The sequence below is a fragment of the Oryctolagus cuniculus genome, chromosome 1 (assembly GCF_051225735.1).
Source record: "Oryctolagus cuniculus isolate XC-2025 breed Fujian yellow rabbit chromosome 1, ASM5122573v1, whole genome shotgun sequence".
Taxonomy (NCBI): domain Eukaryota; kingdom Metazoa; phylum Chordata; class Mammalia; order Lagomorpha; family Leporidae; genus Oryctolagus; species Oryctolagus cuniculus.
Window position 1 is genome coordinate 62,500,898 of NC_142867.1, and position 72,089 is coordinate 62,572,986.

At 40.8% G+C, this 72,089-nt stretch overlaps 2 protein-coding genes and 1 long non-coding RNA gene across 3 annotated transcripts; 2 read left to right on the plus strand and 1 right to left on the minus strand.

Annotated features, from left to right (window-relative positions):
* Positions 1-6,175: 6,175 nt before the first annotated feature.
* LOC149128428 (uncharacterized) lies at positions 6,176-27,771 on the plus strand. Its single transcript, XR_016231842.1, has 3 exons — positions 6,176-7,965; positions 8,042-8,111; positions 27,567-27,771. It is a non-coding gene; the product is annotated as an uncharacterized LOC149128428 (long non-coding RNA).
* A 21,575-nt stretch (positions 27,772-49,346) lies between these two features.
* LOC100346594 (olfactory receptor 52M1) lies at positions 49,347-50,386 on the plus strand. Its single transcript, XM_008267860.5, has one exon. It carries the CDS (start codon positions 49,433-49,435, stop codon positions 50,384-50,386), a length of 954 nt encoding a protein of 317 aa, XP_008266082.3. The 5' UTR covers positions 49,347-49,432.
* Positions 50,387-67,717: 17,331 nt separating this feature from the next.
* Positions 67,718-68,662, minus strand: LOC100347119 (olfactory receptor 52K1). Its single transcript, XM_002708734.4, has one exon. It carries the CDS (start codon positions 68,660-68,662, stop codon positions 67,718-67,720), a length of 945 nt encoding a protein of 314 aa, XP_002708780.3.
* Positions 68,663-72,089: the final 3,427 nt, after the last annotated feature.

A 72,089-nucleotide genomic window follows, 5' to 3' on the forward strand; every position in this document is an offset into this window, starting at 1 on the left:
ATGCCTAATCCCTAGAAACTAGGAAATACTAAACTTTTGCATGTTAAGTTGCTAAACATAGTACTAATTTATTACACAGTAAAAATGAATACAGTAGCTATCTACATGTGTATAGTTTCACTTTTACAAAAGAGACTAGAAATTGATATTATCACACTGCCTATTCTTGCTTTGGGAATAGTTACTTGATTGACCATTTTGAACTCCCTGGATTTTAAAACTGCTTAGTGATCTACAGGCGTGATGACTCTCATTCTTGACTGTTAATGATCTGATAATGCTATTCTACTAGAAATTGAGAGACAGATCTCAAGGCAGTGTTGCTTATGCCATAGCTTATCAGAGTTTACTCACATACCTCTCTGCCTGGGATCCATATATACATCCAGAGGACAAGAAAAAGGACAAGAATAATTAACAACATCAAGGTTTTCCCATAAACCCCTCTCACATTTAGTATACCTTTTTCTGCCCCTTTTGGGGGACCTCACCTGTCTGAAGACTCTTCAGCAGCACTCTGCAAGTAGCAAGTAGATCATTTTTGGATTATTGGACAATTTCCCCCACATGCTCTGTACTATGTGAAAGATAGCTGTAATGTCTAAAATTGATAAAGGATTAATAGAATATTCAAAGAACTTTTGGAAACATATAAGCAAAAGAGAATCAAAATATAGAATATTATTCTGTTGTTCTGATATACAATGAGCAAATTATAGAAAGGGTAGACTTAATGGTTATAAAATGTTTATCAAGCTCATTAGTAACAAAAAATAAGATAATATTTGTCTATCAATGTGACAAAAAAATATAAAAATGAGTAAGAATAGGATTGGTAAGGATATGGGAATTTTCATGAGCAAATTCAGCAGCACATTTAAGAAAAGATGAATGGAGCCATTGACTAATACCTTGGCTTCCTCATCCTTCCTGGTGGCGATCTGTAAGCCAGATTCTTTTTTAAAATTTTTATTTAGATATAGACATTTCTTGCATTTCATACGCACAGATTTAGGAACATAATGGCTCTTTCCACTCTACCCTCCCTCCCACCCATGCTCTCACCTTCTTCCTCCTCTCTCTTATTCCCACTCTTAACTTTTACAAAGATCTATTTTTGGTTTACACTATACTCATAAGATAAACCTTACACTAAGCAAAGAGTTCTACAGATAGTATGAGGTGAAAAAAAGCACTGTTCTTCAACAGTAGAGACAACAGCTGTAAACAATCATAAAATCTTAAAATGTCGATTTCATTCCTATACATTACATTTTAGATACTCTATTAGTTACCACAGATCAGGGAAAACATACGATATTTGTTTGTTTTGCAGGGGGGTGGCTGGCATATGTCACTAAATGTGATGGTTTCCAGTTGCATCCACTGAGTAGTATTCCATAGTATATATATGCCATAATTTCTTTATCCTCTCTTCAGCTGATGGACATCTGGGTTGATTCCATATCTTGGTTATTATGAATTGAGCTACAATGAACATAGGGGTACAGATAACTCTTTACAAACGTCTCCAGCTGCATTGACCCCTCCAGTTAGCCATAGTGAAATGTACTTATTGCATAATCTTATATTGACTATTTATTTCTATATGTCACTCTCCAATATTCTACCAGTTTTTCCTAGGATGATTTCTCAAAAAATTACTTGCGTTCAAATCCTTGTCATAGGATCTGATTCTGAGCCAATACAATTGTATTTGTATTCTTGCTTTGTTCCTCATTTTAGTTAGAATGCTTTTTGTTTCTTCCTTAACATGCTGGCTTTAGAAACAAAGTATACATATCAACTGAAATCAATTATTTTGTTAAGTTCCTTAATGAACAGTAGGTGTTAAAGGGCTCTTTGAACCTCTCTGGAGAGAGTATATTATTTTTTTCTTAGATCTATTATTGTAATTCATATTACATGATTTTCTGATATTGAAACACAATTTAACTTATGAAATAAATCCCATTTTCATGGTATATTACTTTCTTTATGTGATGGGATTCTGTTTGCTGATATTTTATTAGTATTTGGGATGAATATTTATAGAGATTAGTTTTCATTTCCTTGTTTGTACAGTGTTTACCAGGTTGAGTCATCAACGTTACAGTTGATTTGGAAGGGAGAAAGAATGGTGTTTTCCTAATTTTATTGTGACTTTCTCTTTTCGTATTATTCCCCTATAGAATAATTTAATCTTAGTGACTTTTGTGGAAGCAGTTCTTGGACAATATTATTTCTTCATTAAAATTTAATCTGATTGTACCTTTGACCTCTACTGAGGTAAGTTTTAACAAAACATGTAGCACCAGTTCCATCCAGAATTTTCCATTTGCATAGAATTGCATAAAGAAATATCTAATTTTATTCATACATTTTGATAGATATTTTGTATTTCTGGCTTGGAATATTTATACTTTTTTCCCTTGATTCTTGTTTTTCCTGTTGTGCTGTCAAAGAACAAGAGTTTTGATTTATAAATTGCTTTTAAACTTGATATTTAGTTGTACACTGATCCCTATTTGCTTTATTTTGGTTTAATTTTTGGGATGTGGTTTGAGTGTTTCTCAAGGGTCCATATGTTTGGAGGCTTGGTCCCCAGAGTAGTGATTGGGAGAGGTGATGGAGATGGAGCCTAGAGGGAGAATTTTTAGATCATTAGGAGTGTAAGGCAGCTCTCATGTAACCTTTTAGGTGGATCTCCTGAGAGAGTTGTTATAAAGGCAGCAAGACCAGTATCATTCTCTCTCTCTCTCTCTCTCTCTCTCTCCCTGCTTCCTCGCTGAACGAACAACCACTTGCTACAAAACACACTCCTACTATTGCCATCTGCCTTGTTACACTCACTAGAACTAAGTCAGTGCAGGTACTGTGCCCTTGAATCTCAAAAACTGTGAGCTACAGTTTATTTGAATGTAGAATAGTGGTTACTAAAAGTTGGGAAGAATGGGGGTAGAAGAAATAGAGGGAGGTTGAATAACCAGCACTAAAACATAGATAGAAGGAATAATTTTTAATGTTTCACAACACAGTGGAGTGATTATGGGTCATAATCTGTTATCTATTTTATGAAGAGATAGAGAAGACTTCAAAGGTGCCCAACATAAAGAAATGATGAAGAAATGAAAATGCTAATTATCTTGATTTGATTAGTATATGTGCAATGAAATATCACACTGTGAACCACAGATATGTAAAAGTACCATACAGTATTCAAAAATAAAATTTTAAATATTTAAATATGTATTTATTCATTTTATTTATTTGAAATGCAGACTTAGAGAAAGAGTGAGATCTTCCACTCACTGGTTCACTCCTTAAATGTCCACAACAGCCTCAGCTGGGCAAGGCCAATGCCAGGAGTCAGGAACTCCATCCTGATCACCCACATGGGCAGCAGTACTAAAATACTTGAGCCATCACCTGCTGTCTCCCCAGGGTTCCCATTAGCAGGAAGCTGGATCAGAAGGCAGAGGTGGAACTATATCCCTAGTTCTCCAATATAGAATGCAAGGGTGCAAAGCAGTGGCTTATCCCATTCTACCACAACACTACTCAAAACTTTAAAATTTAACACACAAAGCTATAAACAAAATAAAACCCTTTTTCCTAATTAGTAGTCCATGTCACATAATTTTAGTAATGAAAACATGAATAAAATAACCTTTAGTGTAAAGATTTGTTTTTTATATTTTTGCTTTATGACACAAGTATTTTAAGATATAATTTTCTCTCATTACTTATTTTACTTTGTTACATATATTCTCCTGTGATGTGTTTTCAGTATATATCATTTTTTGGAAATTTTAAAAGTTTCATTTGATCTTTTTTATCCCAAATTTTAAAATTTTCAGGTGGAATATTCATTATAAAATCTTTATTAATTTATTATGTTATACTCTAACACTTTTACATATGCCTGCCTTATGAAAGGCACTTGTTTATTTTTAACATACGATCACTTTTATGCATGTTTGTGGCATAATTAGTCATGAATATTCTCTATCAGAATGAAAGTTATTAGGTTTTTTTTTAATACTTGTACTAATTTTGTCTACTTTTCTGGGATTGGATATGCGATAGTAATGCCTTCTAATTTCATTCTGTTTCTTCTGAATAAGGGAGGTTGGTGGCTTGCAGAAACATAATTCATAACTTGATGAGTTAAGGTCTTCAGCATTATAAAAATTTCTTTATATAACTTTTAATTGCATTTTAGCCTTAAATCTATCTATTCTGATATCAGAAACATATCCTCTGATTTATAATTGCTTTGCATGATATATATTTTGATCTCTTTACCCTATTGAATTACTTTGTTTTAGGGTTGGATTTTGCATTCTAAGCTAATCTGAAAACTCCTTTTAATAAAAAAACTGAGCTAAATTTTATTTATTGATGGAGCTGATGTTCGATCTCAACTCTATCATGTTATTTAATGTTACACTTACCCTGTTGTTCTATGCAATCTGTTTTCTCTCTACTTTTATATTTCTTTTGGTGCTAGGTGGTTTGTGTATTTATTCTATTAGATATATTCATATTAAAAGCTTTTATAATAAACCTTCATTTTCATTTTCCTTTTTTAGACTTAATATTTTGCCTGTCATCTTTAATTTTTTTGCTGTCTGTATATTACCCATATAACAATCAAGGAATAGATATTTTTTTTCAAGAGTCATTTTCATTTTTTTTGGCCTACATGTGTAACTTATTTATTTGAAAGGCAGAGAAACAGTGAGAGAAATACAGACAGATCTTCTATATGATGTTTCACTCCTCAAATGCCCGCAACAACCCCAAGTTGGGCCAGGCTGAAGTCAAGCGCGAGGAACTCCATCTAGGTCTCCCACAAGGGAGCCAAGGACCCTTATACCTACATCATCATCAGCTGCCCCTCAGAGTTTGCATTAGCAGGAAGCTAAATCCCAGACACTCCAGTATGGGATGCAGGTGCCCCCATGGCTGCTTAACTTACTGTGCCGCAATGCCCAATCCACTTTCTCTTTTTTTCCTAATATCTTTAATATTTTGGCTTTTTTATTTTAAAATATTTCAAATATAGGATATGAAAACAAGGACCTAGGAGGGATTCAACGAGATGGTAAATTGTAAATCACTTGGCAGCTACACATAATTAGTTCTCTGTAAATGTGGACTCTGAAGCTGGCCAAAATCACCAGGATATATATGCCTGAGAGTGAAGCAGGAGGTTTGGGCTGGAGTTAGTTAGAAATTTGGGGATCACTTTCTGCTTGCCCAGAGATGGTAACTGAATCTATGAATAAGGCAGTGGTTACCAACCTTGACTACACGTTAAAATCACCCAAGAGTGTAGCAAAAACAGCATTTGGTATTTACAAAACCAGCCCAAATTCTGACTGACTTGGTTTAAGAGTAGCAGTTCACCAGCTTAGCATATATTAGAATCATCTGGATGGCTGGTAAAACACAGACTACTGAGTCCTGTCCAGAAGTTTGTGATTGGGAAGGTATTCGTGGAGCATAAGAATTTGCATGTCTAATAGGTCTCAGCTGATGCTGCTAGTGCAGCTGCTGGAAAGAAACATGAATAAACATGAATGTTCTCATAGCAACAAAAGCATGCTTCTCCCAAGGAGATTTTATCAGGGGGAAATAATAGTTCATTTTCCTAAACTCAGAGCTGAGGGTGAGGACAGATTGATAAGAAAAATCCTAAGACATGAGAAGTGAGTCTTCATAGCCCACACAACCAACTACAGAAATATTTGAGACCAGGAGGCAACTGAATGGCCACTACTTGTACTGTCTTGTTTTGCCCCAACATGGAGAGGTAGAGAGAGAGAGAGAGAGAGAGACAGAGAGAGACAGAGAGAGACAGAGAGAGACCCCCAAAGGAGGAGGGAGTTATCAGTGATTCTCTTCAACAAAAAGTAATATGACTTACATCTTCTTTATACCATTTAAGGAAGGAAATCATTATTTTTCATCTGTAGCAAGCTAAATTTTGCAATTTACAGAGTTCATTTTATTAAATTTAAAACCCAAGACCATTGCTAGCAGTTGTAATTTTTTTCCTTGGCAATCTTATTTATAAATTGGAGGGTGAATAATTGCACTACCAGCACAGGTGGGAACACTCAGGGTCTCCCAATATGAAAACTCAGCACAGCCCTCAGCTGCTACTTTCTTCTGGTTTAACAGATTCACCGGGCTCAGTGGCTCCAGCCACTCAGGGCCTGGACTTTGATGGCACGTGGCCCCTTTCCATCTACTTAAGCCAGACTTCAGTAGCCTGAAAGCTTTGAGCTGCTGGCTGAAGTACTGGTTGGGGTGGTGAAGTCTGGTTAGGGACAAAGGGCTGCTACTTAAGTGTTGTCTTTTCTGTAAGGGCCTGTTTCTCTGCTTTTCTGTCTCTGCCTTCTATAAGAAGCAAGGAATTCCCTGTTGCTTGGTTGTGGGAAAGGCTGCAAAACTAGACAACCAGGTTTAGTTCTGTTTCCTTTCACTCCATTTATAACTCATGCCCAAAACGTCAAGTTATGGGTAACAAACTCAACTTTCTTCTTGCTATGAAAAACAAACTTGGTAGTGAACTAAAATACTTCGGGCTGGTTAAATACTGGAACCTCCTTGCTAGTTAGGTGAAGGTCATTCCTCCTATACTGCTTCTTTTCCTTGGCTGTGTGGGGCTGTTGGAAAACTGGGGACTGGGAGTAGCTCCTAAACCTCACTGGGGGCTAGGGTGGGTGCATTAACCCTGTTCTCGTTAGGGAGGGTGCTCTAGTTCTTGAGTTTTGCGCCCCTGTCATACTACGGGAGCCCAAGATCCAGCAGGGTTCACATATAACATTCAGCAAACCCAGAGAAACCACCTGAAAGTCTGATAGACATGGGTTTACCCTACTTACAGGCATGACTAACGGCAGCTAGCCCGTCATCCACACTGCCTGGCCAGAATGCACAGTGCTAAACAGTGGAGGAGTGAAGGAGCACATTTGGTGGGCAAAACAGCCAAGCGTGTAGCCCAGTGTTCAGACACAGCCACAGCTGTGCTAGGCTTACGTTTGCCCTCCCCACCAGATTCTACTTAAAATGTCTATTCTAGAGTGGGAAGAGGGGGGCTCTCCCGGAGGCCACCCCCAGCATGGAATGCCCCTTTTCATGGAGGAAAGGGCAGCGCTGTGAGCCTTTTCTGTAGTCCCTTGTAACAAGATCGTAAAGGTCGCCTTTTGAAGCTAGCCTCTAACTTCAATATAACCTCAACACCTAGCCCTGGTGTCCTTGATAAGGGAGGATTGTGAGCTGCTTTCTGATCCAGCTGAAGATATCCCACATGAGGGAAGCCACTTATAACCCACCTGACCACATTCACTGGTCTCACAGTTGCATTCTGTCTCAAACCCTCCAATTGCTTTTTCCAGGATGTAAAGGCCATTAGTTTAACTTCCTTGATCCTGCTATTCATTAACTTCCTTCTGGTGACTTGGAATCTGGGAGATCCTCAGGCATTCACTTAAGCTGACTCCAGTTGTCCTGGAATTTAAGGAGAATGAAACAACTTGTCCCTGTGCCTTCTTGTCCACTGTTCATCTCTTTCCTCTTTCTTGGCTCTGCAAGCTCGCAACTCGGCATTTACCGTCTTCACAAGAGAAGCAGCTATGGCTCTTCACTATATACTTCATTAGCTGCAGGCTGTTGAAGTTCTTGGCTGACCTTTTGACTTCAGTTGACTTGTTAGGATCTCTTGCAGCCCAAAGAATCTAGCCTAGATCTGTTCATCAAAATCCTATCTCTAACACCCCTAACAGCTTTCACGTGGTCCCCATAGACTCTCAAGCTCTTCCCATAATTCTTCACTTTCAAGAACCTTTCAGAACACATTTTATGGTAGTGTTTTGCACTGACGTTACTCAGCCTACAGTGGAGAGGTCTCCACTTAATGATATCGACTTTAAGCAACAAGATCCCTGAAAAGTACGTGGGTTGGGGGTGGAACTGGACCTGTAAAGGGGATTTGTGACCTGGATCTTAGACTTTCTCCTTTCCCTAGTCTCAAGTCGCCCTGTCTCCAGGGATTAGAGAAAACCTGACAGAAGAAGAAAGCATAGAACACTTAACAGGTAAAACTTAAATAACCTTCCTGTAGTACTCACACCTGCTTATCTCAAAGGGTTTTTTTTTTTTCTTGAGGTAGATGAGTAGTTCTGTCCTACGACTAGGCTGTATTAAAAAGCTCACAAGTACCTTTCATCACTCATTGACCTAGCGACATTAGATAAGCCCTCCAAAAGAGGTACACAGGTGAGGCTATCTTGCCTCAGTGTAGGATAGGCTTTTCTGATTCAGAGTGTAATGTCTTGATAAAAGTGTGTTAGGATACTATGCTTCCTACCAACTTCTTCGGAGCCTTTAGATGAGTATTTCATGCACCAGATCACCTGCTCATAATGCCAATGAGTACAAGTGGCAGCTGCCACATCTTGGGTTATGAAGGCAGTCAAAAGCTTTAAAGAATCGGGAAAGCTTCTGTAGCAGGGAAGATAATAAGCTCAGAAAGAACTTCCAGATGCAGAGGAAAGTGCCCCCACACAGTCGAGTGCCACAGGTACCTGTAGTCACAAGGATGCCCCTCAAAATGCAGAAGTGCTCAGGGAGTAGACGGTGCTGCTCAACCTAACACTATCAGCAGGTGATATCTAGACATAACATTAAATACCAGAAGAGTTCTTCTCCCTATCTTGTCCATGGTGTTGCCTTAGTCTTATTTTGGGGACTATTTATCCCAGAGAGCTCCCTACACTTGCATGTTCCCAAGTGACATTTCCTGAAGACTCCTCGGATCACCCTGGGATCGTTTATAAGGTTCTAGTGTAACTGGTTCCTTAGCTGCATTCCACTAAGCTTGCACCTGTAGTGCTCAGCTTTATAAAAGCTGAGCAGACTTGACCATCTCCCCTAGGGTAGGGATATGAGATAAGGTAACTTCGTCTTCAACTACCTCACTTGATGCATTGTTACTGAGGATATTAACCCTGTGCTGGAGTTTGAGGGTTTGCATGCCTCATGTGGGCATCAAGAATCCCATCTTTTTGGCTATAGTTGGAGGTGCTAGGAAATCATCCCTAATGGCCATATAAATGTGATTCAGTTGTAATTCAGAAGTAATGCTAGGGGTGTATAATGCAGTCTAAGCAGATCACAAAAATCTCACACAGCCTAGGGGAGCCAAATGAACAAATGTTAACTGAGAGCCAAATGACAAATGTTACCTACTTCCCTGGGTGCTGCTAGACATAAACTGCCTTCACTCATCCCCCACTACCTCTTTAAAATCTCTACCAAACTGAACTCAAACTCAAACTTAAATTCTAAGTAACAAACATGACATTCTGAGGACCAGCAAGCATCTCCTGGTCTTGGCTTTACAAGTGTGTTCATCAGAACAAGAATGGACACGTCATTTTTTCCTCTTACTTTCTCAGAATCTTAAAATGAGCCAGTTCTCTTCCCCAGTCCCTACCTCCCCTCCAAGTTTCAATGGAAACTGTAAGTCTTACAGACAGGGTTTACCTTTTGCACACGTGAAGTCATTGAAAAGTAAAAACAAGTTTAATTGACTATTTGGCTCAGTGTCCTTAAATGAGGAAATCCTTGCAGCTATTCCAGAAGTCAGCTGGTAGGCAGGTTTTTATGAGTAAAAGACAATCCTCAAACATCTAAACCCCTTGTGGGGGAAGAGAAGATATATGGTTCTGATTACATGTCTCTAAGCCACCTGATTCTACTTAGGATAGAAGAAATGACTCCATGACTAGTCTAAAATTCCGGGATGGAAATACCCTGGCCCCTTATCTGAAATTCTGCCCCCTAAAACCAATTACAGCCTGGGAAAGTGTGGTTGCTCTAAAGTCTTGCCTGTTACTTGGAGAAGCTGAAGTTTACCACTCAGCCATAAAGAATGAAGTCTGTCTCTTCCAACAAAATGGATGCAACTGGGAACCATCAGGCTTAGTGAAATAAGCTAGTCTCAAAACATGTCTTCTGATATGTGGCAGTTAATATAGAATACAAAAAGTGTAGGAATAAAAGATACCTTATGATCATCACTTTTAGCCCTTGTTTCATACTTCTGTGGAACTGTCTTTCTACTTGTTGAATACTATGGTTAGTGGTGAATTAGAGATACCTCTTTGCAAAAACTGGGGAGGGGGAAGTAGGGTTGTCTTGGAACTGTACCTATGGAATGCATGAAGTTTATCAAACCTAAAAATGTTACAGAACTGGGGAAAATAAGCCTAGTCACTCCATCTTTTGGATGATACTAGATGGGAAGCAATCCCTTCTAGAACAGAGAAGCAAGGACGACTCAACAGCATGTAAATATTACACAGACGGCCTTTCCATGGTGAAACACCCACATTTCCGGAGTCTTCCCTAATGACTGTTATGCACATAACTTTGAACCCGGTTGTTATGTATTCCTGGTAGGCCAGAGTAAGGGAAAGGGTTTATTGGAAAACCCAGCAGACCGGAGGGGAAGGGGTTGTAGAGAGGTAGGAGGGGAGAGAAGCCAAGAGTGCCACATGTTCAGGAACAGGCCCTTTTAAAACTTTGCCGGAGGGCGGGCAGGAAAGCAGGAGCCGTGAATCCCATTAGGATGGGGGTGGAGCTTGACACTGGTAGTTGGGCCATGTGGCTACCTGGCTTTCAGCAATGGCAGCGGGAGCCAGGGCATAGGATGTAAATCAGGGTGTAAGTCGCGCCATAGATAAAACTGCGTCATTTTCCTAACACTGGTCATTCTAATCAGCTTTCAGAAATGCTTGACTTCTGACTTCATTGAGCTAGAATGGAAAGGAACATATTTAAGCTACTATCTAGATTCTTACATGCCTTTTTTAAGCAGGCTTTTTATTGGCTGCAGGTGATGGCATCAACATCCATAGAAGTTTGATTGCAGGGAGGAGAAAAGGTGTGAGTGTAATGCAGAGGTCAGACATTTTTCCTGATGTTGTGTATTGGTCAGACAAAACTTCCTAACATACTTTCTACAGTGGCCTCCAACGAATGAGTTTCAAAATCACTGTTTGCGCCAGTGCTGTAATGTAGCAAGGTTAAGTCAGTACTTGGGACACCAGCATTCCATATCAGTACTGGTCCTAGTCCTGGCTAATCCACTTCTGATACAACTTTGTTAATGTGCCTGGAAAGGCACTGGATGATGGCCCAAGTACTTGGGCCCCTGCCACCCATCAGAATGGGATAGTTTCTGGTTTCTGGATTCAGCCTGGCCTACATCAGACTATTTTGGAGGAGGAGCTGCTGTTTAGATTGACTGTTAACTAGAAGCATCTGTAAGTCTCCTACACCGTCATAGCTGTCTAATGCTGTGAAACCTTGCCTTATCCTTATCTTTGCCCACAAAGGCAATTTTTGGATTTAGATGAATGCCTTTGAAACTTTGCTTTTTGGTTATTGAAATTGGAACTTGATTCCAAAGACCGGAGAGAAAAGACATGTGTCCTGGTATGTAGTAGTAAATATAGAATACAAAAGTATAGGAATAAGTGTTCATCTCATGATTTGTTTCTAGCGCTAGTTAGACTCTAGAACTGTAGTCTTCCTACTTGTCACTTGTTGACTAATGGTACACTAATCCTGTGATTTCTTACACAAAATTACATTGAAATTCTTCTTACAAAAATTACAAATCAAGCTACATATGCAAAAATTGTCAACTTCTGAAAGTCTCTATCAAAGTCTCTAAACTTCTGTTCCCCAGGTGGAACTCTAACAAACCCATTGTTTAGGGCCAAAAGAAGGGTTTTAGATTCTAGATCTTTTTCTAGAATTGGTCTTATCTTTTGAAGGTAAAGGTAACTGCAGTTGCTATAATCCTAACAAGCATAAGCAAAGTAATAATGTCTGGAAAATCAAGGGACAGTCCTAGGATATCTTATTTAACTCAAATGTTGGACTAGTTTCTTTAACCTGGAATTAGTTACATGTGTATTTTTAAGGCATGTCCCAGTTTTAATCTTGCTATGTCCCAGAAGACCATCTCTTGCCTCTGCCAGTAGCTTGGCTATTTGTCTCCAGTTCTTACCATTCAGTTCCAACTTCATCCCGTCTTACACTTCTGCTTAAAGATGCTGTGAAAACACTAATCCTCTTCTGTTACATAAAACTTGAGTCCTGCACTGGGCCCAACAGACCACACCAACTTAATCACAGTGATAGAGCTTTGTCTACAGAAAACCCTTATAGCTATTGATCCAACTGTAAACCATTAAGATGTAAACAGGTGACAGCTACAGTCAGTTGTGTTTTTCCATGCCTCACTTCTGTTTTTTCTGTGAATTCTATCTGATCACATTGGAGTTCACAGTACCTGCTGACTATGAGAGCTGTCTGATTGCCTAATAAAACTATCATGTGGATACCTGTGTTGGAGATGCTGTTTGGCTAGGTCTCATTTAGCTTAGGCCAAGTTACTTCAGGGACACTTGCTATTGAAGCCTTTGTTAGCTCCTTGGCAGAAATAACTGTTGAAGACTTCATCTTATTGATATGTGAATTCATAGGACAAACCCAGTATTTCATAATATACACATAGTGGGCATGTATCTACTTTGGGCTACTGATGTCATGGTGTAAACTGGGTAGCTTATAAACTACAAGTATGCCTCACAGTTGACATGGAAAAGTCAAAGATCAAAGGAGACGTAGTATCTGGTGAAGGCTTGACTCCTGGCTCAGAAGCAGTAGCATCTTGCTCCATTGTAGGCAGCCCATAAACAAGTCATAGACAAGTCAAGGTCAATCTTGGCTTGTGGAATTCCTGGGATGAGAAAGTCACGTACTCCCAAGTTGAAGGAGGATACACTCTGCTAAAATTAACTGTTTGTGACTGTGTTGCAGAAAGCCTGATAAATTGCTTGCATATGTTAACTTCCGTGTTGCCTTGAGCTGCAGCTGGTTGTGTATAAAACATAGCTAAGATGCTGGAATAAATGAGCCTTGATCAGCCTTGTTGTCTTGGCTCCATTCTCTGCACCCTGTCCCTCTTTTCATTCCCACTCTCTCCTTCAGGTTCCATTCGACTGGTGTGGCAGGCCCATACACTCCATAGATAGGGTCATCACATGGAGACCGGGCATCTTTCTGGGATATGTTTAAGGCCACTATTCTTGTTTGGCTCAGCCATTCATGTCCCAACACCTTCAGTGCTGTGGCCTAGCAGGTAAAGCTGCCACCCTTTAGTGCTGACATCCCATAGTGCCGGTTCAAGTCCTGGCTGCTCCACTTCTGGTCTACTTCTCTTCTATGGCCTAGGAAAGCAGTGGAGGATGGCCCAAGTTCTTGGGCCCCTGCACCCAGGTAGGAGACCCGGAAGAAGCTCCTGGCTTCGGGTCAGCACAGTCTCGGCCATTGCGGCCATCTGAGGAATAAACCAGTGACTGGAAGACTCCCCCACCCCCACCCCACCCCATTTCTCTTTCCAATAAAATTTTCTTAAATCGGACACTAAGCCTCAACATATGAACTATGTGGACACACTCGGATCACAGAAGCATGTGAAAGCATAAATGTGGCAACTACCTACTCAAGAAAGTTGTATGAGTAGTGCCGTCTCACAAGATGCTGCTTGGGATTCCCACGTTCTATGTCAGAGTACCTGAATCCAAGTTCATGTTCTGCTTACAATTCCAGATCTCTTCTAATGTACAACCTGGAAGGTAGATGATGGTTAAAGTGCTTGGGTTCCTGCCACCCACACGGGAGACCTAAACTGAGATTCAGATTCCTGGCTTTGATTTGGCCTAGTGTGGGTTGTTGCAGGTGTTTTGTCTGTGTCAGTGGATGGAAGATGTCTGTCACATGTTACGGGCTTGACCCACAAGGCCCGTGCACTGCTGGGATGGTGGGTGATGGTGCTCTTCAAGAAGAGCTGGAGACAAGTTTTAGTGAACATAGCCACTATACTAATGACCATGCACACTTTTTAAAGGCAGACAGAAGGAGCGTAACTAATTCACGGCAACACTAATTCTATAGGATAGAACCGATATTGGCACTGCTATGCTTCTCCAATCCGCTTGAAGATCATGTAGTTAGGATACCTTTCTAGGTGGTCCCAACAGACCTGGCCCACACCCAAGGAGCAGTCTACCTGGCTGGCAATTACAGAGCCCTTTAACAGGGATAAGGGGTGGGGAAAAGTACCTGGGGCTCCCACTACCTGCAAGCAGTCAGGTTTTGGGGTTCTTCTCGGGAGGCATGGTGTGCCATTTCTCCACCTCCTGTATGGCCAGTGCAGGCAGACTCCCCATCAGGTACAGTATTGCCCACAATGTCTCAAATGAAGTGAATCTTTAAACTTATTAAATCCTTTTTAAAAATCAAATAGCTGAAGGACTCTTGAGTGGAAAAATGTGTTTCCTCTACCCATCAAATAAGAATTCCTCATTTAAGGAAGGATAAAAGTGGAATCAAAGCTCTAAAACTACAAAAATGCAAAGGGGGTTCTGGGTTGGAACATGGGAACTTTATGGGTTGAAGTCAAGGCAAGTGACATGGGGAGTAGAAAGGGCAGATGGAAGAAGCTAATACAATGCATATTAACAAAGTTCTCCAAATATTATCGGGAGGGAGAGGACAAGGGAGAGTAGGCTTACTATGAGGAAATAACTCCCTTGTTTGTAGCTGAGGAAACTAAGACCCTGCAGTAGCAACCTGGGAAAGCTGATGACATAGTTCCAGTCCAAACCTGAAGCACTGAGGATCACAAAAACCAATGGAGTTCCATTCCAAAAGCTATCAGACTCAAGACCCAGGAACTAAAACACTGAATCTTCATGTCTCAGTACAGGAAAAGACTGGTGTCCTGGCTCAAGGCATTCAGTTGCATGGTGTTCCCTCCTAGATATTTTGTTCTTGGGCTTTCAACTAATAGGTGAGGTCCTTCATAGTACTAGAGGAAATCTGCTTGATTCAGTCTATAAATTCAAACACTACTCATCTAGAAACTCAACACTCCAATGTTTGATCAAATGTCTGTGCACACCATGGTCCAGTCAAGATACAGGAGATTAACTTTGGAAAAGCTACTAAAGGACAGACCTGGATAAATCAAGATAAAAATAAAGGCTTCAAGGACCAAATGACTTACAAAGATGCACAAGCCACTGGGATTGGGATAGAGATGACCCAGTACGATGGATTGACCTAGAAAGTGAGACTAGACTCTCCTTTTCTAGTCAGGTGAGGGAGCCTGGAATAAAGGTTAACAAGAAGGAATTAGTGTCATACCCCAGTATTACCAGATGGTGTTACTAGTGTCTTTCATTTCAAATTTGGTGTTCTCTGTATCTTGAAATACTGCCCTGATGCTATGGACAATACTTATCGAAGCTCCAGTGTGCAAACCCTATGTGGAGTCCTATTGAAGAATCTTCAGAGCCAAGTAGGGTGGACATTAAGACTAGCAAACCAAGTCATAATGCTCCTTTAATGGAGCAATTTTCCTATCAGTTGGAAAGTGATATTTCCTACAGATAAACTGCAGTTGCAGCTTGAAATGAGAATATCTGGCCAGTGCATTATTCATTTGGTTTTAATACACAACTTCATTCTTCAAAACTGTTTCTTGAGTAGGAAAGCCTTACTGGCTGTCAAACAATTAAGTCATAGGAATCACATCTCTTGAAAAGAATATTGCAGATTTCTAACTTCCTAGAAACGAAAGCTCTGTTAAGAAAATGGAAAGTACCATTTCTCTGGTGTTTAAGATATAACTTGGCAAACAGGCTGAATAGTCTCGCTGATAACAAGATAGAATATAAAGAATATAAACCTGCTTTACCTCTTAAATGCTGGAAGTCAAGAATCGCACCATGCCTTTTTTTTTTTGACAGGCAGAGTTAGTGAGAGAAAGATCTTCCTTCCGTCGGTTCACCCCAAGTGGCCGCTATAGCCAGTGCGTTGCAGCCGGCGTGCTGCGTCGAGCCAAAGCCAGGAGGCAGGTGCTTCCTCCTGGTCTCCCATGTGGGTGTAGGGCCCAAGGACCTGGGCCATCCTCCACTGCCTTCCTGGGCCATGGCAGAGAGCTGGACTGGAAGAGGAGCAACCGGGACAGAATCCAGAGCCCCAACCAGTACGAGAACCCAGTGTGCCAGCACCACAGGTGGAGGGATTAGCCTAGTGAGCCACGGGCCGGCCACCATGCATTTTCTAGTATCATGTGTGCTGAAAGTTACAGAGCGTCATCATTGTCTTCCACGTTAACATGTTTCCTGATAAGTTTAAATTTTGCCCCTATCTGGAATATCTATTGGCTGATTTATTTAGCTCAGATAGCACTAGTGTATGAACTATAAAATCTCACTGAATCTTAGATTCTTTCTATTCCTAATTCTGAACACTGATGTGAAGGTTTATTGACAACCTAGCTATAGGCTATGGTCTACCATAAAGAATCCAATGTACAAGACCAGGAACTATCGTGTGTGAATACACTGTTGCTTAAAAGCACAGATAATGAGTGTTATGTCCTCATTGGAGACCACTTTGTTCACACTTCCACAAGTTCTAGATAACCTTAAGCTAACCAGCAATATATACCTTGGGAGAAGAATGTTGCACTCCAGATTTGCATATAGCTTTTTCTAAAGCCTACACTGGGAAAAACTAGGCTTATGGCAAGGTTTTTAAGAATTGAAAACTACTTCAAACCAGTAAAATTGAGATTCTATATGCTCTAATGAAACATGAGCCTATCTTTTTATTCTAGCTTCCTAAATACACTAGGGACTAGAAATCAAAGAGCAATTAGACTCAAACCTAATACACTTTGCTTTCCTTGGGATATTACACAAACAATATTCATAGGTCTTGGCAAGAGATGCTTGCTTAATTATAAAAGGGATCATTAAGTGATCCAATTATTATAACACTATCTCTCATTCCTCCCAGTCAGATGAATAAATAAAATGGGTCATTATTGGAGATTGGATTACAGCCTTTCATAATATCAGATAATACCAACTGTCCCTTGAAACATAAGCTTTGTTCCAAACTAGAATATATATCCTTGTTTTTAAACCTACCTCCAGGGGCTCAATCACATTTTACATCAAACTGTAAAATTATCACAGTCTAAGTCCTTAATACATGTGGAGTTGCCTTTTTTTTTTTTTTTAGAGTAAGGTAGAGATCCAACTGTCTACATGTGGATGCTTGCCAAATACTTATTGAAAAAGACCTGTTTCCATTACTTAAGAGTTAAGATAAATGTGGGATAAATGTTATACAAAACTGATTTACTGTGAAATTGCGGATATGTGAGAATGTACCTGGACTCAGGATTCTGTGACAAAGTTCTTAGATCTAAACTTAAGATGACAGGAAATGGATGCAAAGATCACTGCAATGTGTACATCTTAGCCTCATCCTTCACAACCATTCAGATACCTGCAGGAGCAAAGTGTCCTAAGGCCTTCATAGCTGTGGGTCTTCCCAATGACAAGATCATAGACTGCTAAATATCCTGTCCTAAATGCTTCTATAAAGCTAAGTAAACTTAATACTAGGTTAAAGCCTATTGTGTCTTCTGAGCATACAAATCCAAACTCATGACCAATGCTAGTCACTATTGCTCTGTTCCAATATTCCTTTTGATGGCCTCAACTCTGTAAGGTCTCTTATAAAAAGTTTATCATGGGACTTCACTGCCATAGTTACATTATCTACTGTCAATGATTCATGTGCACTTCAGTCTCTTCAGCGCCAATGAGAGTTAAATGAATGCTAGAATGATGAGCCCATAGCACCAAACAATGGTATTTCCTCTACCCACAAAACAAATCTTATAGCCTCTTAGGAGAAATAGATTTGGGGGAAGAAATCTCATTGGATAACTAAGTAGTCTTGAGACTATGAAGAGAGGCATGGAGAAACTTTAAGACTTACTTTAAAGAGTTAGATGTAGAGACACAGGTCTTCCACTTATTGGTTCATTCCCCAAGTGGGCTTAACAGCCGGAGCTGAGCCTATCTAAAGCCAGGAGATTCTTGTTCTCCCACACATGCAGGGGCCCAAAGACTTGGCCCATCTTCTGCTTTCCCAAGCTATAGCAGAGCAGGATCAGAGAGGAGTAGATGGGACTAGAACCAGCACCCATATGGGAGGCTAGTGAATCAGAGTTCTGAGTCTGTACAACGTTAAGTAGGCACTGTCTATTCCAATGAAATGGAGAAACAAAACCCAAATTCTTAGTTCCTTTTGCATTATCTCCCCATGCTGTGTTTGTCTTCTGTCTCAAGCCAAAGCTATGCCACATAAACTTAAAAGTCATTCTCTAGCCCAACATGCTCCAGTGTCTTCCCAAACTTTTCTTTGTTTTCCTGTAATATGGTATCTCCTGGAATGGACTTTTGGGGGAAAGAGCTATTAGCTATGCTCAACAACTTTAGTTCAGACTCAATGTGACCCTCACACCCATTGAAGTGTTTGGTAGCATCTTTAAGCCCACTTGCTTTCCCCTGTTTCTAATGGGCCCTCCTGAGATTTCTCCATACTTGAATTGTCTATGCAATAAACTCAGTACTAAAGAACACGAAAAATATACCTGTAATGGCCTAAAATCTTAATATATCATTCACTACACTCCAGGGATATTGTTTGAATAGGAAGCATTGAAGTAATTTTTGACGCTCAAGTTTGTAACTATACTAGACCCTTAGAACAAAGGCAGATTAACATGAGAAAAGAACACTTCACGTAACATTAGAAACTTCAATGAAAGGTAACTCGGGACTTGGTGTTCTAGTATCTTCAAAAAACATTCTCAGAAATAAGACAAACTTGCTACAGACTCCCAAGGCTGGGGGACTTGGAAGGTAAATATGGGAAGAAACTAATAGAGTAATTTTTAAACTCCCCTGGTGCCTTCTGTGGGCTGATAAATTACCCTACACTGGAGACCACTTAATTCCTAACTCGAACTAGCAAGTAAGGACAACAAAGAAAACCCTCCACTTGTCTAGCTCAAAGTTTAAGATTTAGGGGGCAACATATCCTGGTTTCCTTCAGTTTTACAGTATATACGAAATAAGCTCAAAACCCCTTATAGGAACACTAAGCCCTTGACTACAATATAAATCTAAAATGTTATCTCAACTATTTAAAAAAAAAAAAACTTAGACTTGCATCTATGACCTACATTGAATCTGTTTAAAAACTGAAACTAAAATCAAAGCTTTGTCACCAAGGTTGGGAAGAGACCATCGGCTACAAGTGTCCTAAACTGAAGGCTTAGTTTTGGGCTGCAAACTTCACTTCAGGAAATCTAAGATATTTGCCAAGAGTAGATTCAAAAGCTGATGGTAGGGTAGCTTCAGGAGACAGAATTGGACCTCCATGGAGAAATGAGATCCTGAGGACTGAGACTGGTCCCCACAATAAAAAAAAAAAAGCTGAGTGGTTGAAGGACTAGAATTCCTGACTTACAGGATGTGTTTGCTTTCCCTAAGAATCTAGAACTTCCTATAAGCTTTGTACCTCCGAAGGCCAAGAGGTTGATCATACATACCACATACCTTCTTCTCCCAACTGGTATGGAAAGGAACAGGGTAGAATAAAAATCTTGAAACAGGTGAGGGGGTAATTCTGTATCCACAGCCAGAATTTTGAAAACAAACAAGCTTTTATAGAAGAAAGCTGCTGTTGCAACCCAGATCTCTGTCTGCTGGTCCAAAGTTGTTCCTAGTCTATATATATCTTCCTTCTAAAGCATTGCAGTGAGTATATATGAACTCCAAGGAACCAGCTCTACCCTTAGGTTGCGCTTTGAACTTGGATTGCTACAGGGGACTTTGATCCTAGGTCCCTCAAATTTATCTGCACTCAAACTGCCATCTAGAGTGGGAAAAGGCTTGCTGAGTGCATGTTGAGATATGAGTTATGTGGTTCTCATTGCTTTTCAAAAAGATTTGAGATAATCTCATAAAGCAGGTGTTCGCTCTTCTCACAGTAGGTTTTGAACATACAGCTCAACTTTTCTATGGAACTTCCTATAATTGCCAAGATGGGCCTTTCCAGGAGCAGATATTAAGATGGAACTGGACATGCATGAGGGTTTGGAATGAAATGACCATGATGAAACATTAGAGGGGAACTCTGAGGAGGATGACAGAACCATGAAATTGCAATGCAGGTCTGACTTTGGGGAAGAAAGAATTTAAGAAAGCTCTAGACTTCAATGTATTTCTGAAGGTTTGTTTTGTTTTTAAAGATTTACTTACTTGAAAGTCAGTTACACAGAGGAGAGTCGGAGGTCTTCATCCACTGGTTTACTCCCCAGTTGGCTACAACAGCTGGAGTTGCACCAGTCCAAAGCCAGGAGCTTCTTCCTGGTCTCCCATGCTGGTGAATGGGCCCAAAGACTTCAGCCATCTACTGCTTTCCCAAGCCATAGAGCTGGATTGGAAGCGGAGTGGCTGGGACTCAAACCAGCACCCATATGGGATGCCGGCGCATTAGACGGCAGCTTTACCCGCTATGCCATGGCACCAGCCCCTGAAGTTTTTGACAAGGTAAACAGTCCTTGAGCCACAGTTAACCCATGGGTATAGTACCTTTATTATTAGACTTTAATTGCAATGGAAGCATTATATTAATGAATGATTGCAATGCTAAGGGAAGCGGAGCCTAGGCAACACCATCTCTTAAGGCTGCTGGTCGTATGTTCCCTGTAATTGGAAATAGAAGGCATGTTTCTTGGGCATTATAACCCATTTTTGGATATCACATATCTCCAGACTTGGAGCTTTCCCTCTTTTAGCTCCCACGATCCTCCCTTTCTAAGGGGAAACTTAGAGGATTGGTGGGATATGAATTACAAAGCCTTTGTCTCTGAAAACATCTTGGATAAAATGCTTATCCTCTCCCTCCACTACTCAATGTCTTTCTGTCTTGACTATTACCATTGTGAATTACAGTGGCTTACCTTGTGGAGTGACCAACACCTTAATTCCCGAGAAGAATGAACCTCTAATAAACACTGACTTTGGGGGAATCTGCATAGGTATGCCCATAGTCACAATGGGGCAAAGGAGGACCAAAAAGCATCTAAGTGTTATGCAAATGTGCTACAGAAGCCATGTAATATCTTTCTCTGCATCTATCCTATAAAGGCAACCGTATCCCTTTCTGATAGTTAGGGAAAACTACTCCTGCCATTATGGCAACTCCTCACTTGTTGGTCTCTGGGCACAGTAGCCTAAAGTATCATAACTTTAACTCATTACTCCATTACTCATTGGGACCCCTGTTGTATCTGGCCAGACTGAGCCTCCTCCGGAAACCAGGACCCAACACTTCAGAGCCAATAGTTGCAGGAACAAAGAAGTCTCAACAGACCACTAGGAATGACTATATGGGAGATACTGTTTCTCCCTGATTGGTTCCTTGCTTATTTGCTTAACTGGAGACCCAGTACCATATTAATCTCTGAACCTGTACAAAATATCTTAGAGAATGGTGGAATGAGAAGGCCATGCCAAGATGGCCACTGGCAAGCGAGTGTCGCTCAGAAATGGCTTCAAAATCCACCTGACAACAGAGCCTGCCTGGCAACAGGCTGATTGGTTAGGGCATAAACTGCCCCTTGACCAGATTGGCTGCCTCAGCTATATAAGCTGCTGTACCAACTGAAATAAATGAGTCTGTGGGTTACTCACCTCTGGCCTGCTTTCACCTGACTCCTGGGGTCTGTGTGGTGGCTCCACCTCTTGCCCCCAACACACTCCTCTCAGAATGAATCCACAGCAACACCTGGTGCCCAATGTGACAGCATGTCGGACTTGACGAGGTCCCCCCTCTCAGAACGAATCCACAGCAACATTAGAGGATCCTGTTCTGTTTCAGTGAAGTGTTGCTTCTGAACTGCTCTAGTTGTATGTGGTATTAGTATTTTGTTTTGCTACAACATGAGACCAGGTGTTTCTGGTAGGCAAGATAATGTGATGCTATCAACGGCTCTCATGGTCACAACTGCTATCCTATATATCATTTGCAGTGAAGCATGTCCACTCCTGTTCCCTGTAGACTGGACATTCTAGAAAGTCATCAGAGTAGTTCTGGCCAAGGCTCTGAAGACCAAGGCACAAAACATACCCAGAATAAGTGTACATATAATGAGGAGTGCAAACCACTTCTCTTCCAGAATAGAAGCCAAAGGTAGTCAACTTGTCACAAAGTGGCTTCCACTGATAGTTATTGTCAATTGGCAGAATCCTTTCATCTGCTTGGTGGCTTAGTATCTGTCCTGGTAGATGCTTACTATGGATACAAAAATCTTTACAACTTGGGCCGCTTATGTCCATCTTTAATTCCCTCTCAGATCTTGTTACTAACCTTCTAGCCCTATCCCCTGACTAGATAGCAGCCATTGGCCACTAGGAAAAAAGCAGATTATCTCCTACAAGAAGTAGATAACTAAATACACCAAATGGAAAGACTTCTCCACTATCTTAAGGCCACCCCATAAGTGTCTATAATGTGCCTGGTGTTCACTTGAGGCCATGGCCTGCAAGATCTTAGTTTTTCTTCCAGTTGTTATGTGACTATTCTATATGACCACTGATGTACTGAGGAAGGAGTACAGACACAAATATTGTAGATTACCTGAGTCTGGGCTATTTGCTAATGCAACTTATGCCCTTGGCTCTACAGAGTACAGAGTTTTAGTCTTTTTTTTTTTTTTTTTAGTTAGTGATGTTTTTATTACAGGTCCTCTTCTAAAGGTTTTATTAATACAAGCTTAATAAATACAGCTTTTAGGAATATAGTGTTTCTCCCTCCCCTCATTCCCACCCTTCAACCCCCACTCCTATCCACCTCCTACTCCCTCTCCCATTCCATTTTCCATTAAGGTTCGTTTTTTAATTCACTTATATACAGAAGACTAGTCCCAGTGATCAATTTCTGTTCACAATCGATCATAATGATAGGACTAAAACCAAAGGGATCACATAAACAAGAATAGTGTCTGCAAATACTAGCTGATAGAATCAAAAAGGGAGAGAATGATCCATCATGGGAAGTGAGATACACAGCAGACCCATAGAATGGCAGATATCCTAAATAGCACTCTGGCCTCAGAATCAGCCCTTAAGGCATGTGGACCCGGCTGAAAAGCCCACGAGAGTATTTCGGGCATGGAAAGCCAAGACACTCTGGGGGGAAAAAAAAACCTAAATGAAAGATCTCTGCGAGTGAGATCCCAGTGGAAAGAACGGGTCATCAAAGGAGGTACCTTTCTCTGAAGGGAGGAGAGAACTTCCACTTTGACCATGGCCTTGTCTAAAAATTATCAGAGTCGGAGAACTCAGGGGGCTTCCATAGCCTTGGCAGCTCATGACAAGAGCCTGGGGTGATTACTGATGCCATAAACAAGAGTGTCAAATTGTTAAGTCCACAACAGGAGTCACTGTGCACTTACTCCTCATGTAGGATCTTTGTCCTTAGTGTGCTGTACATTGAGATTTAATGCTATAACTAGCACTCAAACAGTATTTTTCACTTTAGGTTTCTGTGTGGGAGCAAACTGTTAATCTTAATGTATGCTAAACTGATCTTCTGTATATAAAGAGAATCGAAAATGGAAAAAAAAACCAACTCTATACTAAAACTTCCACTGTGTACCCACACAGACACAAAGTATAAAGTACTGTTTGAAGACAGGTTTTACCATTAATTCTCATAGTATACCTCATTAAGGACAGAGGTCCAACATGGGGAGTAAGTGCACAGTGATTCCTGTTGATTTAATAATTAACACTCTTATTTTTTACATCCTTGATCACCCGAGGCTCTTGGCATGAGCTATATAGGGCTTAATCTTAACTATTTTCTTATAGACTAACCAAAGCTGTTCAGTTTTTTTTTTCCCCTGGGCAAGGGGCCGAGCTTTATTGAGGCAACCCCATTCCCGTTTCCCTTGTCCACAGTGATTGGCAAATAGGCGGATGTTAAAAAAAGCTTCCCACACCCATAGAGCTGTTCAGTTTTATGATCCAATGAGTAAGAACCTTAATCACAATGGAAATGTCTATGTGCATTGTCACATAGTGCCCACGACTAAAATGCCAGCATCTGCTTCTTAATTTCTACTATAGACTACATAGCCTAGCTCAAATGCCATGAGTTCTATACTAGGTCTCTTCTCACTACTGGCACCTCCAATACCTGAATTTTCCAGATCCTAAGCCTTAAGTGGCAATGATGCTTGCATTCCACCTGAACCTGCTCAAGAAATGTTTCCTACTCTAGGCCCACTCAAAGCTGGAAGCCTTCTACGGTTTAGTTATATGAGCCAAAGCAGCATTCTTGTGAAAATTCTTTAATACAAAATATCCCCAGGCATTTTGCTTTCTTGGGTAGTAGATGCAAAATGGATATCTTCTGGTAGTAACTTTCAGATATAAGCTCTAACCCTTGGAAACACAAACAACTGAAGTGGTAGGTCCCTAAGTATTTAGAATCTGTCTTCCCCCTTGAGTACATGTCTTACAAAGACCTCCATTTTACAAATACCTCCTTGTTCATTCTACCCAATCAATGTGATATTAATGAGTCACTGACTTTGATTACCATTGGTTCATAAGTTAGTACTCTCATGGCACACAGAAGAGTTGCCCTGGGAGCTAATATTATATGGGTACTACTCTTCTATCTCATGCAAATAAAAAGCACTTCTCATACTTTCATAATCAAAATGAGAATTTTCCAAACTACCATGAGTTCAGGAAGCTATCTATTTTGGTGATGAAGGGCAATGTCTAAGAACCTCATAATACTTAGTGTAATTCTAGGTGATGGGAGAAATGACCACTGAGTGACTCTGGAACCAGGACATATAAAAGTTCTCTCTAACTGCCTACTGCAAGAAGTCTATCTGTAGTAGAGTCCCTACTTTAGCAGACCATGCTTCTTTTAACTTCTAGATATTGAAGTAAACTTGTACTGTTTTGATTCACCTCAGTGCCTTGTTCTCTTCCACAGATCATAGTTACGCAAGGTAAATGGGCATAAGTACTTTGGGGGAAAAAAACAGATATGATTAGTGGGTTTTGTTTTTGTTTTTCAGGGTCTTCCTACTTATGGATCTAAAGACTTCTTAGAGGACTTCTGGATCCAAAAGTTGGCATGTGTTTGGGAACTGAGCAAGAGATGGTGACTAGCGTGACCATCCTCAGGCTACTAATCCATTCTTTGTGAGATAGTATGCAGAGCTTTGACTGTCTGATTTCTCACTTGAGACTTGATATCCCATTAACCATCATCACAACTCCCTTTAGGTCAAGCCTCTTGGTTCTACTGACCCTGAAAGTTCTTCTAGTAACTGTATTCTTCTGACTTCAGAAAATAACTAGATTGACTTAATGGTGTCGCAACATTCGTACGAACATGTTTTCTGGGTCTTCCATCCCTATGGTAAATACCTAATGCAACGGCCTCTTTCCTTCTATTTCCTCTACCTTCTTCCATAATACCCTTGGAATTCTTGCTTTGAGCTTTATCCATCACTAGTTTTTAAGAACCACCATGAGTAAGTATCTTGCATTTCCTATGGTCCTTGCCAGGGAAATGGGACATAGCATTTAAGTGCTAGCCACAGTTCTTTCTCATCCAGTCTTATATTCCAGTCCCCTTGATCAGGAATCTTCAATATGTAATACAAGTTCTGTTTACACCAGTACATGCTATAAATTCTTAACCATTCTTTTTTTTTAAACTTTTATTTAATGAATATAAATTTCCAAAGTACGGCTTATGGATTACAATGGCTTCCCCCCATAACGTCCCTCCCACCCGCAACCCTCCCCTTTCCCACTCCCTCCCACTCCCTCTCCCCTTCCATTCACATGAGGATTCATTTTTGATTCTCCTAATATACAGAAGATCAGTTTAGCATACATTAAGTAAAGATTTCAACAGTTTGCTCCCACACAGAAACATAAAGTGAAAAATAATAGATGATTTTTTTAAATGATCAGATCAGACCTATTGTCATGTTTAATCCCAGTGAGAGTCAAGTTGGGAATTGATAATTTCTTTTTTTTTTTTTCAGAAGATCAGTTTAGTATACATTAAGTAAAGATTTCAACAGTTTGCACCCCCATAGAAACACAAAGCGAAATATACTGTTTGAGTACTCGTTATAGCATTAAGCCTCAATGTACAGCACATTAAGGACAGAAATCCTACATGAGGAGTAAGTGCACAGTGACTCCTGTTGTTGACTTTACCAATTGACACTCCTGTCGATGGCATCAGTAATCTCCCTATGCACCAGACATGAGTTTCCAAGGCTATGGAAGCCTTTTGAGTTCTCTGACTCTTATCTTGTTTAGACAAGGTTATAGTCAAAGTGGAGGTTCTCTCCTCCCTTCAGAGAAAGGTACCTCCTTCTTTGAAGACCTGTTCTTTCCACTGGGATCTCACTCAGATCTTTCATTTAGGTTTTTTTTGTTTGTTTTTGCCAGAGTGTCTTGGCTTTCCATGCCTGAAATACTCTCATGGGCTTTTCAGCCAGATCCGAATGCCTTTAGGGCTGATTCTGAGGCCAGAGTGCTGTTTAGGATATCTGCCATTCTATGAGCCTGCTGAGTATCTCGCTTTCCATGTTGGATCACTCTCCCCTTTATTTATTCTATAGGTTAGTATTAGCAGGTACTAGACTTGTTTATGTGCTCCCTTTTGACTCTTAATCCTTTCATTATGATCAATTGTGAACTGAAATTGATCACTTGGAATAGTGAGATGGCATTGGTACATGCCACCTTGATGGGATTGAATTGGAATCCCCTGGCACGTTCCTAACTCTACCATTTGGGGCAAGTCAGCTTGAGCATGTCCCAAATTGTACATCTCTTCCCTCTCTTATTCCCACTCATGTTTAACAGGGATCACATTTCAGTTAAATTTCAACACTTAAGAATAACTGTATTAATTACAGAATTAAACCAGTCGTATTAAGTAGAACAGACAAAAAAACTACTAAGAGGGATAATGTATTAAGTTCATTAACAGTCAGGGCTATGCTGATCAAGTCACCGTTTCTCATAGTGTTGATTTCACTTCAGGAGGTTTCCTTTTTGGTGTTCAGTCAGTTGTCACCGATCAGGGAGAACATATGGTATTTGTCCCTTTGGGACTGGCTTATTTCACTCAGCATGATGTGTTCCAGATTCCTCCATTTTGTTGCAAATGACTGGATTTCGTTGTTTCTTACTGCGGTATAGTATTCTAAAGAGTATATATCCCATAATTTCTTTATCCAGTCTACCACTGATGGGCATTTAGGTTGGTTCCAGGTCTTGGCTATTGTGAATTGTGCTGCAATAAACACTAGGGTGCAGACTGCTTTTTTGTTTGCCAATTTAAATTCCTTTGGGTAAATTCCAAGGAGTGGGATGGCTGGGTCGAACGGTAGGGTTATCTTCAGGTTTCTGAGGAATCTCCAGACTGACTTCCATAGTGGCTTGACCAGTTTGCATTCCCACCAACAGTGCGTGCTGGTTTGAGTCCCAGCCACTCCGCTTCCAATCCAGCTCTCTATGGCTTGGGAAAGCAGTAGATGGCTGAAGTCTTTGGGCCCATTCACCAGCATGGGAGACCAGGAAGAGGCTCCTGGCTTTGGACTGGTGCAACTCCAGCTGTTGTAGCCAACTGGGGTGTGAACCAGTGGATGAAGACCTCCGACTCTCCTCTGTGTAACTGACTTTCAAGTAAGTAAATCTTTAAAAACAAAACAAACCTTCAGAAATACATTGAAGTCTAGAGCTTTCTTAAATTCTTTCTTCCCCAAAGTCAGACCTGCATTGCAATTTCATGGTTCTGTCATCTCAATTTGATGCAATCCCAAATGTTAATTTTGGCTTTGACTGCCTGTGCCACTGGGGTCTTTTCCAAGAAGTCTTTACCTATATCTATACCTATATCTTGCAGGGTTCTCCAATGTTCTCTAATTTGATGGTGTCATGTCAGATTTAAGTCTTTAATCCATGTTGAGTGGATCTTTGTGTAAGGTAGGGGTCTTGCTTCCTTATGCTTCTGCACGTGGAAATCCAGTTTTCCCAGCACCATTTATTGAATAAGTGTTCTATCTTGCAGGGATGGGCCTACCCATGTCCTTGTCATACTGGGTCACTGGTTGGGAACAGCTTCTGAGAAATATGGCCTCAGCAGGAGTGTGGTGATAGCCTAAGCTGCTGCCATCTAAAACCAATTGCTATAGGAGATCTGGGAGGTTCCCCTAAGGATTGTGACATCAACCCTCATGGCTTCTTTTGTGCTCCCTTTACCTATTATGCTTCGGTAGCTAACTTAATGCATCTTGGTTGCATCCAAATGTCAAGTTTTTGTGTTAAAATGTTGGAATATTCTATAACCAGCTTGATACAAACTGAACACACTCTGGACAGTGAAGGCAAGATTCACTCATATGCTAAGCTGAATCCACCTAGGTCACAATTTGTTTAACTCTTCTAGTGCCCTCTCCCTTAGCTCTAAAGGCTTCTGCTTGAAGGAGGATAGTAACGTCTCTATAGCTGTTTCTTGAAATAGTCAAACTGATATAATTATGTACTTCTGAATCACTTCAGAGGTAATCTTTCTTCTTGGGCCTGTTCCATGAGATACCCCAGGAGCCAAAGAGCTTATACTTGGCAGCATTGACACCAAGTATCTTCCTCTGGTCCCTATACATTGTGGGATGACAAAACAGAAAACTCAACATATGGCTGCTTTTCTAAGCTAGGTGCTCTAGAGTTTGTTTTTGTTTTTGTTTTTAAAAAAAAAACTTAGCCCTGATTCTACTCTTAAGCTGAGTAGTCTTGGGCAGTTGTCCCATCACTTCTGGGAAACTTCATTTCTTAACCTTAATGTTAGATAGTAATTCCTGACTTACATTGTGATTGTAAAAATTAACAGTAATCCTTAACACAAAGTACTTAAGACAAAGTACTTTTGATTAACTTTCTAGGCATTGAACTAACAATCCTGGAGGGTTAAGTCAATGTCTAAGTTACATATAACTTCATAATGTGTGCTATAAGATATGTTAAACATGAACAGGGACTCCTGTATGAGAGTACTTCATAATGCTTGTGGAAAATTGAATTAACATAGCTATTATATCAAAGCCTGAACCCGTGTAGTTTTTTCATAACATGAATGCTCGTGAGCTTTTTTTTTTAACTTTTATTTAATGAATATAAATTTCCAAAGTACGACTTATGGATTACAATGGCTTCCCCCCATACCGTCCCTCCCACCCACAACCCTCCCCTTTCCCACTCCCTCTCCACTTCCATTCACATCAAGATTCATTTTCAATTATCTTAATATACAGAAGATCAGCTTAGTATACATTAAGTAAGGATTTCAACAGTTTGCTCCCACATAGAAACATACAGTGAAAAATAATAGATGATTTTTTTTAAATGATGATGAAATCAGATCAGACCTATTGTCATGTTTAATCCCAGTGAGAGTCAAGTTGGGAATTGATAATTTCTTTTTTTTTTTTTTTTCAGAAGATCAGTTTAGTATACATTAAGTAAAGATTGCAACAGTTTGCACCCCCATAGAAACACAAAGTGAAATATATTGTTTGAGTACTCGTTATAGCATTAAATCTCAATGCGCAGCACATTAAGGACAGAGATCCTACATGAGGAGTAAGTGCACAGTGACTCCTGTTGTTGACTTTACTGATGCCATAGACAGGAGTGTCAATTGGTAATCTCCCTATGCTCCAGTCATGAGTTTCCAAGGCTATGGAAGCCCTCTGAGTTCTCCGACTCTTATCTTGTTTAGACAAGGTCATAGTCAAAGTGGAGGTTCTCTCCTCCCTTCAGAGAAAGGTACCTCCTTCTTTGAAGACCTGTTCTTTCCACTGGGATCTCACTCACAGATCTTTTGCCAGAGTGTCTTGGCTTTCCATGCCTGAAATACTCTCATGGGCTTTTCAGCCAGATCGGAATGCCTTTAGGGCTGATTCTGAGGCCAGAGTGCTATTTAGGACATCTGCCATTCTATGAGTCTGCTGAGTATCTCGCTTTCCATGTTGGATCACTCTCCCCTTTATTTATTCTATCGGTTAGTGTTAGCAGGTACTAGACTCGTGAGCTTTTTTGAAGACCTCTCACATTACATGGACTTCAAAGAATGGGAACATGTTTTGGTATAAGAAATTTTGAACTTTCTCGAGGATGCTTGCAGAAAAAATTCAGGGAACTGTAGGGAAAGGAAGGCTTTCCTTCCCATGAATCTCCAAAGAAAATACAAGCATGATTCTGGGACACGGTTGCCTTGTCTTGTGTTCCTTCATTGAGCTGATAACTCTTTTAGGGCTACATTACCTTTCATGTATGATATTTCTATATCTGCTAAGTATATGGGTCAGCCTTCTAAACGCTACATACTTAATTAGTACAAGCAGTCTTGTGTCATCTCAATTGCTAAAGACTGAGCTCAAAACACTTCTCTTGTAGCTAAGGCAACTTTGAAATAGTTCTTTTAGGACTTCCTATTAAAGGTTACACAGAAAACAGAAAAGACAGCATATAATACCATAACATATTAAAAACTAACCAAAACATAGCAAGGGAGTTCAAGTAACTTTGTATGCCTTTCATAAACAAAGGGTATCTTCTCCCACTTCATAATATATAAAATATTAATATCTACTTCTTATAATAAGTCAGTATATTTGTAAGAACTAAGTGTTGGATAAACATTAGCTGCTTGCTGTGGATGTCTGTCAGTTTACCTTCACTGTTCAAACTTCTTTAGTCACAAGACAAACCTTCTACACATTAGAACTTAGTTGTACAGTCCTCCTTGATATTCCTTTGGAACTAATAAAAGCTGTGAATCATAGGGCCAAACATTTTAGACTGCTTGATGTTCCCAGTTGGGAAACTGCCCAACACAAGCAAATACCTCCCTCCATGAGGTTGAGAGAGGAAGTATCAGTCATTTGATCTTGGTTCCTATCTTCAGGGTTTAGAGTCTACTTCAGACCTCCTTGGTGCAGACAGAATAGGCAATGGGATTGAGGACTGGAGCAAATGGGAGATAAAGGGTGGTCAGCAGAAGAAGATACCTGATTCAACAGTGGCAAAGCAGTTGATAAAGAACATCTGGGTCTAGGAGGCATCCAGGCTGACTTCACTAGCACCAAACTAGAAGATTCCCAGAAGTCTTGGCATAGTGGAATTTGACAGAACCAAGTCATTGATAGCCAACGTACACAGAATACATGGGCTGGTGCAGGCTATGCTCCACTCCTGCCACAGCCAGAAAGGTGACATTCCTCACCACAGCTACCAGGTACATGGAGCTAAAAGGAATGGAGAGCCATGTATACATGGGCTGTAGTCCTGGTATACCTGTAAGCCAAAAGGAGCTGGATACTGAGCAGACCTTATGAAAAGTGAACATGGCATCACAAATGAAGTTCCTTTACCTCAAAATGTAGCAGAACCTGTCTTTTTCCTGAAAATAAATATTGCCCCCTTAAGCTATACAATAAAGAACAGGATCAAGCACTAGATGATATACAATAAATCTCAAATTATAGTATCATGAATTAAAGTCTCCAAGAATTTAACAAGCACAAGCCAAAATACATACTTGCATATATGACTATCTTTTTGTAGTATCACTGATTTTTTTTTATATGTTGATCTAAGATGTACAGGTACTTGTTTGGTCACTTACTTCATAGTCTACCTGAAGAAGTGAGTCTTGGGATCATATTTAGAAGACTCTGCAAAGTTGTTCCTTGAAAGAGACACATGGGATCTTAGATACAGTCCCAAGAGTGTCTGGTTCTATATAGATCTTATATTAAAGCATAAGCTTGGAACCAAAACTAACTACAGGATGAGCTGAAGTTATATCTAATCTTCAGCCAAAATCACAAGGCAGAGATGTGATATACTGAAGGAGACCTCCAGAGGGTAGGAACAAGGTGATTCCTAAATGAAAGCTGATGAGTGAAATCGTCTGTTTTGAAGACCAAAGGAAGAACCTGGCAAAGATTGCCTCCCTTTATGGACACTGTACATAAAGATTCCAGAAATGGAGATCTTGCCATAAAGGAAGAAGACACTTGTTGCAGAGTGTCATAAGTCAAGGAGGTGAATATTTGATCCAAGGAATTGCACTCAGAGTCCACAGTAACTGGCTCCAAGAAATGTGTCTACTTAGAAAAGCACAAAAGCGGCCGGCGCCGCGGCTCACTAGGCTAATCCTCCGCCTAGCGGCGCCGGCACACCGGGTTCTAGTCCCGGTCGGGGCGCCGGATTCTGTCCCGGTTGCCCCTCTTCCAGGCCAGCCCTCTGGTGTGGCCAGGGAGTGCAGTGGAGGATGGCCCAAGTGCTTGGGCCCTGCACCCCATGGGAGACCAGGAAAAACACCTGGCTCCTGGCTCCTGCCATCGGATCAGCGCCGTGCGCCGGCCGCAGCGCGCCGGCCGCGGCGGCCATTGGAGGGTGAACCAACGGCAAAGGAAGACCTTTCTCTCTCTCTCTCTCTCACTGTCCACTCTGCCTGTCAAAAAAAAAAAAGGCACAAAAGCTTGTAGTGTTGTAGAATCGTAACAGAATGTATCTCTTACGTATACTAGAGGAATATGAAGGAAGGTAAGGAACATATTTAAGGGGCTTTGTCTATATCTTGAGCCTAGTTAGATTAACTGTAGCAAAATAGCCAGTAGATCGGGCTTGAATTCTGAATCTGGTCTCAGATCCTGCTAGTGGGAGCTTGGGCAAATTCCTTCATTCCACTAAAATACAATCAACTTAATTTCACAATGAACTTAAGGGCTGTATCCTAAACTGCCATAAAGATTAAATGAGAAGGCAGCATCTGATACATGGTACCACTAAGCAATTTTAGCTTACAATACTCAGATGAGACTAATACAGAATTAAAGTGTACAATAGATATCCCAAGTATTCTTTGTGGTTTTCCTGGAAGCCATAGTAATAGATGATCATTACATAAGTCTACCATATAGTGATTTTGTTTTTAATCCCACAGAACTCCTCTCTAAAATGGGTTCACCTTGGGTTACTACAAATGGGCGTAGTGTTGGCAGCAGCTATGAACATAAAAAGGCTTTGTCATTGGAGTTAGAAGGAAAGGAGTACACAGGAGCCGGTCTGTTTAGTGACCATGTAGAGTAAAACATGGAGCTAAGCTAAGGGCAGTTTAGACCCCATCGGTATACGATCTTTGCTTGTCAGAAGACAATACTGGGTAGACTACCTTCTCGACAGGACACACAATCTGAAAGAGCAGTAACAGAACTAGGCCTAAAAGTCATAACTTTATGGCAGTTAAGGGCTAAATCACTTTTTCCCTGATGTTAATACTTATGATAAAGGCAGGGAGGGGCTTGTCTTCACCTCTGTCTAATCAAGTAGCTCTCACAACTTGAATGTTTTACTATGCAAAGCTATAATCTAGAAATTTTTTTTTCTTATTCCATGAAAAGCTGAATGCTTTGAGTAGAAAAAAATCAGTAGACTTCACAAGAGAACCTCAGGCTTCCTGCAAACAACTGTTAGAAAGCTGTTAGTCTGCCATTCTGAAGGCATTTCTGTCCCTTCACTGCTGTAAAGGACAATGGTTCTGTCTTTCATTTTAGCTCAAGTCATGGATGAGGTGAAATGTGTACCTGGTGGCTCACAGGCATGAAAGGAAGTGACTTCTTGTCAAAGTTGGCAGACTTCTTCCTCATTACAGATGACATTACAGACACAACGTCCTCAGCCTTCTGGACTGACCTAAAGCCCTGGACAAAGTGGATTTGGTTTTCTCTCCTTCCCCATACCTGATGGAGCTTCTTCCAGATGCATATTTCCTCTCCATTTTGCCTATTCCATCTCAGAATACTTTACAAAATTAGAAATGGTACACAAGGCTGGAAAATCCCCCTTTATTCCTAAATGGGAATGGGATGAGCCTTGGAAGTGACTGTGACAACTCACTTTCTAAGATCTAAATACCATGAAAATCTCAACTTATGCTTAGCTGAAAGCAGCCTTCATACCCTATGTGCAACAAGAGGCCACTGCAGCCCCTGTGTGGGGATGGCATGAGGGTATTAGGATTCACTGCAGGACAAGTGCCTACCTAAACGGTCTATGCAAACACACTCGCCAGGACCAGCCACAACTTCCACCATTCCACACCCTTTTTACCCACTTCCAACAAGTCAGAATTGTTTCCTGATATTTTCATTCCTGACATTGGAGTGGCACTCTTCACACTTCCTCACTTGGTGAATCCTGACACATTGGCTTGCCACAGCTTGGATAATGGTCACCGTCTTAGGGAAGCTTGCTTTGACCCTTAGTTTGGTGCCTTCATAGAAGTCTCTGAATTGTCTCATGTTTCTTTCCCCAATGTAATTTCCTAAAGGTTAAGGACCTTCCTTCCTCTATTTTCTGTAAGTCCTAAACCAACACAATGCCTGGCTCTGAGAAAGATATTTCACCTACAACAAGCACCAAAATGTGTCTTAAAGTGTATAGTGGCAATGGTAAACCAGAGGCCTCTTCAGCCTCTTTATGTGAAGCTCTGTTGACTACGTGTTAAGTCCCTTTCCAAAAGGATTGCTTCAGAGTATGAAATGTAAAAGCATAATCTGAAGTTGGTTTCCAAGTAGTCCTAGGTCTATGAGTTCTCAAAACTGGGCTCTTGCCAATGACCCCTAATCCAGACTCTCCCTTAGATACTATTCCCTGGGCAGCAATGTATCAGAGTTGAAGACTCTGACTGCTTCAGAAGCTTTGCACTTATAACCATTCTGCTCAGGGATACAGGGAATATTCCATCTGGACACTGAACCTCCTCATTCTCTGTGGAAAAGGATAATAGCAGGTTTTGTTCCCAGGAGAACGAGCACAGAATCAGAATGTAAGCACAGCTATCCTTGGCACGTCGGGAGGGTCTAAAAGAACCTAAGGGAAAAGACAACAGGTCTGTCCTGAGTCACTCCCTTGAGTCCAAGTCCTGCCCTCATTCCTCAGGTCTGGCCTCCCTAGAGCTATAGCTATTCTAAGGACACCATGTAGAAGACCCTCTTGATTAAGGAAGGGAGGTAAGCATCTTGACTCAGAAATGAGGGATTAGAAATCATCCTTGCTGTAAACACTTAGTAAAACTTCATAGTACATGTAGGTGATGGCATAACCCAGAGTTAACATTAAGACAACCCAATGACAATATGAAAAAATAAAAACCAGAATAGGAGAAAAGTCTTTTTTTTCTTAACTTTTATTTAATGAATATAGATTTCCAAAGTACAGCTTATGGATTACATTGGCTTGACTTCCCTCCCACCTGCAACCCTCCCCTTCCCCGCTCTCTCTCCGCTTCCATTCTTATCAAGATTAATTTTCAATTTTCTTTATATACAGAAGATCAATTTAGTATACATTAAGTAAAGATTTCAACAGTTTGCACCCACATAGACACACAAAGTGAAAAGATACTGTTTGAGTACTCGTTATAGCATTAAATCTCAATGTATAGCACATTAAGGACAGAGATCCTACATGAGGAATAAGTGCACAGTGTCTCCTGTTGTTGACTTTCCAAATTGACACTCCTGTTTATGGCATCAGTAATCTCCCTATGCTCCAGTCATGAGTTTCCAAGGCTATGGAAGCCTTTTGAGTTCACCAACTCTTATCTTATTTAGACAAGGTGGTCAAAGGTAGGTCAAAGTGGAAGTTCTTTCCTCCCTTCAGAGAAAGGTACCTCCTCCTTTGAAGACCTATTCTTTCCACTGGGATCTCACTCAGATCTTTCATTTAGGTGGTGGTTGTTGTTTTTTGTTTTTTGTTTTTTTGCCAGAGTGTCTTGGCTTTCCATGCCTGAAATATAGGAGAAAAGTCTTATGAGGGAAGGACTCCATGGACTTTTGTAACTCCTGTGTGTTTAAGTGCACCCTTTTCAATCACATTCCTCAAACCAAACTGAGGAACCAGGGTTTCTTAGAATATCCTAAGTGGGATGGGTTGGCAAGTCATCGTACCTTAAGGTACCTAACAGAGCAGTAATATTTACAATCTAGAGCCTCAAAGCTAGTCCAGTTCCATCCTCTGCAAAGTTAGTCCATCTCCATTTCAAGTGTATAATGCGAATAATACTCAAGTAGTTGGTATAGCTTGGATACTGTACATAAAAGTGCTAATAAGACAAACGTAACAGTTGCTCAAACAGCATTATCACCATTGTTGCTATTCTGTGTCTTGAGGAAGGAATTCTCATAAGCCTGGGAGAAACAACATAGTTTTCTCCTTCAGGACAGGGACTAATATGGTCATGGAGGGGACTAATTTGGTGTAATCACTACAGGAAGTTTCTTGCATTGTCCTCCACTCCCATTTCAAAGGATCCTACATGTATAAAACAGCAGAGGAAAGCTTGAAATCTCAGTCTAGAACTTCACATTCTGAAACATATAGGACTCACTCTTACCTCCATGGCTGTGCATGCTATACCCTCAACTGAAAGATATGCCATTCTACACCTGCTCATTTCTTGATGTTAGCACAAAAAACATACTTAAGGGGTAACACAATGTCCTGATACACATGATTCTGTTCACCCCAATTTGGAGGTTATATCTAACTTTTGGAACTTGTTTATTTGCCAACCCAATCAGTAAGCTCTGGCCTTTGGTAGTTTATTAGGGGAAATTTTTTATACATGGAAGTCTTGTGACATTAAACTGAATATTAATGTACTTTATTACATTTAATGTTATAGAAATGCATTGCTATTTTGATCTTCAACTGATGTAAAAGTGTATGTTACATAACATATGTGGAAGAAAGACATTACCTTGCCTCATAGAATAATATCTTTTGACATTAGATTTTAAGATCTATTCAGCCTTAAACAGATCTGAGTCAGAAGAAAACATTGTTAGTGGCCATTCTACACTTGATCTTAGCCAAAAGGCTGAGAAGCAATGGTGGTAGCCATTCTAACACTTCTGAAGAGAAGATGCTCTGGTCCCAAAACAGACACCAGTGGCAGACTGTGTTCTAAAATAAAACATTGAACTTGATGTCACTAAACATCCTAAACTTTCATTTGAATTTGCCTACCCAGCTTTGTCTTCTTCTGATCAACACTTTTACAACTTGGCTCACCACATAGGTCAATCAAAGGTATAAGCATTTGGGGCAGTAATTAAGCTACCATTGGGATGCACACACAGCCTCAGTATGAGTCCCAGCTCCACAATTCCATCTTCTTCCTGATGCACAACCTAGAGACATTGGGTGATGGCTTAAGTACTCGGGTCCCTGACACTCACATGGGTGACCCAGATCAAGGTCCAGATTCCAGTTTCAACATAACTCGGTCCTGGCTGTATTGTCATTTGGCAAGCAGTGGAGAAAGTGATTCGATGGAGACTTCTCTTTTCCCCCAAACCACTTTAAAAACTAAGAAATTAACTCCAAAGAAAATGTGCCAGTCAGGCCAAAAATGATACATTTCTACTTAGATGGACTATTAGACTCTCATCTCTATTAATGAGTTTAGTTCTCAAGCCACTGTACACACATAATTCTAGGAAAAAATAGAATCCTAAACTTGTTAATCCAGATACTAATATATGGGCATAAACACCATTTCAATATTTAGTATACATCACTTCTGACGCTCAACCCTTCTCACCCATAAATGGAAATATTGATGCCTGGACAGGTAAAGAATCTTTCTGAAAAACTCCTAGCTTTGTAACATAGGGCCAGGATTTGGTCTCTTGGATCAAACCTGAGCTCTTCATCTACCATGATAAGAGTGCAAACACAAGCCCATACCTGATTGCCAGTTCTAAACTACTAGATTGTGTTCTTATCCAATCTTATGCTTAGCCCTTAGTTTCTTCCATTCATTTGATCCTAGATGCCCCACTAAAACTTCTCTGCTTTTGAGTTTTTTTTCTTTTAAGACTTACTTGAGGAGCCAGAACTGTGGTTCAGTGAGTTAATGCCCTGGCCTGAAGCGGCAGCATCCCATATGGGTGCTGGTTCGAGATCTGGCTGCTTCTCTTCCAATCCAGCTCTCTGCTATGGCCTGGGAAAGCAGTGGATGATGGCCCAAGTCCTTGAGCCCCTGCACCTGTGTGGGACACTCAGAGGAAGCTCCTGGCTTCAGATTGGCACAGCTCCAGCCATTGCAGCCAACTGGGGAGTGAACCATCAGATGGAAGTCTCTCTCACGGACTTTTTTTTTTTTTTGACAGGCAGAGTGGACAGAGGGACAGAGAAATGTCTTCCTTTGCCGTTGGTTCACCCTCCAATGGCTGCTGCGGCCGGTGCACCACGCTGATCCAATGGCAGGAGCCAGGTGCTTATCCTGGTCTCCCATGGGGTGCAGGGCCCCAAGGGCTTGGGCCATCCTCCACTGCACTCCCAGGCCACAGCAGAGAGCTGGCCTGGAAGAGGGGCAACCAGGACAGAATCCGGCGCCCCAACCGGGACTAGAACCCGGTGTGCCAGTGCCTCAAGGCGGAGGATTAGCCTATTGAGCCACGGCACCAGCAACTTTCAAATAAATCTTTTAAAAAGACTTATTGGAAAGGTGGAGTTAGAAGAAGAGTCAAAGGATGAAAGAAGTCTTCCATCTGCTGGTTCACTCCCCAAATGACTGCAGTGGCCAGGACTGGGCAGGCCAGAGCCAGGAGCTCTATCTGGATCTCCTATGTGGATGTAGGGGCACAAGCACTTCCACTGCTTTCCCAGGCATGTTTGAGCTGGATTGAAGTAGAGCAGCTGAGAGTTGAACCAGTGCCCATATGGAATGCTGGCACTGCAGGCAGTTGCTTTACCCACCACACCACGGCGCCAGCCCCTCTCCTTTTGAGTTTTACAACTCCCACTCTGTCCTTCATCCCACCAACAAACTTCACTCCTGACCATCGACCCAACCAGTCTATAACCTCTGCCTAGATCCATTCCTAGACCGGTTGATGTCTATTCCTGTGTATACATCCCAGGACATGGAGGTTTGTTAGAGATTGCAGCAACCATGTATCCACAGATAGGTGACAATCCCCTTCAAGTATATGAAGGCACCTCAAAATTTCATGGGGAAAAACAATTAAAATTTGTAAAAACCCTGAAATCCATGCATAACTTTCATAACACCTACCTTTTGTGAACTTCTCTAAAATACTAAGACTCAGCTAGATATACCTGAATTCTAGCCAATTCTGGTATCAAAACAGCTTAGCAAATTTGTTTTATGAGAGGGTCCTTGACATTTATGAAAATCTACATGGGTTTCAAGATTACTTTTGTGCCAAAATAAACTTTTAATTACATTTCCCTCACAAACTTCTAGAAGTGTTCATATCGCCCTGATACTACTTTAAATTTTAGTCACTAAATGAAATCCATATGCTAGCAATGTCCTAACAGCACTCTGGCCTCATAATCAGCCCTTAAGGCATGCGGATCCGGCTGAAAAGCCCATGAGAGTATTTCAGGCATGGAAAGCCAAGACACTGGGGGGGGAGGGGGGAACCTAAATGAAAGATCTCCATGAGTGAGATCCCAGTGGAAAGAATGGGTCTTCAAAGAAGGAGGTACCTTTCTCTGAAGGGAGGAGAGAACTTCCACTTTGACGATGGCCTTGTCTAAATATGATCAGAGTCAGTGAACTCAGGGGGCTTCCATAGCCTTGGCAGCTCATGACAAGAGCCTAGGGTGATTACTGATGCCATAAACAAGAGTGTCAATTTGTTAAGTCAACAACAGGAGTCACTGTGCACTTACTCCTCATGTAGGATCTTTGTCCTTAGTGTGCTGTACATTGAGATTTAATGCTATAACTAGTACTCAAACAGTATTTTTCACTTTATGTTTCTGTGTGGGAGCAAACTGTTGATCTTTAATGTTTGCTAAACTGATCTTCTGTATATAAAGAGAATCGAAAATGAATCTTGATGTGAATGGAAGGGGAGGGTTGTGGGTTGGAGGGACGTTATGGGGAGGAAGCCATTGTAATCCATATTCTGTACTTTGGAAATTTATATTCATTAAATAAAAGTTTAAAAAAAGAAATCCATATGCTAGCATCACCAAGGGGGTTCCTCTTCTCTTGCTCTCATCTCTTTTCTGTCTTGTGCTGCTGTTCTAGGAGTGATGGCCAGAGGATCTTTTTCTCCTTATTACATAAAAAGACAAGACACATGAGCTCCTTTAATCTATTCTTCACATGAGAACAGGCACAGAGAGCCAAAGTAATTTGCCTAAGATTTATACAGTAGGTAAAACTTACCCTAAAAGTAGACTCTAAACTTTCCATAACACTACATTGTATCCCCAAAACAAGAGTTCCTGTATAAATACTTTAAATATCATGCTCCAATAATGTACTTATATTAATATCTAGGGTTGGAAGAAGCTCTGTGATGGCAGCTGATCACCTCATGCCCCATATACCTCAACAGAAAACAAGTTGGGGCTCCTGCTATGGTACACCAGGTTAAAGCCCTTGTCTGCAGCACTGGCATCCTATATGGGTACCAGTTCTAGTCCCAGCTGCTGCTCTTCCAATCCAGCTCTCTGCTATGGCCTGGGAGAGCAGTAAAGATGGCCCAAATCCTTGGGCCCCTACACTCATCTGGGAGACCCAGAAGAAGCTCCTGACTTTGGATTGTCTCAGCTTCAGTTGTTGTGGCCATTTGAGGAGTGAACCAGCAGATGGAAGACCTCTGTCTCTACCTCTCTGTAAATTTCAAATAAAAATTGTTAATCAAATCTGGAGCTGCCCTATACTACTGTGTTCTGGACTTCTTTCTACTTGTATCAAAAAAAACATGACTAAATGGTATAACTTACTCGAGGACCATTTGAAGTATACTGAAGAAAACTGAGAGCTTTTTAACCTGGATAAGCCTTCCACTTCACCCTTATTCCTGTCAAGAGTGGAGGTCTCAGGACTGTGAACAAGCCATTTAACTCCCTAGCTGTCTGACTTCTGGATCTTCTCAAACCCACTATCTGATAGCTGTCCCTATTCTCCTCTAGTCTTCTAGTTGAATTCCGAGCATACTAATGACAGTCTTTTAAACATACTTTGTAGTTCAGAATGTGGTCTAACTTGACCAGTTTTCAATGTGAGATTGAGAAACATTCTGTAGATAAGACATCCTATCAGTTACAGTTGACTAAAAGTGTTGATCAATTACTGGTGTGTGTTCTGCCTACTGGATCTTCCACTTACTGATAGAGAAGTGCTAAAATCAATCTATGATGGTGGATCCGTATTTGTTTTCTTGTAGTTCTATCAGTTCTTGCCTTGCATATTTTGACTTACTGTTAAGTACAGACACATTAATGACATCTTTCCAGAGAATTGACCTCATTAATGCCTCCTAATTGTCCTTGCTTTGACACGAGCTTATTACTTTTGAGAGGCAGCCAGAACTCCAAGCTGCTGTTGGACCAGACCAAAGCTGGAGGTAAGAACTCAATCCAGATCTCCCGTGTAGGTGCCAGGTTGCCAACCACCTGAACCACCACCTGATGACTCCCAAGATCTGCATTATCAGGAAACTAGAATCAGAAGCAGAGCTGTAATTCAAACACAGGCACACTGGAATGTGGTGTCTCACTCAGGATTTTAACTGGCCAAGTAAAGTCTGCTTTGGCTAAAAATATAGCTACTTCAATTTTTTATTGTTAGTAAAGAAATGGAGAAAGATACCACACTTAATTTGTGCCCTTTATATTTAAAGTGTCTTAAAACGGTTGTCTTGTCCTATACATCCCAAATATCTTCGAAGTTATTAGAACTTGAGAGTTTGAAAAATATGTTCAAGGTCACACACATCCTAATAGTTAAGCCACCTAAACATTTTACTCAAAGTTTGCTTGAAAGACCTACAGAGGGGAAGGTTAAGCTTCTAAGAACCTTAACATTGGAAGTAAAAAGGCAATCAACATCGGTTACATGATCATTTGTACATGTAGCTATTTAAATCAACAATTTGAGATTGTCACGAGCAATGTTAAGTAACACTCATCAGGCAGGGTTCCCCAAGGAAACTCTACAAAACACGTGTGTAAAGAAAGGCTTAAAAGGAATTGTTACAAACAATTCTGGAGGCTGGCAGATCCTAAAGCTTCCAGGGCAAGTTGGCCAGCTAAAAACCTTGAGAGCCAATGGTTTTTGTTCCAGTCTACAGACTAAGTCCTGAGACTCAGAGTTGATGTTTCATTTCCAGTCCCAATGTAAGGACAAAAACTATTGTTGGCATTCAAAAGCCAAATTCTTAGGGTCAGCCTTTTTGTTGTGAGGCCTTCAACTGGTAAGTTCCACCCACATTAGGAAGGGCAATTTACTTTACCCCGTCTACCAACTTGAATGTTAACTTATTCCAAAACAACCCACAGACAGAATAATGCTTGACTTTATATCTACACATCCTGACAAGCTTACACATAAAACTGACCATGACAAATCTACCCCTTTGTCATAAGCTTGTTACCCATATACCTCTTGGAATACAACCTAATTTTCAAATAAAGACTATCATAATGCTGCCTAACTTAATACAACTAATGTACAACCAAAAACCTACTTTCTACAGAATAGGAGGCAAAGTTCTTGAATTATTCTTTTTATCCCACTACTTATACCATGATATAAAGTGAAGAATGCTTAAGTTCTATGGCACAAATCCAGTAGGGTGTTATGATAGGGGAAAAAAACAAAGCAATATCCTAACATGAGCATATTCATCATCAAAGTGAGGACCATAACTGATCATGTAGCTTTCTGATATTTATACTACCCTTCTACCATCCATTTGTGTTTCCTTTGCCATCAGCAAGCACTGTCAACTTCTCATAGTTCCACACCTGGTGGAGTAACTCCTAGAGTCTGGGCCATCAGCAGTCCTTCCTGAATTAGATTGCTTTCTGTTGACCTTAATTGCAGGGCCTGGCTATACTAGAGGCCCCTGGTAGTGGTAGTACAGTTTCTCCCTGGTAATCTTGATTTATTCACCATAGTAACCCCCTACTTAACTTGATTCAGAGACATGAACTTAAAGTGGCCAGGTAGCAGTCTCAATGGAATCAGTGCTTCTTCCAGAAACAGTCTACCCCTTGGGTCTAAATTCCTGGCCAGCCTACCTTAAAGTTACAGAAACAGGAAGCAAAACTCTTGCTATTGGGTCACTAAAGGCTGTGCTGATGTTATTACCATTTATCCTTATCAACGCATATAGACTAAGGAGCTCAAAACTGTTTTTAAAAAGCTCAAGAGCTAGTTACTCATCAACATAAACAACATGATAATATAAAATAAAATTGGTAAATATGAATTAGACAGTTCCAGTGGCCCAACACTATATTGGCATTCATGGACCAGGGCTTTTTGAATTAGGATTGCTTCTGCAGATTCAGGCTTAAAGTTCACTCCAATGGATGCCTATTGCCAGGCTACTTTCAAGCATGTCTTCTGACCACAGTAATATGAACCTGAAGTCGATAATGGGCACAAAACCAGAAAGCTCAAATATGCAGAAATGTAAACAATCCTGAATGATCAATGAGTCAAAGGAGACCTCTTCATAGACTTTTCTGAACCAAAATTCCTAGACTAAAGTGCTAGAGCATAAACATAAAAACAGTATTCTGAGCAATATGGAGGAGACAAAAAAGGAAGGAAGGAAAACTTGGTAAATAGACCAGTGAAGTTGAAATGAAAGCTTGAGACCTAATAATGACACAGTGAGGGTACAGAAAAAGATAAAGTATTGTCTGAGTAATGAGGATCTAACTGAAGGAACTCATCAAGATGGAATATTGAGTCATGGATTAAAATTCTATAAATTTGGGTGCAAAATTTTGAAACCCAACTGTAGTTTTTTAGAACATGTTTTCCATGAACCTTGAAGTTACCGTAATTTTCTGAAACCATTCTTCATACATATTGGTAATGTTAGTAACCTAATAGAACAAATGAAGACCTTCAAAATACACTGGTCACTATCTATTCAAATATAGTCACTGTGTACTTACTTCTCATGTGGGATCTGTCCTTAATAGGTTGTCCAATGTGAAGTAATGCTATAACTAGTACTGAAACAGTATTTTACACTTTGTGTTTCTGTGTGGGTGCAAACTGATGAAATCTTTACTTTATATACAGAAGATCAATTCAGTATATATTAAGATAATTGAAAATGAATCTTGATGTGAATGGAATGAGAGAGGGAGCGGGAGATGGGAGGGGTGTGAGTGGGAGGGAAATTATGGGGGGGAGCCATTGTAATCCATTAACTGTACTTTGAAAATTTATATTTACTAAATAAAAATAATAAAATTAAACAAATAGAACATTCATTTTACAAAAATCAAACTAAAAACGATTCTTCACTCATGTATGTAATCTTTAAAACTACAAGACAATTTCACAAACCACTTCATGCTGAGCTAAAAACTAGAAGAATGCTTTTGAAAAATAGGATTCTAAAAGCTAGTAACTTCTACTCTGGAATTTACCTAAACTTGGGCAGGAAAATATTAGCAAGTGTATCTGTGCCACTTTGGTTCAGTGATTATAACTGGCACAAACTAAACTTCACAATTCTGGGGAGTTCGGATGAAATAACAAAACTCATAATTACAAAATTTGATAGTAGCTTATTCTGCTTATACTTTGACTCATTTTTATCTAATTTGAATAGCCTTGTTTTATGTACTCCTACAGAAACAAAGTATCAGTTTTTCCACCACCTCTGTTCTTTTTTTTTTTTTTAGACCGTTGTATTCTTTATGATATAGTTCCCATATATATGAGCGTACTTCAGAAAGTCTGTGGAAAAATGGAATTAAAAGTTTGTTTAGGTGCGAAAAATTTTATATGCATGCAGTTTTTCATAATATGCATTTTTCATAAACTTCTTTAAGACCATTGATGTGTACACACCTCTGTGTATTCTTAACATCCTTTTAGTAACCCTGGAGTACCTCGGGCCCAAAGGAGGATAGTCAGCAACTGGGGCCAAGCAGGAACACAGCAATCTTCTCTAATCCTTGAGGTATAGTGGATGGAAAGTGACTATTGCTCTCAATAAGGTAACAAAGTCCAGAGGGAAGCATGCCAGTTTCTCTATACAACCCTTGGGAAGTAACTGGCTATTTTTAGAACCTATATAAAAAGGGAAGACAGAAGGGAGTGAGCAAGAATATGGTCTCTTTATTTTCAGCTAAGCTTATCTAGCATCCAGATGAGAAGTTAGGACTATAGGAAAAAGAGCCTACCTAGCAGCCCACCCCCATGGGTAAGTACAAAGTCCTTGGAAGAGCACTCCAAGTTCTAGAAACTACATTGGTATTCTGTCCAGGGCTTCCGTTCCTTATGAGTGTAGTCAAAAGTACAGGAAATAAGTTGTATATCTTGCTCTGGCTTTTACAAGTCAAAGAATGGAAGCCACAAGGTAGAGGAAATGGTTGCCTAAGAACATCCCTCAGAACAGGAGAGCAAAGATTGAGGCATTTTAGGCTTACGGGGCCTTCTTGTTCTTCTGACCCAAAATCTTGCAACCCTCTCTCCAGACCTGGTCCTTATTCCATCACCAGATCTCCTTGAGCCATGTTTAAGAAACTAGTCATACAGTTGGAAAAGGGTATGGAGTCAACCAAGGTCATAAAGAGAGTGCTATCTTCACAAGGGAATAAAGAACAGGGTGTGAGAAGCTAGAGAAAGTACAGTGCCTGTTCAGAAGCCAGGCATCCTAATGCGTAGCCCCCTGTGTGTGTGTGTGTGTGTGCACATGCATACACATACTTATGAATGGTCTAGTAATGTATAACATAGAAAAGTTCTGGGGAGGGTTGTGGGTGGGAGGGACGGTATGGGGGGGAAGCCATTGTAATCCATAAGTCGTACTTTGGAAATTTATATGCATTAAATAAAAGTTAAAAAAAAAAAGTTCTAAGGTATCCTCCCCACCACCACCAACTTCCTCCATTCCATTTCAGAGACCAGTAAGTCTTAAAATGCAGGAATTACGTTGCCTAAAATCAGAGCCAGAAACAAACTTAGTAAATATTTGAAACTATCTTCTAATCCATGTTTGTTAATATACAAAATGTTTGTTTCAGAAGCCTTGGGCCCACCATCAGAATGACTTCCCTGGGCTCACAGGCATGTAGCTGGTCTCCAGATAAGGGTGCCCTTGAATGGGCTCACTTGGCAAATATTCCTCTAGAATGCCCTACATAAAATGATATAACTTAGGTGCTATGATCTAGTTCAGACCACCCCTTAAGATAACAATTATTAGCTTGCTGGATGTTGTTTTTATATAAATGATCAGCATTATTTGACTAGACTAAAAGTCCTATAGCAGCCGGCGCCGCGGCTCACTAGGCTACTCCTCCGCCTTGCGGCGCTGGCACACCGGGTTCTAGTCCCGGTCGGGGCGCCGGATTCTGTCCCAGTTGCCCCTCTTCCAGGCCAGCTCTCTGCTGTGGCCAGGGAGTGCAGTGGAGGATGGCCCAAGTACTTGGGCCCTGCACCCCATGGGAGACCAGGAAAAACACCTGGCTCCTGGCTCCTGCCATCGGATCAGCGCGGTGCGCCGGCCACAGCACACTGGCCGCGGCGGCCATTGGAGGGTGAACCAACAGCAAAGGAAGATCTGTCTCTCTGTCTCTCTCTCTCACTGTCCACTCTGCCTGTCAAAAAAATAAATAAATAAAAAGTCCTATAGCTTCATTGGCTGTGTCACATTTGGCACAAATCTGTTAGAAACTAGATTTAAAGCCACTCTCTGGACAGATTGAGTGGTCACTGCCTTGACTTACCCTACAACTTGGCATCTTTCTGCTTTAGGACAAGGCTCCAATATTTTGAGAATAATATTTCATACATCTTTGTGACAAAATCGAATTGGCCAGTATTCACTTTAAATCCCTTTCCCAACTATTCAATCCCTACACTCCTGAGGCATTCTCTAAGATGTCCCATGCAACAAACAAATATTCCAATTTCTAGAATGCACATTCCATATTGAACACTAAGAATTTGGGGAAAGGCAACTGCTGCTGTCTGCCAAGAGTTTCGTGCATTCTATGTACTTCTTGCAATAAGCATGTGAAGGAGGGAGGGATTCTAGAGGTTACATAATCTTCTAAGTGACTCGGGCCTGGCTTCTTAGATGGCAAAGTGTTGCCCTGAATAGCCATGTGGTACTGTCTCCCAGAACCTTGCCATTCCTAGTTTGTAGATCCAGAGAAGCAATCTTACATTTGAACTCTGAGGAAATAACATGGGTGAAGATATCATTTATCTGCATATTGAAGTTCCCAATCCACAGAATTGAAAGAATTGGTTAACATAAAATATAATGGTTCACATAATAAGCATGTTCCTTTTCACCCATTTGGTGTCTCACCAGGAAGTAAGCACATGAATAAAAACTTAATGGTTCTGGAACCTGGCTTAGGACCCCACAGGCACCATTTTCATGCTTAATTACCATGGAAAGGCAATTGCTATTCACGAGACTACCTAAAATTTAATATGTGCATGGGCTTGAGACAAGGAAATTTCATAGCTATATATTCTTAAAGATTTATTTTACTTGAAAGAGGCAGAATCAGATGTCTTCATCCACTAGTTCACTCTCCAAATGGCCAGAGGTTTGCTGAGCCAGGAGCTTGGAGCTTCTTCCGGGTCTCCCACATGGGTGCAGGGGCCCAAGGGCTTAGGCCATCCTCTGCTTTTCCAGGCCATAGCAGAGAGCTGGATCAGAAGAGGAGCAGCCGGGACTCAAACTGTTGCCCATATGGGATGTCGGCACTGCAGGCGGCAGCTTTACCCACTATGCCATAGCGCCAGTCCCTGAAATCTCATTATGTTCTCTTCCCCTTCCCTACCCATTCCGGAATGCATTAGAGATACAGAGAACGTTGAAAAGCAGTGATCCGGGATGGACCTTAAAATTTGGACAAAACTAGCCCCAGTAAAGACAAAGGTGGTAGTTAAACTTCTAAATACAGCTGTGTGGATACTTGCTGACTCTCCTGGGAACTGAATGAGAGAGATCAGGGAGGCAAGCGTAAGTCAGACAAGGACAGGAATGTCTCTGTACTTGCAGATTCTGTACCCCAGGAATATAAAGGAACAGCATTCATTGCTGCATTCTTGGAGGCATCTGAAACGCAAGAAATAACTAGTGCTTTTGTGCTGATGTCCCTACCTTAAGAAATAGACCAAGCAAGGGTATTAGTAAGAAACATCTCACTGTCTTATATATATCCATTCTTAGCCTATGTCTTCAGATAATGGACAAAAATGTCTAGTAAAATTAGTTCATATCAAAGATATACCTTCTATAGGTGATGCCCAGATTCTCACCAGCAAATTTTAATGAAGTCTAATGTCAAAGTCTGTTCTCAGAGTAAGGCTTCAGGAACTTTGTTCATCCTCGGTAGCCAGAAAATCTTGGTAAACTTAAGGAGCTTTTCCTTTGAAAAAGTTAGGTCTGTGCTAAATCTTCTGAAGTTTGCTTCAGTTGACAATCCAAACAAACCAGTGTTAAAACCACAGAAAACTTAAACACTTCTATCAGTAACTTGTTAAATTTCATATTATCAGGTTGACCACTATAAGACTTTTCAAAGGCAAAATATGCATGTATGAAAATCAAAAGCTCCTATATATCCCAAATCAACAAACTTTCCAGATATCTTAGGATCACAAACTTATGAAGTTAAATCAGTTTTTTCTACCTCTTTTTTGATACTATATATTTCCTGGTTTATTGCTTATCCTGAAAATATCAGTACAATTCTAACACATTGGTTGTACTAGAATTAAAACTGCCTTATTCTAACATTGCTCTAATTCTTAGTATAATATCACTGTAAATGGCTAGTCAGCAGATATTTATATTGGTCAGTGATGAGCAAATGCAGGTGCCAGTCTAAACACACTACATGGCTTACATTTAACTGTTAAACGTAGACCTCTTCTACATCTTCCATTTCATTCTGGAAATGTTTTCCAAAATTATTAGGTCAAAGGGCAAGCATAATTCTGGGGAATTCCCCAATGTAGTAAGGCAGCTTAGTAGAAATTATTAATGTTCCTGTTCCTACATTTTAACAGTGGATATCATCACAACTCTTCTGAATACTAGCTTGAATATGTATTTCATAACTTCTGTTTATCCTAGGTGCTGCCAGTTGCTCAGAATGGAAGCAAAGATAATTTACAGTTGTCAGAGGCAGAATCTTAAACAAGAGTAGAAATCTACAACTGAAAATTCCTCTCCTCTGGGTACCACACACTCCCAAATATGTTTACCTCTTATAATGCCTGCTTTGTACCTACCTCTTTCTGGCTCACTGGCATCCCAGGACTGGAGTCCCTACACATCTGGATCTCCATCCCCTTTGCTTCCATGTACGTGGTGGCTCTGATGGGAAACATCACTATCCTTGGAGTAGTAAAGATGGAGAGGAGTCTGCATCAGCCTATGTACTTCTTTCTGTGCATGTTGGCAGTCATTGACTTGGTCCTCTCAACCTCTACCATTCCCAAACTACTGGCCATCTTCTGGTTCGGTGCCTGTAACATTGCCTTGGATGCTTGCTTGACCCAGATGTTCTTCATCCACTGCTTTGCCACTGCTGAGTCGGGCATCTTCCTTGCCATGGCTTTTGATCGCTATGTGGCCATTTGTGACCCACTCCACCATACCTCCATACTCACCCATGCAGTAGTGAGACGTTTGGGACTGGCTGCCCTCCTCCGGGGGATACTCTATATTGGACCTCTACCCCTACTGATTCGCCTGAGACTGCACCTTTATCGGACCCAAATCATTACCCATTCCTACTGTGAGCACATGGCTGTGGTCACCTTGGCATGTGGTGACACAAGGGTCAACAACTTATATGGAATGGGAATAGGCTTCCTTGTGTTAATCCTAGATTCATTAGCCATCACTGCCTCCTATGTGATGATTTTCAGGGCTATAATGGGGTTGACTACCCCTGAAGCTAGGCTTAAAACCTTAGGGACATGTGGTTCTCATATCTGCGCCATCCTCATCTTCTATATTCCTATTGCTGTCTCCTCTCTCACACATCGCTTTGGGCATAATGTGCCTCCCCATATCCATATCCTTTTGGCCAACTTTTATCTCCTCATCCCACCCATCCTCAACCCAGTTGTCTATGCTGTCCGTACAAAGCAGATCCGAGAGAGGCTTCTCCATATTCTTAAGACAGGTGCTCAACCCAAGTGACTATTCTATGGCTATGGGGCATACAAAACAGTGATGACAGAAAAAGGTTCTGATAAGAGACTCTTAAAATTTCTTTGCCCTGCCTGAAGTGTGGGTATAGAGGTCTAAAGGCAATCATACCGTCCTTTCTTTTTGAACATGGGAAAAATCCATGCAAAGGAAATCCAAATCTGCTATACAGGCAGTCAGGGTTTGAGATTTTGTATAACATCTGCCTTTTCTTCCCTGTTTAACATCCTAAAACTAAGTAGGATAAGTATACAGAGCACAGGAAGGCTAATTTATACCCTTCACTTATGGCATACAACTTGTCTTTTTTTTTTTAGATTTCTCCCTGTATTTCTAATAAGTGTTAAAATACATAGACTTGATTCTCACATTTTCAAAACAGCAAGGTCTGGGTCAGGCTAAAACCAAGAACCCAGAACACTCACTGGGTCTCCCACATAGGTGACAGGACTCAAGTACTTGAGCTGTCACTGCTGTCTCTTGGTGTATGCATTAGCAGGAAGCTGGAATCAGAAGTGGAATTGCTACTCAAACCCAGGCACTCCTAGGTAGGATGTAGGCATCCCAACAGTGTCTTAACCACTGTACCAAATGCCCAAACCTCTAGCCTCTCCTTGAAAATCATTATAAAGCACAATTTCTAGAAAGAATTCTAAAGCCTTGAAGACCAATCACAAATTCTGTTAGTAAAAGTCTGGACAGCTCAACTGTTGGCAAGGTTTTCTAATTACTTCACCCTGTCCTCCCCCCCCCAAAAAAAAAAAAAAACTTAAGTGTGAGAAACTTTAATGAAACTTGGAATAAGTTCTCAAAGTTCTCAAACCAGGTCATTTTACTATTTAAATAAGGGGAAATGGGCATCTAATATCCTGTATCTCTTTCTAATAGGATTAACTTGGGTCAGGAAGGGGGGGCGGGGACACCAGGAGATCTCATAAATAATGGCATAGAGAATGTAACAATGGAATCCTTAAAGGGGGTTGAATACTACATGGATAAAAGGTGACAAGGATAAAAGGAAGCCCTGTGGTGAATACAAACCTTGAAATGAATCCAGATTTTGGAGAGTTCCTGTTATTTCTATTATGATTCAACTTTCAATACACTTTAACAGGTTCCATAATGAGAAATACTACAGATCAACCAGAAAAAAACGGAATGTGTTAACAGTGAAATAACCTTTCCCAATCCTAGTGCTCCAGAATCATTGAAATGGCTTAAAGTCACTTCACTTCATCAGTTAAACCGTAACAATCTAAAGGCTAGTGATATTAAATTAAAAATAAGTTACTAATACTTAAAAATACAATCTATGGAAGCTGATGACTAAAAGCTAAAACATAAGCCTCATACTTTTAAAAACAAATATTGGGAAACTTGGAATAGCACAAGCTTTCTCTAACGTTTAGCTTAAACCTCTAGCCCCAAATCTATATCCTTATAATCTATGTGTAATCCCAGGACTTGTTGGATCACCTCTTATTTTGTTAATGTTCATTGTTTGGGGATGAGGGATAAGCCTTTCCTTATCAAGGACCCTAGAGGCCAGTGCCAAATTGAATGTAACAATTTTCAGAAGATGAGGAGGGCATTTATGAACATAATCTTAGTGCCAAATGTGATCAATCTACTAATCTTGAGTTTAGGAAAATATTCTAGAGAAGTCTTTAAAAACTGAGTCATTTGACTAAGCCTGAGTATTGGAGCAAATGAAGGTATGATCAAATCTGTTCATGGCACTGATACTGAGGGAAATGAGTAGGACCTTCTGTCACAGCCTTTTGTCATAATGCCTAAATCTTATGCCATACAACAGTCATTCTATTTAAATAGGGGGAACTGGGCATCTAATATCCTGTACCTCTTTCTAATACATCTAGGGCTTTTAAAATGCAGCCTTTATTTAAATGTAGCAGGATTAGTACTAAAAACTTCCCGGCATAATCTCAGAAAACCCACAGCAAAGCACTTCTCCTAAGTTATCTGAATCTTCTGGAGACAAATACAAAAGATTGCACATCTCCAGCTTCATCTTCATATGCTATTAAATGACTGCAGATGAAGAAGTGCCATGTTCCCACTCCAGCTAATGTGACCAGACATGATGACACCCAGTGTTTTTGGACTTGATATGAGCTGAGTTATATTGGATCATTTAGTCTCATTGTCCTCTGGAGACAGAACAGGATGGAAGGGAACCAGTACCTTATTTCTCCCTCTTGTGGAAAGGGTGAATAGCAGATAGTTGCATCCTATTAGCTCTTTGTAAAGAGTCATGTGCACAGGTATCTAAAAATCTGGGTCTTGAATCTAATAGGGCATATAATTGATGGAACAGCATGTGAAATATCAAACATTATATATAAGCTTTCATTGCCTCTTCAAAATGGAAGTAACAAATATCTATAGGTTTGTCTCAAGTATACAATGAGATCATGTAAGATCCTGTATGGCACCTGGTACATAAAAACTTGCCTTTTAATAACATGAGTGGTCTTCAGAGTGCTCATGGAAAATACATATGAAATCTAATTCATGGAATCTAATTCTTCATGAATTCTTTATAGTACCCTTACATTTACTCCGTACTTGAAAGGTCTGAGGCAGAGGCATAAGGCAAAACCAATAACTAGAGCAAGTACCTGGGAAAGCCATAGAAAAATATCCTCTACTACACATATTCATAGATGTACTGGGCCTCAGCTTTACAAAGCTCTTAATAGTTGTGTTAATCATTACATAAAGCTGTTTGAAAATAGATTAAGGGATAAATTCAACAGGAAGATGTGACTACAATAAATGTATATGTACTCAATGCCAGGGTGCCTGGCTACTTAAAACATATTAAAGGATCTAAGGGAGATATAAACTGAATCAACAGTAATGGGAGACCTTAACACCTCACTCTCATCAATGGGTACATCAACTGAACAAATCAACAGACCTAATCTACACTATGGACCAAATACACTTGATATCTATAGATCCTTTTATCCCACAGTTGCAGAATACATTCTTATCAGTGCATAGAACTTTTTCTAGGATAGGTCATATGCTAAGCTATAAAGCAAATCTCAGCAACTTGAAAGGAAATCCTACCATGTATCTTTTCTGACCAACAATGGAATGAAGCTAGAAGTTAATTTAATCTCTAGAAAATAAACACATGAACACTGAACAACATGCTCCTGAATGAACAGTGGGTCATAGAAGAAATCAGAAATTCTAGAAACAAAGAAGACAATACAACACATCAAAACTCATGGGATACACCAAAAGTAGTGTTAAGAGGGAAGTTTATAGCAAGTAGCACCTACATCAAGAAATTGGAAAGGCATCAAATAAATGAGTTATCATTGCATCTCAAAGGCCTAGAAAAACAACAAACCAAAATCAAAATTAGGAAGAAATAACAAGGAGGAATAAAACTAAAACCAAAAAAATACAAAAGGTCAGTGAAATGATGAGCTGGTTTTCTTGATAAAACCAACAAAATTAATATACCATTGGCCCGACTAACCAAAAACCTACATCAACAATATCAATGATAGCACAAATGAAGACTCATCAGGAATTACAATGAGCTATATGCCAGTAAACTGGAAAGTCTAGAAGAAATGGATAGATTCCTGGAAGCAACAATCTACCAAACTTGTCATGAAGACCCAGAAAACCTTAGAGACCAATGACAGAGATTGAATCAGTGATAAAGACCCTCCCTAAAAGGAAAAGCCCACAACCAGATGGCTTCAATGCTGAATTCTACCAGACTTCTAAAGAACCAATTCCGGCCGGCGCTGCGGCTCACTAGGCTAATCCTCCGCCTTGCAGCACCGGCACACCGGGTTCTAGTCCCGGTCGGGGCGCCGGATTCTGTCCCGGTTGCCCTTCTTCCAGGCCAGCTTTCTGCTGTGGCCAGGGAGTGCAGTGGAGGATGGCCCAAGTGCTTGGGCCCTGCACCCCATGGGAGACCAGGAGAAGCACCTGGCTCCTGCCTTCGGATCAGCGCGGTGTGCCAGCCGCAGCACGCCAGCCACGGCGGCCATTGGAGGGTAAACCAATGGCAAAGGAAGACCTTTCTGTCTCTCTCACTGTCCACTCTGCCTGTCAAAAAAATAAATAAATAAAAGAACCAATTCCAAACTTTTCAAGCTATTTAATACAATTGGAAGGGTAGGATCTTCCCAGATTCCCATGAGGCCAGCAGTGCTTCAATTCCAAAACCAGAAAAAGATACAACAGAAAGAATGATAGACCAATATCCCTGAACATAGATGCAAAAACCCTAAACAAGATACTAGCCAATCAAATCCAACAGATCAGAAAGATCATTCACTTGAACAAAGTGGAATTTACCCCTGGAATGCAGGGGTGGCTCAACATATACAAATCAATAAATGATTAACAGAGAATGAAAGCCGTATGACTATCCCAATATATGTGGAGAAAGAATCTGAAAACATAATTTGCTTAAGGTTTCCATCATGAAAGATCTTGAGTTTAGAAGAATCATTCTTCAGCACAATCATAGCAATATGACAAATGCTCAGCCAGCATCTTACTGAATGGGGAGAAGTTGGACGCATTCTAACTAAGATCTGGAACAAGACAAGGATACCCAGTTTCATAATTGCTACTCAATATAGTCCTGGAAGCTTTAGCCAGAATCATTTAGGCAAGAAAAATCAAAAGGATATAAACTGGAAAGGAAGAAAAATAATTCCTGTTTGCAGATGACATGATTCAATTATGTAGGGGAACCTAAAAGACTACACTAAAACTATTGGAACTTGAGTTTGGTAAAGTGGCAGGATATAAAATTGACACACAAATCAACAGCCTTTTGTATACACAGATAATTCAATGACTGAGAGAACTTATCAGTATCATTCACAATAGCTATAAACTTAAATATTTGGAATAAATCTGAGGGGGTAAAAGATCTCTACAATGAAGGCTACACAACATTGAAGAAATAGAATACTTGTTCCATTTTTGTGTCTTCTCTATTCATAAAGTAGAATTAATATCAAAATGTCCATACTAAAGAAACCTGGATTCAATGCAATCCCAATCAATATACCGATATCCTCAAGCCTATAAAAGACATTGTTAAAACTCTTAGGAACACGAGACCCTGACTGGCTAAAGAAATCTTGAGCAATAAAAATAAAGCTGAAGTTATCACAATACCAGTTTTCAAGACATACTATAGAGTAGTTCTAATTAGAACAGCCTGGTACTGGAACAAAAATAGACATGTAGACAAACAAAACAGGAAAGAAACCAGAAATCCATGCATCTACAACCAACTTATCTTTGAAGGGTCTAAAATGAATCCCTGGAGAAAGGATAATCTCTTCAACAAATGATGCTGAGAAAACTGGAAAGTCATGTGGATCACTTCTCCACATGCAGAAGTATAAAAGAAGATCCCCTAACATTTTATACAAGAATTAGCTCAATGGGTAAAAGATCTAAATCTATGAAGAGATACCACCAAACTGCTAGAGGAGAACACCGGGAAAACTCTTCAAGATGTTGGCATGCGGTTTGAGTCCACTTCCAATCCAGCTCTGTTATGGTCTTGGAAAGAAACTGACCCAGGTGCTTGGGCTCCTGCACCCACATAGGAGACCTGGAGGAAGTTCTTGACTTTGGTTCAGCTCAGCTTCAGACTTTGCAGCCATATGGGGAGTGAACCAGCAGATGGAAGACTCTGCCTCTCTCTGTCTTCCAAATCTTTAAAAAGAAGACATTGGCATAGACAGACTTACTTACCTGTGCTTTTGGTGTTTTCAATCAAAGAAAAAATGAATTTCATCAAGCTGAGAAGCCTCTGCACTGCAAAGAAAACATTGAACAAAGTGAAGAGGCAATCAATAGAATGGGAGAAAATATAGGAAAACCATGAAACTGAAAGAATTAATACCTGGAATCTAAATAACTGGGGAAACTCAACAAAATGATCCATTTAAGAAATGGGTGAAGTATTTGAACAGGTACTTCTAAAAACATGAAATTCAAATGGCCAATAGACACAAGATATTCAGGATCAGTAGCCATCAGGGAAATGCAAATCACAACCACAATGAGATTTCACTTGACCCTAGTTAGAATCTCTTACATAACTCAAACAAATGCTGGTGAGGATATGGGTAAAAAGTTTCTCTAAAGCAGTCCACACAGCAGACTTGGAATGGCAATGTAAGTTACTCTCTGACCTCAGAATTGGCACTTAGGGGCTTTTCAGTCACATTAAAATGCCTTGAGCATTTTGGGCATGGAAAGCCAAGACACCGTGGCAAAAAATATACTGAAGGATCTGATGGAACCCCAGTGCAAAGAAGGGGCCATTAAAGAAGTACTTTCTTCCAAAGGAAGGAGAGAACTTCCACATTGTTTATGGCCTTGTCCAAATATTGACAGTCTGGTCACAAAAAGCTTCCATAGCCTTGGCAGCTCATGGCAAGAGCCTCGGGTGATAACTGATGTCATAAATGAGAGTGTTAATTCTTCATGCTCAGACTCGCCCCAAACGGTAGAGTTAGAAACGTGCCTGAGGATTCCAATTCAATCCCATCAAGGTGGCATGTACCAATGCCATCTCACTAGTCCAAGTGATCAGTTTAAGTTCCTAATTGATCATAATGATAGGATTAAGAGTCAAAGGGATCACACAAGCAAGACTAGTGTCTGTTAATAGAATTAAAAAGGAGAGAACAATCCAACATGGGAAGCAGGATACACAGCAGACTCATAGAATGGCAGATGTCCTAAATAGCACTCTGGGCTCAGAATCAGCCCTTGGGGCATTCGGATCTGGCTAAAAATCCCATGAGAGTGTTTTAGGCATGGAAAGCCAAGACGCTGGTGGGGTGGGGGGAGACCTAAATGAAAGATCTGAGATCCCAGTGGAAAGAACAGGCCATCAAAGGAGGTAACTTTCTCCAAAGGGAGGAGAGAACTTCCACTTCGACTATGACCCTGTCGGAATAAGATCGAAGTTGGCAAACTCAATGCTTCCATAGCCTTGGCAACTCATGAAAAGAGCCTAGGGAGATTACTGACGTCATAAAGACTGTCAGTGCACAGTGACTCCTGTTGTTGATTTAACTTACTCCTCATGTAGGATCTCTGTCCTTAATATGTTGTTCAATGTGAATTAATGCTATAACTAGTACTCAAACAGTATTTTACACTTTATGTTCTGTGTGGGTGCAAACATTTAATCTTTATATACAGAAGATCAATTTAGTATATAAAGTAAAGATAATTGAAAATTAATCTTGATGTGAATGGGAGAGGCAGTGGGGGGGGGGCCCACTGTAATCCAAAAGCTGTACTTTGGAAATTTATATTTTTTTAACTTTTATTTAGTAAATATAAATTTCCAAAGTACAGTTTATTGATTACAATGGCTTTCCCTCCCACTTGCACCCCTCCCATCTCCTGCTCCCTCTCCTATTCCATTCACTTCAAGATTCATTTTCAATTATCTTTATATACAGAAGATCGATTCAGTATATATTAAGTAAAGATTTCATCAGTTTGCACTCACACAGAAACACAAAGTGTAAAATACTGTTTCAGTACTAGTTATAGCATTACTTCACATTGGACAACACATTAAGGACAGATCCCACATGAGGAGTACACAGTGACTCCTGTTGTTGACTTAACAATTTGACACTCTTGTTTATGGCATCAGAAATCTCCCTAGGCTCTAGTCATGAGTTGCCAAGGCTATGGAAGCCTTTTGAGTTCACCAACTCTGATCATATTTAGACAAGGTCGCAGTCAAAGTGGAAGTTCTCTCCTCCCTTCAGAGAAAGGTACCTCCTTCTTTGGCCCCGTTCTTTCCACTGGTTTCTCACTCGTAGAGATCTTTCATTTAGGTCCCCCCCCCCCCCGCCACCAGAGTGTCTTGGCTTTCTATGCCTAAAATACTCTCCACATGGGCTCTTCAGCCATATCCGAATGCCTTAAGGGCTGATTCTGAGGCTAGAGTGCTATTTAGGACATCTGCCATTCTATGAGTCTGCTGTGAATCCCGCTTCCCATGATGGATTGTTCTCTTCCTTTTTTATTCCATCAGTTAGTATTAGCAGACACTAGTCTTGTTTGTGTGATCCCTTTGACTCTTAGACCTATCAGTGTGATCAATTGTGAACAGAAATTGATTACTTGGAGTAGTGAGATGGCATTGGTACGTGCCACCTTGATGGGATTGAATTGGAATCCCCTGGCACGTTTCTAACTCCACCATTTGGGGCAAGTCCGATTGAGCATGTCCCAAATTGTACATCTCCTCCCTCTCTTATTTCCACTCTTTTATTTAACAGGGATCATTTTTCAGTTAAAATTTAAACACCTAATAATTGTGTGTTAATTAGAGTTCAACCAATAGTACTAGAACAAAGAAATACTAAAAGGGATAAAGTATTACATTGTACATCAACAGTCAGGACAAGGGCTGATCAAGTCACTGTTTCTCATAGTGTCCATTTCACTTCAACAGGTTTCAACTAGCCCTGAAAATGGATGGTGCTGGATGCTCATCAGACCCTGGAAATTTATATTTATTAAATAAGTTTAAAAAAATATTAAACACTTAGACCAAATCTTCTAACTAGAACCCTAATTTTAACTCTCATTTTTTATTATTTTTATTTAATTGTTACATTAACAAAAGTCACTGTGTACTTGCTCCTCACTTAGACCTTGGTCCTTAATGAGTTATACTATGAGAATTACCTGTAAAACTTGTTCTCAAGCAGTACTTCATACGGGTGTGTGTGTGTGTGTGTGTGTGTGTGTGTGCTTACAAGCTATTGATCTTGGTATAGATTGTCTTCTATATATAAAATTAAACTAAAAATGAATCTTAAGAATGGGATGGAGCCGGAGTAGGAGGTGGAACAGGAGTGGGGGTGGGAGGGTGGATATGGGGGGAAGAACCACTATATTCCTACAGTTGTACATATTAAATTTGTATTCATTAAATAAAAGCTTTTTAAAATTTCCCTAATCCACTGTTGGTGGGAATCCAAACTAGTACAGCCATTGTGGAAGGCAGTATGGAGATTCCTCATAGCTGAAGGTAAATCTACCATATGACTCAAACATCCCACTCCTGGGAACTTATCCATACCAAAAGATATGGGCATATGAAAAAGTTACCTGTTCTCTGTGTTTCTTGCAGCTCATTCACAATACCTAAAATAGGGAATCAACCCAGATGCCCATCAACCAATAACTAGATGAAGAAAATGTGTGTATATACACTATGGAATACTACTGGGCTGTGGGTGATCCTGTACCTGCCTAGGAGACTGCCTGCCTAGCCCATGCAGGAGGTTAAGAGTGCATGGCACACCATGCCTCCTGGGAGAGACCCTGGTCAGGGGCTCAGGCATACTGAGTTACACATGACCTGACTGCTAGCAGGTGGCAGGAGCTCCAGGCACATTTCCCCCTCTCTGGATGCTTCCTATTGAAGAGCCTTGTAATTGTCAATCAGGTAAACAGCTCCCAGTTGTGGCCCAGGCCCATAAGGACCACCAGGAAGGCTACATTGGCTACATGACTTCAAGCTGATTGGTGAAGAATAGAGGCACCAGTAATGGCTTTATCCTATAGAATTCGTGTCGCCCTGAACTAGCTACTCCCCTTCTTGCCTGCCCTTTAACAGCTTGTGCCTGATTGTTAATGAACGGACATGTTCACTAAAACTTGTCTCCAGTGCTTCTTGTCAAAGAACGCTGTTGCCCCACCATTCCAACTTGGCCATAAACAATGAAATCCTGTGTTGCAACAAAATAGATGCAACTGGAGACCATTATATTCTTAGTGAAATTGGTCCCAAAAAGACAAATGTTTTCCCTGATCTGTGGTAACTAATAGAATACAAAGAGCAAAATCAACATCCTGAGATTAGACTTACAGCTGTTATCTCTACTATTGAATATTTTTCCTTACTCCTGAATACTTAATGGAGAGTTTGATTATAGTGAAATGTTTTCAGTTTTTTATAAACAAAAGCAGTTGGGGGGGGGGGAGTATTACTGTGCTCTTAAATCTAATTATGAAGCTTGTTCGCCTTATATAAAAACAAATAAAAGCCAAATACCAATAAATCAATTAAATCTGAAAAAATGTATTGTTGGGTGAGGAGGAGATAGAGGAAAAACTGGGTTTCCTCTGATCTGCTTGGCCACCCACCAACATCTCAAGTGTATCTGAGATTTGCAACAAGATTAATGTGCACATTGTTTTGGGAAGGTAAAAGTTAAATACTGCTAGATGTTTCTAGTAGTGCAAAAGTATAATTCATATTTTCTCCCCATATCAACCAGAAAGTGGCTTAAAGTAAAACATTGAATAATAGGTGATAGAAACTTCAATTGAACTTTAATGACCTTGGTCAACTTATGGCTCAGTCTGACACAGGCTAAAAAATCCCCTCAAGAGTTTTTTCCATCACCCTCTTTGTGTTCCGTTTAAAACTGCAGTAGGGGATAGAAGAATTCTCATTAAATTGTTCCCATGGAAGTCACATAAGAAAGGAATGTCTTCCACTTCCTTGTTCCTTGATGGCCTCTGGCCAAGATACATAGTACGCTATAATTAATGGTGCTCCTCACATTGGGACCGTGGGTGGCAACTTCCTTCTCTACTCCATAGTACTTCTCTACTGACTTATTGGTCTTACTCCAAGAACTTGGTAGGGACTGTCTGTTCCACGTCCTGGTATCTGTTGCTTTCTCATGACTTCAGGACTGCAAACTGGCCCATGTGATTGGATGTGCTATCAACCTATTTCCATGTCACTTTTATCTCAGATGATGGCATCCACACCTACACCACTTGAGAGCTTTTACAGCTTCAAAGCCTGATGGAAGGGAAGACATTTCTAAAAAATGTTTGCTCAAATAAAGCCTACCCTTAACTGCTAAACTCCTGTATTCAGACTTTGTTCTAGCATGACCCATTATTCTATATTTGGAGTTGTATTTGACAAGTTTTTTTCCAATTGAAAATATTTCAACATAATTATCACTGTATATAATGCTGATATGTCAGGGATAGTATAGCAGTGAACAAAGTATAAAGCACTTTTCTCTGGAACCAGGACAAAAATATCAGTGAAAAAAAAAGATGCAAGACATGGGTTATTACAACACAAAGCTCTAGGCAAAATTTCCCTGTGCACTGGTTGCTAAATTGCCTGATACAGAATACCCACACCCACCAAGTTATGTGAAGCAGACTTATTACCTACAGTTAGGCAACAAGGAAAGATAGAGGCCTAGCATTTGTGACAAGCTGGCATCCCAAGGCTCTGGAAAGCTGATCAGTATATATGCAATCTGTATATTCTAGCACCAGAGGGAAACCCATCCCGAGATTTACACCTGGGGAAAGATCACATGCTAAAACAAAACATGAAAGGACATCAAACTTCAAGGAGAACTCCCCAAACTCAAGCATTCTGGACAGGCTAGTCCTTTCCCATCTCGGGGTGTGGCACTCTCAGCACATTTTGCAGTTATTCTCAAACATTGGTACCCCTGGGAGCTTGTTAGACATGAAACATCTCGGGCCTTATCAGTGACTAACTGAAGCAGAAATCCTGGGGTAGAGTCTAGAAATTTAACATTCCTAAGTGGCTATAGTCCTTACTAAAGTCTGGGAAACACTAATCGAGTAGATGAGTATGTTTTGAATTGAACGAACAAAGATGGGATAACTTTTCTCTCCATCCCTATCCATACTTCTACCAACATGATGCATTCAGTCGCACGTTTCTCTTCCATTGTATCTACTGCCAACTCCAAGTCCTGAATCCTACAGCCAATGTATCAGAAAAATTTGCAAACAAATGTCAATTCTCCTTGTCTGACAAGGTTGTTGGTACATTAGTGGATAAGATACACAACCTTTAGTACCAGGGCACTGCCCAAACAGGCCAGCACATGACCATGTCTTCAATTCCCTTGTGTTCCTCCAGTTTATCTGATGAATTGGGGCCACATAGCTATGAATTGGGATCCTCTAAGAAACTGGTCCCAGCTTAGCACAGACTGAGACTTTTCTAGTTCTTATTAGAGAAGCAGAAAGAAACCGAACTCATCTAGTTCACCCTAAATTCCAGCAATGGCTGCCAAGGCTGAGCTAAGCCCGATCCAAGAGTATAAGCCAGGTCTTCCTCGCAAATGGCAGGAACTCATTTTGTTGAACCATCTCCACTTTGTGTAAAGTCTTATTGACAGAAAGCTGGAGTAAGGAGCCAAATCTGGAATCAAATCCAGGGTTCTCGCAGAGGTGATGTGGTCATCCTACTGCTAGGCTGAATGCCTGTCCCCAGAAGGAAGAAATTGCCTTTGGCCTTATGAAGGCTTAATCATATCGGCTATATCGCTTGTTGACATTGCTTGCTATGGGTTCCTTTAATAGATTCAGAAAAATACATAACTGGTCTTTATTTGTAGTCAGTGAAAGTTAAGAGGATTGCAGGGGCCAGCACTGTGGTGCAATAAACTAAGCCTCCGCCAGTGGTGCCAGCATCTCATAAGGGTACCGGTTCGTGTTCCAGTTGCTCCTCTTCAATTCAGCTCTCTGCTATGACCCAGGAAAGCATTGAAACATGGCCTAAGTGCTTGGGCCCCTGAACCCCTACTGGAGACATAAAGAAACTCCTGGCTTCAGATCAGCCCATCTCCAGCTGTTGTAGCCATTTGGGGAATGAACCAGCATGTGGAAGACCTGCCCTCTCCACCATTGCCCCACTCTTCTCCCTCTCCCCTTCTCATTCTGCCTCTCAAATGCTTAAACAATCGCAGCCATCAGAGTTTTACAGATCTTACGTGGCTTTATTAGTGGTTCTGGAATCGAGTAGCAGTCCAAACTAAACATTTCAGAAGACTTTGCCCTACCATATGGGAAGTCATTTACATCCAGAGAAAAGTGACATTCAGAAACCAGAGGTGAAGTACTATTGACAGCCAGGTCAGCTGCAGCTTGCATGTGTATTATTTGAAAAACTAGAAGTAACTGAACTGCTCAGAAGATGGCAGGAAGATAGTTTGAGATTAGCTGTTTTCAGTTATTTAACCTTTATAAACATAGCAGTGGTATGGAATAGTCTGTCAAACTCTCACACCTGTTTCCTTGAATATGGAATGTGCTCAAAGAATCATGTACAATGTCTTAACCCATACCTTTGTAATGAAAAGCATTAGGTGGTTACTGTATCCCAGAATTTTCAGTGCACTTCAGACTCATGTGGGTTCTTTGTAAAATTCCAAGGCCCAGCATCTATTCTAGACCAACGGAATAGCAATGCATGGGGGTGGGACACAGGCAGCAGTACTTAAGTAAAAGACAATAGTGATGAAGGAGTCTTCAGCAACACACGAATTGAAATTACCGAATAACATTTCTGATGTCTTGCCATCCCTGTTTTGGTTCCTCTGTATTCTGTCGTTTTCCCGTTTCCCATCTATTAAGGCAATGGAGCAGTCCTAGCTAACATGGTTGTCTGGTTCAGTCAAGGATCAATGTAGATGACATTCAGGTGACTACTGACAATAACTCGGGCTCTAGATGGCTCAGAACTAAGGTGCATGAATTTTTGAGATTGTAGTTGTCTGAATTGGTGCATACATATTTTCTAGATCCTCCTACTTATGTAACAATTTTAAGGTCCTCTGGCTCCCTCAACTTCCTGTTTTTGGCTTGACTGAGACAGAGTGTGTTATTCACTCTATGACCCAGCAAGCTACCTATTTTCCCTGCAAGCTAGAACCTTGAACACTCCTAGGCCCTGGTATGGTAGTTGAGGTCATCCAAACCACTAAACATGTTGCAAAACACACAGAAGCCTAGTTCTAGCCCTGCTCCCAAAACCTCATACACTCAAACGCCATTCCCTGACCCTTCCCTATAGACATACCCTGGTATTTTACTCATTGTCCATCGCAAGGAATGCCATAGTATCCTATAAGCTCCCCTTATAAAAAATGTATAAATACATTGGCTGATCACTTTTAGTGTTCCTTTATAATTTTATCTAGCCCCTTCTTGGGATATTTCAGGGTAGTACCTTGTGAGGACTTATCTGTCTCTGGCTTTAAGGGTGATTCTGTCTAAGGGTTTGGCCAGAACAAATGGCAAAACTTCTGATCTAAAAGTAGTGTGCATGTATCTTCCTGTTTGCTATTCTCAGTCTAGGAACACCATGCTGCTACCAGATAGGAAGCAACTTACCATTTATAATCTGAACATAGCCAAATACACATATTGGGGTAATGTTTTTCATACTGTCAAACAGTCTGTCACTATTAAGCTATGAGTATCTTCAGAAGGACCAGATAATTCCTACACCAAACATGGGAACAAAAGAATCTTGCAGCCTAGAAATTCTCACTTAATCCACTATATTATATTTGGTTGACTAAATAATGACAAATAATTAGCTCTTAGATGTATAAGTCAGCTATAATTGTGGAATAAACACTATAAAAAATCTCAGTGGTATATGACAACAAAAATCTTATTCTCAAGGATTGGGTAAGATGACTATGCTGCACTTGTTTTGGTTTATGTCATTGCAGTTTGACTCAGTATCCAACCTGAGGCTCTACTTTGCTTTTCTATCATCCTCCTAGGACTAGAGAATCGAGGCAAGTTATTCCAATAGTGTGGCAGAGTTGGAAGATGGCAAGCGCCATTACATAAGCAAATTTCATGCTTCTGGTTTTACCATATATGCTAATATCCCATTGGCCAATGTGGTGGTGCTCATGATAATGCTCCTATCGTCAACATGCTGGGAAGTGTACTCTAGGGGAAAGAATATTTGAACAGCAATCCAATCCATCATACAGAATGCCCCATCTCCACTGAGGAAAACCAAATGAGAGTTTGTAAAGTCTCAGGGAACAGGAAAAGAGTCCTTTGGTTCATATAGGACTGAGAAACCTGCAAAACTGGACAGAGACCCAGTCAAACCATCACCACCACCTTCCATATGTCTTTGAGTTTAGCCTTGGCACAACAGCATGAGTTTACAGGTGTGTTTCCAAAGCATACCAGGTTTTCTTTGATATTTTCTTAGAATTCCTACTATTGAGAAACAGGGTCAAAAGATGAATGGATTACTATATATCGGCCTTCATGAAAACAGATGCATCACAGCTTCTTAAAAAGAACTGATTGAGAGGCACTCAGATGAACTTACATAAAGACAATAGCAGAAAGATAAATAAAATACAATATAGTGCTCAGGTTATACTGGAAGAAGAAATAGCACATTTTTTCTTATCTCTACGTTGACCTTCATGAGTTGAAATGAGTTTACAGCTCCAGCAATCGGCCTTCCTTAGGTAATGCTGTGAAACAACCTTAAAATTTCTATAGTTTGCTACAAAAATGACAACCAACCTTGTTCATGATAAATGAACATTGAGTCAGCCAAGGCTTTCCTACAGATATCACTCAAATCCACATGTGTTCTATATGAATGAAAACCAAGAAAAACCCTAATAAGTGAGATCCTCATTTTTCTGAGAGGAAGAGCAAAGACTGAACCAAGGTACACAATCACGTTTTAAGGCTTCAGATACTTGATACAATATGAGACCACTAAAGTTTAATTGACTAAAATACATAACACAGTAGGGATTAACATTAGCAGAATGAGGGAATATCCTTCACATTATACAAGGATAGGGTAATAAACACTACAAACATTAATAAAACTACAAATTGTAACCATTTTCTTAAGACTGAGCATGGGAGCTAGTGCTGTGGCATACCAGATAAATCTATCACCTGCAGTACCAGCATCTCATATGGGCAGTGTTCAAGTCCTGGCAGCTCCATTCTGATCCAACTCCCTGCTAATGTTCCTGGGAAAGCAGCAGAGGATGGCCCAAGTCCTTAGGTCCCTGCATCAATGTGGGAGACCTGGAAGAAGCTCCTGGCTTCAGATCAGACCAGATCTGGCCACTGTGGACATTTTGGGGTGTAAAGCCGTAAGTGGAAGATCCATTAATATTCTCTACCTCTGCTTTTCAAATCGTTTAGAAAAAAAACTGAGCATGAAGAGACAAGGGTATTCTTACTCGTCTGTATCCATGGTCTATGGTCCAAAGATGGTATTCGACTCTCCTGTCCATTCAAAAAGCACAAAGTATTTTAGAGACAAGGAACATATGCATGTGAAAAATAGGTAAAAATCAGAGGACTGAAGTGTTCAAAAAAGTCAACTGAATAGGCCATTGTGGGGAGCAACTCGGACTAGACTAAGTTACTGGAATTAAGACTTATTCTATGCATCTGCTTTCCCACAATATGGCGCTGGGAGAGGAGGAGACAGCTTCTGCACAGCTGCCTCCAGTTCAACCAACAAGCTGCGGGACCTGCTCCTGATTGGAGGAGAGCAGCATACTTGGCGTGTGGGTAGCAGAGTTGGGATTGGTAAAGAGGACTATAAAGGAGGAGAGAGACAACATGCACCAGGAACATCTAACGGGAACATCTAAGAGGAACACCTGTGCAGCCCCCGAGAGAGCCGGCCGGTGGTGTGCCGCTCCCCCGCGGAAGTGGAGAAAGTGGCCAGGGGGAACCGCCCTTCCACGGAGGTGGAAGGGACGGTAGCCAACCCGGGAAGAACCAGCAGCAAACCCAGGGAGGGCCGAGCAGACAAGAGAACAGTGCAGGGTTCTATGTCGTTCCTCCACGAAGACGGGGAGCGACAGGCCATGAGTATGAAACTAAGTCAAAATAGGAATTCACCCAATGGAAGGTAGAAGTACAGGTGGAGCTGTCCAAATGAAGAGCCACTAATTCCAAAAGTTAGACTACATAAGAAAAGTAGAGGTTAGAATCCACTTACCACAAAATAGAGTTTTAGTGCTAGGTGGGGTGTGTTGACCACAAAATTGCATGATCTTGTGGTTCAATTCCTCACTCATACCCTCAATAATAAAATCACCAAAATCTCAGTTGCTTGTGCCAATCTTATCCAAATTCTTAGTTTTTAACTTACATAACAATATCACTTTGGGAGGTTCTTTGATTCATATGATTCTATGAAAATGGGAAGATTAAACCTCTTCTCCTGAACCTGATGGCTCACAACTGCTCTGATCTAACAAGTAAACCTGAGAAATGGGAACTCCTATTTCTTGAAATGCTGAAGAGTTGTGGGGAGCTGGGGAGAGGGGGATGGAAAGTTTGCTAGGAAAATGGTTTTTTCCTACTCCAGACCAACGTCTCCCCAGTCCTGGGTCAGTGAGTGAAAAAAGTAACCCCTTACACATCCTTCCTCTGGAATAGTCTGAGCACATGATTACGAATCTGCTTAGTCTTGACACCATAGATAATGGGGTTGATCATGGGTGGGAAGAGAAGATAAAAAACAGCAAGAAGTATGTGGACGTGGGGGGCAGCCTGGCGAGCCACACGGTGCATGACTGAAGAGATGAGCACGGGTGTATAGGTGGACAGGATGGCACCTATGTGAGACACACAGGTCCCAAATGCCTTGTAGCGGGCCTCCTGGGAGGCAAGCTGCAGAACTGCCCGAAGAATAAAAATGTAAGACAGGATGACAAACAGCAGGTCCAACACCACAATAATCAGGGCCACAGCAATGCCATAGATATTGTTGAAGTGGGTATCCCCACACGCCAGCCTTACCACAGCCATGTGTTCACAGTAGCAGTGGGCAATAGCTGTGCCTCGACAGTAGTGGAAGTGTCTGAACAGAAAAGGGGGTGGAGTCGTTAATGCAACAGCCCGGACTATGGTGGCCATGCCAATCTTGGTGATAAGTGGCCTAGTCAGGATTGTGGTGTAATATAGCGGCTTGCAGATGGCCACATAGCGGTCAAAGGCCATGGCCAATAGCACCGCTGACTCCATGATAGAGAAGGAATGCAGAAAGAACATCTGGACCAGGCAGGCATAAAAGTTGATTTCTTGATCTCTGAACCAAAAAATAGCCAGCATTTTGGGCAATGTTGTAGTTGAGAGGACCAGATCAATGCTTGCCAGCATGGCCAGAAAGAGGTACATGGGTTCATGAAGGGCTGCATCAACCCGAATAATAAAGAGAAGGGTGCAATTGCCCAGAAGTGCCAGAGTGTAGGCAAAGCAGAAAGGAATGGAGATCCAGATGTGTAGGTGCTCCAAACCAGGAATTCCAATTAACAAGAAGGCAGCTGGATGGGTTGAGGTGATATTGGTGGCTGACATGGCTCCTGGAAAACCGCCTTGATTTCTTTGTACCAGACCCCTCAATCTTCTCTATGTACTTTGTCATTTATGGTCATGGAGATGTAGCCATTCTTGTTGTTATTAGACTTTAAACAAAACAAGCTAGTAGTCTTCATAGACACGTGAAATTGAAATCCATGTTTCTTAACACCAAAGAATTTTGAATTTTGGTAGTGAGACAGAATATTAAATATCCATAGAACTTACAACATGACAATTTTCATATAGGAATGGAGAATAGTGTTTTCCGTGTTCTTGATGACATCGGGAGCACCTTTTTTTAAAAAAAAAATTTAAGTCAGTTCACTTAGTACATGTCATCCTTCCTTCTACTCGAGCTCAACTCCAAACACAAATTCTATTGTTCCTATTAAATATCACATCTGAGTACACATTTCTAATGCCCCAATTACAGAATCCTTATACTCTCTCTAGGACTAGTCTAATACAATTCCCACAAATCGCATATGGTATGGCTATTTAAGATAGAACACAATTCTCTGGTCACAAGAAATACTTCTTGTACAATCCCATCAAGGTGGCATGTACCAATGCCATCCCACTACTCCAAGTAATCAATTTCAGTTCACAATTGATCACACTGATAGGTCTAAGAGTCAAAGGGATACACAAACAAGACTAGTGTCTGCTAATACTAACTGATGGAATCAAAAAGGAAGAGAACAATCCATCATGGGAAGCGGGATTCACAGCAGACTCATAGAATGGCAGATGTCCTAAACAGCACTCTGGCCTCAGAATCGGCCCTTAAGGCATTCGGATATGGCTGAAGAGCCCATGAGGAGAGTATTTTATGCATGGAAAGCCAAGACACTCTGGTGGCGGGGGAGGGGGGGACCTAAATGAAAGATCTCTGTGAGTGAGATCCCAGTGGAAAGAACGGGCCATCAAAGAAGGAGGTACCTTTCTCTGAGGGGAGGAGAGAACTTCCACTTTGACTATGACCCTGTCTAAATAAGTTTGAAGTTGACGAACTCAAGGCTTCCATAGCCTTGGCAACTCATGATTAGAGCCTAGGGAGATTACTGATGCCATAAACAAGAGTGTCAAATTGTTAAGTCAACAACAGGAGTCACTGTGTACTTACTCCTCATGTGGGATCTGTCCTTAATGTGTTGTCCAATGTGAAGTAATGCTATAACTAGTACTGAAACAGTATTTTACACTTTGTGTTTCTGTGTGCGTGCAAACTGATGAAATCTTTACTTTATAGACAGAAGATCGATTTAGTATGTATTAAGATAATTGAAAATGAATCTTGATGTGAATGGAATGGGAGAGGGAGCGGGAGATGGGAGGGTTGCGAGTGGGAGGGAAATTAGGGGGGGAAAGCCATTGTAATCCATAAACTGTACTTTGGAAATTTATATTTACTAAATTAAAAAAAAAGGAAGTGGAGCAGCCGGGTCTCCAAAGGCTTCCATATAGGATGCCAGCACTCTAGGCAACAGCTTTTTCTGCTACCCCATAGCACACAGCCCCGCTTCCTTCTTTTTGATCTGCAATAGCCAGCTAGTAAGTTTAGGTCTGCTGAGCTAGAAGTCACAAGCCCACATGAAATCTTATCCTCCTACATGTCAATCAAAACACCCCCTTTCCTAGGATGCATCTGCTTCATCCAGGACCTAAAGGGTGGATGCCATGAAAATATGGACAATGAGCTCCATATACAGGTGCCATATAATCCCCAGGTGGCTTCACACCTGGAGAAGGCACTGCCCCATCTCATAAAAATTGTTACTACTTTTTATATTTTATACATGTCTGCACTTAGAATGCTTCTCAAAGTGCAAGGCAAGAGTCTGGAGTGAAAATCAGTCCACCCGTTCTCACGTCACTTTCTCCCTCTCTCCTGCTTCCTGCTCTCCCTCCCTTTCTTTCCTCATGTTAGGTAGCAAGGTACACATTAGCGTGTGTGTGTGTGAGCACACACTAGCTTTTGTGTGTGTAGAACCAAAATGGGAGTTTCTGTGTATTTGAATGAGGGTGTGAGAGGCCAGAGCCACGCCATGAGAGGGTTCTCAGGAGACAAAACTGACTAGGCCCAGGATGCGCCTGGTGTGAGAAGATGAAACCTGACACCGGGCAGTCCTTGGCCTGGTCCACAGGACCGGGTGGAGGCAACCAATAAGGTGAGCCATCCTTGGTACTGCAGGGCCAGGGGAAGGAAGGAATGCGGACTTAATACTTGTTTGCCTGGGAACTATTAAAAACCCCAAGAACAAAGAGAAGGGGGTCTTGGTCTCCCAGCATGCTAGACCTACAAATAAACTCCCTTTGTTCTTTGCAAAAAAAAAAAAAATACTTCTCAAGTGTCTGACAATAACATGACCAGTGGCTCCCATTTTTGGACCATTCAGATAAGAATATTGACAACATTGGAGAGCATTGTTCTAAAATGTATCTTTCAGGTCCTTTTTTTTTTTTTTTTTTTTTTTTTTTTTTTTTTTTTTTTTTGGGACAGGCAGAGTGGACAGTGAGAGAGAGAGACAGAGAGAAAGGTCTTCCTTTGCCGTTGGTTCACCCTCCAATGGCCGCCACGGCCGGTGCACTGCGGCCGGCGCACCGCGCTGATCCAATGGCAGGAGCCAGGAGCCAGGTGCTTTTCCTGGTCTCCCATGGGGTGCAGGGCACAAGCACCTGGGCCATCCTGGCCACAGCAGAGAGCTGGCCTGGAAGAGGGGCAACCGGCACAGAATCCGGCGCCCCGACCGGGACTAGAACCCGGTGTGCCGGCGCCGCTAGGCGGAGGATTAGCCTAGTGAGCTGCGGCGCCGGCCTCTTTCAGGTCCTTCTAACACTCACAAATCCTCTAACTACAGGCCTGGTTCCCACTCATTGAGAAAACAAACTTTTGATTCTCCATCAAAATTCATGTGAATTCCCTATTCAAGTGGCTCACAGAAGAATATCTAGAAATGTCTATATTCAGTCTCAGCTGCTTCAAGTATCAAGGTTTTTGTAACATTCCAATTGGTATTCCTTTCTCATTACTCCCCTTAAATGATTTTTTTGAACCAATGATGTCATTGTAACTTCATGGAATTCAGCCTCTCCTTAACATTTCTCATAAATTGATCACATAGTCCTGAAACTCTTTTCTTGGGTCCTATGATATTTCTATTTCCAGTCTTCTGCTTCTGTTCTACTTCAAAATTGAGTTTCTTTGGGTCTCAAACTTGAACTGTGTTCTGTTAGTCACACAGAATTCAAAATATTGGAAGATTTTTCATTAGACTTAATATCTTCACTTGCTGAATGGGTTAAGTAAATAAACTAGAAAGCTTGTAAAAATTCCAAGGATAGTAAAAACACAATCATAAAATTAAATAGCATGATAGATGATTTTTAACTGTTAAGAAGAACAAGGAAAGCAGGGCTAATG

Excerpts from the sequence above, each read along its gene's own strand:
- LOC100346594 (XM_008267860.5), top strand. The coding sequence starts at position 49,433 with ATGTTTACCTCTTATAATGCCTGCTTTGTACCTACCTCTTTCTGGCTC.
- LOC100347119 (XM_002708734.4), bottom strand. The coding sequence starts at position 68,662 with ATGTCAGCCACCAATATCACCTCAACCCATCCAGCTGCCTTCTTGTTA.